Below are 72,089 nucleotides of genomic sequence, written 5' to 3'. Positions count from 1 at the left end.
GGAGGCGGTGTATAAGGAGGTGGATGAGGAGGAGGTGGTTGAGGAGGTGGTTGAGGAGGTGGTTGAGGAGGTGGTTGAGGAGGAGGTGGTTGAGGAGGTGGTTGAGGAGGTGGATGAGGAGGTGGATGAGGAGGTGGTTGAGGATGAGGAGGTGGTTGAGGAGGTGGTTGAGGAGGTGGTTGAGGAGATGGTTGAGGAGGTGGTTGAGGATGAGGAGGTGGTTGAGGAGGTGGTTGAAGAGGTGGTTGAGGAGGTGGATAAGGAGGTGGATGAGGAGGTGGTTGAGGAGGTGGTTGAGAATGAGGAGGTGGTTGAGGAGGTGGATGAGGAGGTGGTTGAGGAGGTGGTTGAGGAGGTGGTTGATGAGGTGGTTGAGGAGGTGGTTGAGGAGGTGGTTGAGGAGGTGGTTGAGGATGAGGAGGTGGTTGAGGAGGTGGTTGAGGAGGTTGATGAGGAGGTGGATGAGGAGATGGTTGAGGAGGTGGTTGAGGATGAGGAGGTGGTTGAGGAGGTGGTGCTACAGCAGGGGGAGGGTGAGGAGGTGGAGGAGGCGGTGTATAAGGAGGTGGATGAGGAGGAGGTGGTTGAGGAGGTGGTTGAGGAGGTGGTTGAGGAGGTGGATGAGGAGGTGGATGAGGAGGTGGTTGAGGATGAGGAGGTGGTTGAGGAGGTGGTTGAGGAGGTGGTTGAGGAGGTGGTTGAGGATGAGGAGGTGGTTGATGAGGTGGATGAGGAGGAGGAGGAGGTGGTTGAGGAGGTGGTTGAGGAGGTGGTTGAAGAGGTGGATGAGGAGGTGGTTGAGGAGGTGGTTGAGGAGGTGTTTGAGGAGGTGGATGAGGAGGTGGTTGAGGAGGTGGATGAGGAGGTGGTTGAGGAGGTGGTTGAGGAGGTGGTTGAGGAGGTGGATGAGGAGGTGGTTGAGGAGGTGGTTGAGGAGGTGGTTGAGGAGGTGATTGAGGAGGAGGTGGTTGAGGAGGTGGTTGAGGAGGTGGTTGATGAGGTGGATGAGGAGGAGGAGGTGGTTGAGGAGGTGGTTGAGGAGGTGGTTGAGGTGGTGGTTGAGGAGGTGGATGAGGAGGTGGTTGAGGAGGTGGTTGAGGAGGTGGTTGAGGAGGTGGATGAGGAGGTGGTTGAGGAGGTGGATGAGGAGGTGGTTGAGGAAGTGGTTGAGGAGGTGGTTGAGGAGGTGGATGAGGAGGTGGTTGAGGAGGTGGTTGAGGAGGTGGTTGAGGATGAGGAGGTGGTTGAGGAGGTGGTTGAGGAGGTGGTTGAGGAGGTGGATGAGGAGGTGGTTGAGGAGGTGGTTGAGGAGGTGGATGAGGAGGTGGTTGAGGAGGTGGTTGAGGAGGTGGTTGAGGAGGAGGTGGTTGAGGAGGTGGTTGAGGAGGTGGTTGATGAGGTGGATGAGGAGGAGGTGGTTGAGGAGGTGGTTGAGGAGGTGGTTGAGGAGGTGATTGAGGAGGAGGTGGTTGAGGAGGTGGTTGAGGAGGTGGTTGAAAAGGTGGATGAGGAGGAGGAGGAGGTGGTTGAGGAGGTGGTTGAGGAGGTGGTTGAGGAGGTGGTTGAGGAGGTGATTGAGGAGGAGGTGGTTGAGGAGGTGGTTGAGGAGGTGGTTGAGAAGGTGGTTGAGGAGGTGGTTGAGGTTGAGGAGGTGGTTGAGGAGGTGGATGAGGAGGTGGTTGAGGAGGTGGTTGAGGAGGTGGTTGAGGAGGTGGTTGAGGAGGTGGTTGAGAAGGTGGATGAGGAGGTGGTTGAGGAGGTGGTTGAGGAGGAGGTTGAGGAGGTGGATGAGGAGGTGGATGAGGTGGTGATTGAGGAGGTGGTTGAGGAGGAGGTGGATGAGGAGGTGGATGAGGAGGAGGTTGAGGAGGTGGATGAGGAGGTGGTTGAGGAGGGGGATGAGGAGGTGGTTGAGGAGGTGGTTGAGGAGGTGGTTGAGGAGGAGGTGGTTGAGGAGGTGGTTGAGGAGGTGGTTGATGAGGTGGTTGAGGAGGTGGTTGAGGAGGTGGTTGAGGAGGTGGTTGAGGAGGTGGTTGAGGAGGTGGTTGAGGAGGTGATTGAGGAGGAGGTGGTTGAGGAGGTGGTTGAGGAGGTGGTTGAGGAGGTGGATGAGGAGGAGGAGGAGGTGGTTGAGGAGGTGGTTGAGGAGGTGGTTGAGGAGGTGGTTGAGGAGGTGATTGAGGAGGAGGTGGTTGAGGAGGTGGTTGAGGAGGTGGTTGAGAAGGTGGTTGAGGAGGTGGTTGAGGTTGAGGAGGTGGTTGAGGAGGTGGATGAGGAGGTGGTTGAGGAGGTGGTTGAGGAGGTGGTTGAGGAGGTGGATGAGGAGGTGGTTGAGGAGGTGGTTGAGGAGGTGGTTGAGGAGGTGGTTGAGGAGGAGGTGGTTGAGGAGGTGGTTGAGAAGGTGGATGAGGAGGTGGTTGAGGAGGTGGTTGAGGAGGAGGTTGAGGAGGTGGATGAGGAGGTGGATGAGGTGGTGATTGAGGAGGTGGTTGAGGAGGAGGTGGATGAGGAGGTGGATGAGGAGGAGGTTGAGGAGGTGGATGAGGAGGTGGTTGAGGAGGTGGATGAGGAGGTGGATGAGGAGGTGGATGAGGAGGTGGATGAGGAGGAGGTTGAGGAGGTGTTTGAGGAGGAGGTTGAGGAGGTGGATGAGGAGGTGGATGAGGTGGTGATTGAGGAGGTGGTTGAGGAGGAGGTGGATGAAGAGGTGGATGAGGAGGTGGTTGAGGAGGTGGTTGAGGAGGTGGTTGAGGAGGTGGATGAGGAGGTGGATGAGGTGGTGATTGAGGAGGTGGTTGAGGAGGAGGTGGATGAGGAGGTGGTTGAGGAGGTGGTTGAGGAGGTGGTTGAGGAGGTGATTGAGGAGGAGGTGGTTGAGGAGGTGGTTGAGGAGGTGGTTGATGAGGTGGATGAGGAGGAGGAGGAGGTGGTTGAGGAGGTGGTTGAGGAGGTGGTTGCGGAGGTGGTTGAGGAGGTGGTTGAGGAGGTGGTTGAGGAGGTGATTGAGGAGGAGGTGGTTGAGGAGGTGGTTGAGGAGGTGGTTGAGGAGGTGGATGAGGAGGAGGAGGAGGAGGTGGTTGAGGAGGTGGTTGAGGAGGTGGTTGAGGAGGTGATTGAGGAGGAGGTGGTTGAGGAGGTGGTTGAGGAAGTGGTTGAGGAGGTGGTTGAGGAGGTGATTGAGGAGGAGGTGGTTGAGGAGGTGGTTGAGGAGGTGGTTGAGGTTGAGGAGGTGGTTGAGGAGGTGGTTGAGGAGGTGGATGAGGAGGTGGTTGAGGAGGTGGATGAGGAGGTGGTTGAGGAGGTGGTTGAGGAGGTGGTTGAGGAGGTGGATGAGGAGGTGGTTGAGGAGGTGGTTGAGGAGGTGGTTGAGGAGGTGGTTGAGGAGGTGTTTGAGGATGAGGAGGTGGTTGAGGAGGTGGATGAGGAGGTGGTTGAGGAGGTGGTTGAGGAGGTGGTTGAGGAGGAGGTGGTTGAGGAGGTGGTTGAGGAGGTGGTTGATGAGGTGGATGAGGAGGAGGAGGAGGTGGTTGAGGAGGTGGTTGAGGAGGTGGTTGAGGAGGTGGTTGAGGAGGAGGTGGTTGAGGAAGTGGTTGAGGAGGTGGTTGAGGAGGTGGATGAGGAGGAGGAGGAGGTGGTTGAGGAGGAGGTGGTTGAGGAGGTGGTTGAGGAGGTGGTTGAGGAGGTGGTTGAGGAGGTGATTGAGGAGGAGGTGGTTGAGGAGGTGGTTGAGGAGGTGGTTGAGGAGGAGGTGGTTGAGGAGGTGGCTGAGGAGGTGGTTGAGGTTGAGGAGGTGGTTGAGGAGGTGGTTGAGGAGGTGGTTGAGGAGGAGGTGGTTGAGGAGGTGGTTGAGAAGGTGGATGAGGAGGTGGTTGAGGAGGTGGTTGAGGAGGAGGTGGATGAGGTGGTTGAGGAGGAGGTGGTTGAGGAGGAGGTTGAGGAGGTGGTTGAGGAGGTGGTTGAGGAGGAGGTGGATGAGGAGGTGGTTGAGGAGGTGGTTGAGGAGGTGGTTGAGGAGGTGGATGAGGAGGTGGTTGAGGAGGTGGATGAGGAGGTGGATGAGGAGGTGGATGAGGAGGTGGATGATGAGGAGGTTGAGGAGGTGGTTGAGGAGGAGGTTGAGGAGGTGGATGAGGAGGTGGATGAGGTGGTGATTGAGGAGGTGGTTGAGGAGGAGGTGGTTGAGGAGGTGGTTGAGGAGGTGGTTGAGGAGGTGATTGAGGAGGTGGTTGTGGTTGAGGAGGTGGTTGAGGAGGTGGTTGAGGAGGTGGTTGAGGAGGTGGAGGAGGAGGTGGTTGAGGAGGTGGTTGAGGAGGAGTATGAGGAGGTGGTTGAGGAGGTGGTTGAGGAGGTGGTTGAGGAGGAGGTTGAGGAGGTGGATGAGGAGGTGGATGAGGTGGTGATTGAGGAGGTTGTTGAGGAGGAGGTGGATGAGGAGGTGGATGAGGAGGAGGTTGAGGAGGTGGTGCTACAGCAGGGGAAGGTTGAGGAGGAACTTGGGGGCCAGATGGCGAGGCGCAGATTGTGGGCGAGGCGTCACCGCGGAGAGAGACCCGGGACCAGCCACTGACTCAGAGCGTGGCCACAGCAGATAGCAGCCACTCACTCACCCAGCCACTCACCCAGACACTCACCCAGACACATACCCAGACACTCACTCACTCAAACAGCCACTTATCCAGACACTCACCCAGACACTCACCCAGACACTCACCCAGAAACTCAGTCACCCAGACACTCACTCAGACACTAACCCAGACACTCACTCACCCAGACACTCACACAGCCACTCACCCAGACACACACACATACACTCACTCACACAGCCACTCACCCACTCACCCAACCACTCACCCAGCCACTCACCCAGACACTCATCCAGATATTCACCCAGCCACTCACCCAGCCACTCACCCAGACACTCACCTAGACACTCACCCAACCATTCACCCAGCCACTCACTCAGACACTCACCCAGACACTCACCCAGACATACACCCAGACACTCACCCAGACACTCACCCAGTTACTCACCCAGACACTCACTCACTCAAACAGCCACTTATCCAGACACTCACCCAGACACTCACCCAGACACTCATCCAGAAACTCAGTCACCCAGACACTCACTCAGACACTCACCCAGACACTCACTCACCCAGACACTCACCCAGCCACTCACCCAGACACTCACCCAGACACTCACCCAGATACTCACCCAGACACTCACTCACTCAAACAGCCACTTATCCAGACACTCACCCTGACACTCACCCAGACACTCATCCAGAAACTCAGTCACCCAGACACTCACTCAGACACTCACCCAGACACTCACTCACCCAGACACTCACACAGCCACTCACCCAGACACACACCCATACACTAACTCACACAGCCACTCACCCACTCACCCAACTACTCACCCAGCCACTCACCCAGACACTCATCCAGATACTCACCCAGCCACTCACCCAGCCACTCACCCAGACAATCACTTAGACACTCACCCAACCACTCACCCAGCCACTCACCCAGACACTCACCCAGACACTCACCCAGACACACACCCAGACACTCACTCAAACAGCCACTCACCCAGACACTCACCCAGACACTCACCCAGAAACTCAGTCACCCAGACACTCACTCAGACACTAACCCAGACACTCACTCACCCAGACACTCACACAGCCACTCACCCAGACACACACCCATACACTCACTCACACAGCCACTCACCCACTCACCCAACCACTCACCCAGCCACTCACCCAGACACTCATCCAGATATTCACCCAGCCACTCACCCAGCCACTCACCCAGACACTCACCTAGACACTCACCCAACCACTCACCCAGCCACTCACTCAGACACTCACCCAGACACTCACCCAGACATACACCCAGACACTCACCCAGACACTCACCCAGATACTCACCCAGACACTCACTCACTCAAACAGCCACTTATCCAGACACTCACCCAGACACTCACCCAGACACTCATCCAGAAACTCAGTCACCCAGACACTCACTCAGACACTCACCCAGACACTCACTCACCCAGCCACTCACCCAGACACTCACCCAGATACTCACCCAGATACTTACCCAGACACTCACTCACTCAAACAGCCACTTATCCAGACACTCACCCTGACACTCACCCAGACACTCATCCAGAAACTCAGTCACCCAGACACTCACTCTGACACTCACCCAGACACTCACTCACCCAGACACTCACACAGCCACTCACCCAGACACACACCCATACACTCACTCACACAGTCACTCACCCACTCACCCAACTACTCACCCAGCCACTCACCCAGACACTCATCCAGATACTCACCCAGCCACTCACCCAGCCACTCACCCAGACAATCACTTAGACACTCACCCAACCACTCACCCAGCCACTCACCCAGACACTCACCCAGACACTCACCCAGACACACACCCAGACACTCACTCAAACAGCCACTCACCCAGACACTCACCCAGACACTCACCCAGAAACTCAGTCAACCAGACACTCACTCAGACACTCACCCAGACACTCACTCACCCAGACACTCACACAGCCACTCACCCAGACACACACCCATACACTCACTCACACAGCCACTCACCCAACCACTCACCCAGACACTCACCCAGACACTCATCCAGATACTCACCCAGCCACTCACCAAGCCACTCACCCAGACACTCACCTAGACACTCACCCGACCACTCACCCAGCCACTCACCCAGACACTCACCCAGGCACTCACCCAGACACTCACCCAGCCACTCACCTATTCATTCACCCAGCCACACACCCAGCACTCACACAGACATTCACCCAGACACTCACCCAGCCACTCACCCAGCCACTCACCCAGCCACTCACCTATTCATTCACACACCAACTTACCAACTCACCCACTCACTCACTGACTCATTCACTCACCCACCCACCACACACTCACCCACCGACTCACTAACTCTCCCACCCACCCAGCCACTCACCCACCCACCCACTAACTCTTCCACCCACCCACTCACGAACTCACTCATACATAGATACCCATAGGGACACATAAAGACCCATACAGACCCTTACAGACCCATAAATGCATAGAGACCTATAGAGAGTTACATAGAGATACAAATATACCGATAGAGATGCATAAAGGTACACATATATTCATAGACATACATACAGATACATAAGAGAGCCATAGAGATACATAGAGATGGTGGGGGGGGAGAAATGCGGACTCCAAATCTACAGCAGCAGGCGTCGTCAGGGTCACGGGATCGAACCCACGACCTCCTGCAGACCAGGCGAGGCAGTTAACATCTCCACAGAGAGAGACGCAGACTCCAAATCTACAGCAGCAGGCATCGTCAGGGTCACGGGACGAACCCACGACCTCCTGCAGACCTGGCGAGGTAGTTAACATCTCCACAGAGAGAGAGAGACGCAGACTCCAAATCTACAGCAGCAGGCGTCGTCACGGTCACGGGATAGAACCCACGACCTCCTGCATACCAGGCGAGGTAGTTAACATATCCACAGAGAGAGAGAGAGAGACACGCAGACTCCAAATCTACAGCAGCAGGCGTCGTCAGGGTCAAGGGATCGAACCCACGACCTCCTGCAGACCAGGCGAGGTAGTTAACATCTCGCAGGGTCAGGGATCGAACCCACGGCCTCCTGCAAACCAGGCGAGGTAGTTAACATCTCCACAGAGAGAGACGCAGACTCCAAATCTACAGCAGCAGGCGTCGTCAGGGTTACGGGATAGAACCCACGACCTCCTGCAGACCAGGCGAGGTAGTTAACATAGCCACAGAGAGAGAGAGACGCAGACTCCAAATCTACAGCAACAGGCTTCGTCAGGGTCACGGGACGAACCCACGACCTCCTGCAAACATGGCGAGGTAGTTAACATCTCGCTGCGGCTCCACTTATGGTGGCTGTGAGCGGAAATCGAACTCAACGGGTTCATAGCGCGGTGAACAGAAGCGCTAACCACTGCGCCACCGCTCCCCGCTACATACAATGACAAAGGTGCCCCGGGTAGTGCACATAGTGCTGCAGAGGCAAGTGCAGCACGTATGAAGGCCGGCACTGTGGCACACGAGGGGGTGGGTGGCCAGCACCACGCCCGGCCGCATTTGTATCCCCCAGTGCCACAGACAGACTCACTGATACACACTCACCCACTCACTCGCCCACTCAACCACTCACTCACTTACTCACTCACCGACTCACTCACCCACCCACCCACTTCAAACACTCACACTAACTCACACATTCTCACACACTCACATTCACTCGCACACTCACCCTCACACACTCACTCACACACTCACTCACACACTCACTCTCACACAGACTCACACACATACTCACTCTCACACTATCACTCAGTTTCACACTCGCTCACATTCACTCAGATACACTCGACAGAACAGGGGGAGAACATACAGACTCTACACAATCACACTCTTACACAACAACAACTGCAATTTGCCACTAAGTGGCAGTGATGTCACCACGACGCTTGTGCCAGGCTAGGTGCACGTTGAGGCCACGTGACGTGTCGAACTCCCGCTGGCAGGAGGTCACACGGCAGACCCAGCAGGTGCCACGGGTCGACTGACTGAGATGACCGAGATGAGTGGCTGATGCACCACCTGTGCACCCTACACTGCCAACTTGCTGTGCTTTAGCCACCTGGCACTCCGCTCGTTGTTGTGAGCGTCGCTCCTCCGCCCTCCGTTGTTGTTGGAGGGCGACTGCCTCCAACTGCCCTGTAGCGTCCTTCACGAGCCTCCTCCACAGAGGCCGATCTTGACACCGCTGGTACCAGTCATCGGCAAGTCCACTCAGCTCCATATCCTCCTGTATAAACATCACTCCATCTCTTCTCTCGCACGTGCCGCGCCCGTTTAGCCTCATCTCTCCGGCCGAACAAAAACTGTTAAGGCATACGATGGCTGGGCATGTGGGCTACAAGACCCAGCCAACGCAGCCTTGCCTGCCGGAGGAGCTCACCGATGGCACTGTCCAGATCTTTCAAGGATTTGTGAGCCCCTCACACAATCCAGCCTGGTTAAACCCAGGATGGATAATAGGCAGGCCAGCCTAAATTATTATAACTGGCGAAGATGTTCCATTAGGTGGAGGGCAAGACTATGGCCGAGAAGACCTGAAGATTCGTGCGGAGCGACAGACCAGGTAGCTTCCACATGGCGTTATGCGATTGATGAAAAGCTAATGCCGCTCGACTGATTCAGAGTGAGACCTCTACTGTCAAACAGGAGCCCGTCATGAGCATACTGCCCAGGTATTAGAAACTATCTGCTCTCTCCACAATTTCCAGATCACCAATTGGGAGTTGTGGGGGTGGAGTGTCTGATGGTACAAAATACCCAGGCAGGTGCTGAGTTTTGGTGAAGCGGATCGTAAGGCCCCACCTCTTAGTGACACGCTCAAGGTTCAGCAGCAGCGCCTCCAATTCCTCCTTTGCGTGAGCAGAAGTTACCAGATCATCGGCATATGTAAAATGGTTGACCAATAGGGAGCCATCCCTTGACCGCACCCGGGCATCGATCAGCCTCCCATTGTATCTGTACCAGAAGGAAATTCCTCTGATACAGCCATCGAAGGCTTCATGAACTACGTGGTCAAATAAGATATTAAAAAATGTGGGAGCCCGAGGACATCCCTGTCGCACTCCAATGTGAACAGGGAATATCTCCGACTTCCGGCCACATAGTTTTAAACCAGGCCCGCTCACCATCATGAAGGTCCTTAATGATTGTCAGCAGAGAGTCAGGGACTCCGAAAGCACGAAGAACAACCCAGAGCCCAGGCCTCCTGATGGAATCGCACACCTTGACCAGGTCAATAAACCAGAGATGTAGGTCTAGTTGGACTTCCCTACTCCTCTGATAGCAGACGGACAGAAAATATGGGATCTGTTCAGCACCTCCCTTTCCTGAAACTGCATTGGGGCTCCGCAAGCCTCTCCTCAGTATACCTGGCAAGGCGATGTTGAATAATCCTTGCCAGGACCTTTCCCAGCACACTGAGGAGTGAGATGCCCCTGTAGTTGTTACAGTCTGTGCGGCCCCCCTTCTTAAAAAGGGGGACCACCAGGGCATCCTTCCAATCCTGCAAAACCCGTCCAGTGGTCCAGACTGTTGTTATGATGTCATATAGGGCAGTTTGTGCACAAACGCCACCCTACCTCAGCATTTCGCTTGGGAGATTATCTCTGCCTGGTGCCTTTCCTGGTCTCAGACTCTGGATCGCATTTAGTACTTCCACAAAAGATGGCACTTCAGCCAGCCGCGCACTTCTTCTTCCAAAATTTGAGACACCACAGCCTCAGCAGAGTCATCCCCACTTTGTCCCATGATGTTTTCCATGCCGAGGGATTTTCCCTCCCCCAGGACCTCACAGAAATGCTCAGCTAATCTGCAAACCTGATCCTGAGGGTCGGAGATTGGATCTCCGTTTTTCCCCTAATGATGGTAATAGGTGTGGCGCTGCAGGTTCCTTTTTGATGGAGTTAAATTGTGATTTGTGATTGCGGGCAATTGAGGCAGACTCCATCTCAGCAACCCGCGACCACCACCCATCCTTGCAGTGCCTCACGGCTCTCCGAACCTCCGAGAGAAGGCTGGGGTAAGCCTCCTCATTCTCTGACATGGGATGCTATAGACGATGAGAGTGGGCCTGTCGCTTTTTCTCAGCCAGCCTGAACACCTCCTCTGTCAGCCAGGGTCTCTGGTGAGGTCTGGACCGTGTACCCAAAGCAGCCACTGCAGCTGCATGTGTCACAGTCCTAAACCTCACCCATATACTCTCAACATTTGGAGGAGTGGGGGACGATGCCAACTCCAGCCGCAAGCAAAAATTAAATTCTCGCTTGCATCTTTCATCAGCTACATGAGACCAGGCCACCATCGGTTTCAATGGGGTCCTGGGTGTACACCCACCACCGGATTGGAAGAATGGCAGACGCATCTTACAGATGACAAGTCGATGGTCAGTGGGCAGATCAGCTCCATGGTAGGTCCTGGTGTCAAGGACATGGGCTCGCATCCGCTGTTCCATCACTACATAGTCCAGCAGATGTTATTGCTTGGACACGGCATGTATCCATGATGTTGTGTGGATGCGCCGATGCCGGAACAACGTGTTGTTAATTACAAGCCCATGGGCTGCACAAAAATTTTGCAGCCTCTTACCATTGTTATTGAGCTGATCTGGCCCATGCCTCCAGACCAGGTGCCAGCATCATGCCCCACTCGGGAATTGAAGTCGCCCAACAGGATGACCCTATCCCGAGGGGCCACTTGAGCTAGCACCTGTGACAGGAGGTCATAGAAGGCATCTGACTCATCGGCCTTGCCTGCATCCCTCCACGAATGTTCGTCTTCGGTCGGGGCATAAGTAACCAAGACCACCACTCCTCACCTCTGGTTGATGGGAAGACAAGCCCAAAATAGCCTGGGGCTTACAGCTTCCCACACCTCACCACCATACTCCCACGGGCCCTTCATTCTTTTGTTTAGAAGAAGAGCCACTCCCTATTGTTTGGTATTCTCCTGCCCCGAGTAGAGGACTGTCCACCCGTCATGGTGGCAGCAGCCAGAGCCGGTCCACCGGACCTCCTGAATACTACAGAGATCCAGGCGGTACCGGTCCAGCTCCCGACATAGGAGTGGCAGCCTCTCCTCCACAGTGAGCATTCGATCAATCGACGTGGCCATCCATAGTGACTTTTTGTTGTTTGTGGAGGAGCCCCGAGGGGAAAGATTCAATCTCCTGGCTCCGCCAAATGGGGTTTGGTCAGGAGACATCATAGACCTGTTCCCCCGGGGCCTTCGGCACAAGCTTATGAATTAGATATTTTTCCATGGTTTTGTGGTAATTTATTGAAGGTGGAGGGATTACCAGCCCCTCGCATCCATCCAGAGCCCCCATTTGGCCGCTGTGGTGGCTACAAACGCCATGAGGGGAATGGCTAATCGGAATTGGCCCTTCCCGCACGACACTACCAACCAGAGCGTTGCCGTCCGGCACCACGAGGAGGTAGGGGGTTGTTTTGCCGTACCTCACTCACTCACAGACTCACTCACACTCTACAACACAGGGAAAGAACATAGAGTCTACACACACTCACTCACACAATTCACTCGCACACTCACATTCACTCACACACTCACTCACACACATTTACTCACACACTCACTCTCACACACACTCACTCTCACACATACTCACTCACACACTCACTCACTCACACACTCACTCACACTCACTCACACTCTACAGAACAAGGGGAGAACACACAGACTTGAAACACTCACTCACTCTCACACGCACACTCTCACACACTCTCGCACACACACTCACTCACACTCTACAGAACAAGGGGATAACACACAGACTCGAAACACTCACATTCACTCACTCTCACACGCACACTCTCTCACACACTCTCGCACACACTCACTCACTCACACTCTATAGAACAAGGGGAGAACAAACAGACTCGAAACACTCCCACTGACTAACTCTCACACGCACACACACACTCACTCTCACACACACTAACTCTTACACGCACACACCAACTTACTCTCACTCACTCACATTCACTCAGACACTCACTCACACTCTACAGAACAGGGGGAGAACATACAGACTCGACACACTCAAACACTCATTCTCACACTCATTCTCACACTCACTCACTCTGACACGCACACACTCGCACAATCACGCACAATTACTCTCACACGCACACACCAACTCACTCACACTCTCACTCAGTTTCACACTCACATTCACTCAGACACTCGCCTACACTCTACAGAACAGGGGGAGCACATCCAGACTCGACACAATCACTCTCCCAAAGCTCCCCCAAGTAGCCCGCACAATGACTGTAGGGGCAAGTGCTCTTCGTAGCGACGAGGAGCAGCAGTGCCTACGAAGGCAGGCACTGTGTGGCACCACACTCAGAGGAGATGGTACAGCGCCACCACACACTACCCAGGCGCCTTTGTCTCCCCATTCCTATAGACAAACTCGTTCACAATCAATCACTCACTCACCCACTCACCCACCCACCTACTCACCCACCCACTCAGAGCTAACTGATTATGAGGACTGTGTCCAGATCTCTCTCACTCAGGCACCCACCCACCGATTCACTCACTCACCCAACCACCCACCCACTCATCCACCCACCCACTCACCCAACCACCCACCCACTCACCCAACCAACCACCCACTCATCCACCCACCAACTCACTCAACCACCCACCCACTCACCCAACCAGCTACCAACTTATCCACCCACCCACTAACCCGCACAGAGCTCACTGATGATGGGGACTGTGTCCGGATCTCGCTCACTCACCCACCCACTCACCGACTCACCCACTCACCCACTCACCCACCTACTCATCCACCCACCCACTCACCCAACCACCCACCCACTCATCCACCCACCCACTCACCCGCTCAGAGCTCACTGATGATGGGGACTGTGTCTAGATCTCGCTCACTCACCCATCCACTCACCCACCCAACCACTCACTCATCCACCCACTCTACCAGCCTGCAGGTTAAACCCAGGATGAATCGTGGGCAGAACAATGGAAGCCACCATTTTGTTTTACCACTGCCATTTCGTGAGAGAAAAACAATGAACGCCGCTATTTTGCTTTAACGCCGCCATTTCGTGAGGGGAGAACAATGGCTGCCACCATTTTGTTTTAACGCCGCGATTTCGTGAAAGGAGAACAATGGACATTGCCATTTTATTTTAACGCTGTCATTTCATGAGGGGAGAACAATGGACGTCGCCATTTTATTTTAACGCTGCCATTTCGTGAGGAGAGAACAATGGATGCCGCCATTTTCTTTTAAATGACGCCATTTCGTGAGGGGAGAACAATGGATGCCGCCATTTTGTTTTACCACTGCCATTTTGTGAGGGAAACACAATGGACGCCGCTATTTTGTTCTAACGCCGCCATTTAGTGAGGGGAGAACAATGGACACCGCCATTTTGTTTAAAACGCCACCATTTCGTGAGGGGAGAACAATGGATGCCGCCATTTTGTTTTAAATGACGCCATTTCATGAGGGGAGAACAATGGTTGTCGACATTTTATTTTAACATTGCCATTTCGTGAGGAGAGAACAATGGATGCCGCCATTTTTATTTAAACGCCGCCATTTTGTGAGGGGAGAACAATGGAGGCCGCCATTTTGTTTTAACACCGCCATTTCGTGAGGGAAGAACAATGGAAGCCGCTACTTTGTTTTAATGCCGCCATTTCGTGAGGGGGGAGAACAATGAATGGAGTTTTCTTTTTTTAACGCCGCCATTTTGTGAGGGGAGAACAATAGACATCGCCATTTCATTTTAACGCTGCCATTTCGTGAGGAGAGGACAATGGATGCCGCGATATTTTTTTAAACGACACCATTTCGTGAGGGGAGAACAATGGATGCCGCCATTTTGCTTTAAACACCTCAATTTCGTGCGGGGAGAACAATAGATACCGCCATTTTGTTTTAACGCCGCCATTTCATGAGGGGAGAACAATGGACGTCGCCATTTTTTTTCCGCTGCCATTTCGTGAGGGAGGAGAACAATGAACGCCGCCTTATTTCTTACGCCGCCATTTCTTGAGGGGAGAACAATGGACGTCGCCATTTTATGTTAACGTTGCCATTTCGTGAGGAGAGAACAATGGATGCCGCCATTTTGTTTTAAACGCCGCCATTTTGTGAGGGGAGAACAATGGATGCCGCCATTTTGTTTTAACGCCGCCATTTCATGAGGGGAGAACAATGAACGGCGCTTTTTTTTAACGCCGCCATTTTGTGAGGGGAGAACAATGGACGTCGCCATTTTATTTCTACGCTGCCATTTCGTGAGGAGAGAACAATGGATGCCGCCATTTTTTTTTTACGACGCCATTTCGTGAGGGGAGAACAATGGATGCCGCCATTTTGTTTTAAACGCCGCAATTTCATGCGGGGCGAACAATGGATGCCACCATTTTGTTTTAACGCCGCCATTTCATGAGGGGAGAACAATGGATGCCGCCATTTAGTTTTTACGCCGCCATTTCATGAGGGGAGAACAATAGACGTAGCCATTTTATTTTAACGCTGCCATTTTGTGAGCGGGGAGAACAATGAACGCCGCCTTATTTTTTATGCCGCCATTTCTTGAGGGGAGAACAATGGACGTCACCATTTTATTTTAACGCTGCCATTTCATGAGGGGAGAACAATGGACGCCACCATTTTGTTTTAACGCCGCCATTTCGTGAGGGGAGAACAATGAACGCCGCCAATTGTTTTTTTACCGCTCCATGTCATGAGGGAAGAACAATGGACGCTGCTATTTTTTTTTATTGCCGCCATTTTGTGAGGGGAAAAAACAATGAACGCCGCCTTTATTTTTTTACGCCACCATTTCGTGAGGGGAGAACAATGGACGTCGCCATTTTATTTTAACGCTGACATTTCGTGAGAGGGGACAACAATGGATGCCACCATTTTGTTTTAACGCCGCCATTTCATGAGGGCAGACCAATGGATGCCACCATTTTCTTTTAACGCCACCATTTCGTGAGGGTAGAACAATGAAAACGCTGCCAATCAGTTTTTTTACCGCTCCATTTCGTGAGGGGAAAACAATGGACGGCGCCATTTTGTCTTAGCACTGCCATTTCGTGAGGAGAGAGCAATGTATGCCACCATCTTGTTTTAAACGCCGCCATTTCGTGAGGGGAGAACAATGAACACCGCTATTCTTTTTTTTTACCGCTCCATTTCGTGAGGGGAAAACAATGGATGCCGCCATTTTTTTTAATGCCGCCATTTCGTGAGGGAAGAACAATGGACGCCGCTATTTTGTTTTAATGCCGCCATTTTGTGAGGGGGGAGAACAATGAACGCCGCCTTCTTTATTTTTACCGCTCCATTTCATGAGGGAAGAACAATGGACGCCGCTATTTTGTTTTATTGCCGCCATTTCATGAAGGGGGAGAACAATGAACGCCGCCTTTTTTTATCACCGCCATTTCATGAGGGGAGGACAATGGACGTCGCCATTTTATGTTAACGCTGCCATTTCGTGAGGAAAGAACAATGGATGCTGCCATTTTATTTTAATGCCGCCATTTCGTGAGGGGAGACCAATTAACATCGCCATTTTATTTTAACGCTGCCATTTCATGAGGGGGGAGAACAATGGACGCCACCATTTTGTTTCAACGCCACCATTTCGTGAGGGGAGAACAATGGACGCCGCCATTTTGTCTTAACACTGCCATTTCATGAGGAGAGAACAATGGATGCCGCCATCTTGTATTAAACGCCGCCATTTCGTGAGGGGAGAACAATGGATGCCGACATTTTGTTTTAACGCCGCCATTTCATGAGGGAAGAACAATGGACGTCGCCATTTTATTTTAACGCTGCCATGTCGTGAGGAGAGAACAATGGATGCTGCCATTTTGTTTTAAACGCCGCCATTTCGTGAGGGCAAAACAATGGATGCCGCCATTTTATTTTAACGCTGCCATTTCATGAGGGAAGAACGATGGACGTCGCCATTTTATTTTAACGCTGCCATGTCGTGAGGAGATAATAATTGATGCCGCCATTTTGTTTTAAACGCTGCCATTTCGTGAGGAGAGAACAATGGATGCTGCCATTTTGTTTTAACGTCGCCATTTCATGAGAGGAGAACAATAGATGTTGCCATTTTTTTTAACGCTGCCATTTCGTGAGGGGGGAGAGCAATTTGACGCCACCATTTTGTTTTAATGCCACCATTTCGTGAGGGGAGAACAATAAACGCCGCCATTTGTTTTTACCGCTCCATTTCTTGAGGGGTAAACAATGAACGCCGCCATTTTGTTTCAAAGCCGCCATTTCGTGAGGGAAGAGCAATGGATGGCACTATTTTGTTTTAATGCCGCCATTTTGTGAGGTGGGAGAACAATGGACGTAGCCATTTTATTTTAACGCTGCCATTTCGTGAGGAGAAAACAATGGATGCCGCCATTTTGTTTTAAACGCCGCCATTTCCTGAGGGGAGAACAATGGATGCCGCCATTATGTTTTAACCGCCGCCATTTTGTGAGGGGAGAACAATGGATGCCACCATTTTGTTTTAACGCTGCCATTTCATGAGGGGAGAACAATGGACGTCGTCATTTTGTATTAACGCTGCCATTTCGTGAGAAGGGAAAACAATGGATGACACAATTTTGTTTAAACGCCGCCATTTCGTGAGGGGAGAACAATGAACGCCGCTAATTTTATTTTTTACCGCTCCATTTCGTGAGGGGAAACAATGTATGCCGCTATTTTGTTTAAATGCCGCCATTTCGTGAGAGGGGAGAACAATGAACGCCGCCTTAATTTTTTTACCGCTCCATTTCGTGAGTGAAGAACAATGGACGCCGCCAATTTTTTTTAACGCCGCCATTTCGTGAGGGGAAAACAATGGACGTTGCCATTTTATTTTAACGCCACCATTTCGTGAGGGGAAAACAATGGATGCCGCCATTTTGTTTTAACGCTGCCATTTCGTGAGGGAAGAACAATGGACGCCGCTATTTTGTTATAATACCGCCATTTCGTGAGGGGGAGAACAATGAACGCCGCCTTTTTTTAACGCTGCCATTTCGTGAAGGGAGAAAAATGGACATCGCTATTTTATTTTAACGCTCCCATTTCGTGAGGAGAGAACAATGGATGCCGCCATTTTGTGAGAGGAGAACAATGGATGCCTCCATTTTGTTTTAATGCCGCCATTTCATGAGGGGAGAACAATGGATGCCGCCATTTTGTTTTAACGCCGCCATTTCGTGAGGGGAGAACAATGGAAGTCGCCATTTTATTTTAACGCCGCCATTTCGTGAGGGGAAAACAATGGAAGCCGTCATTTTGTTTTAATGCCGCCATTTCGTGAGGGGAGAGAACAATGAACGCCGCCTTTCTCTTTTTTAACGGAGCCATTTCTTGAGGGCAGAACAATAGACGTCGCAATTTTATTTTAACGCTGCCATTTCGTGAGGAGAGAACAATGGATGCCGCAATTTTGTTTTACCGCTGCCATTTCATGAGGGGAGAACAATGTACGTCGCCATTTTGATTTAACACTGCCATTTCGTGAGGGGTGATAACAATGGATGCCACCATCTTGTTTTAACGCCGCCATTTTGTTAGGGGAGAACAATGAATGCCGCCAATATGTTTTTTTACCGCTCCATTTCGTGAGGGGTGATAGCAATGGACTTCGCTATTTTGTTTCAATCCCGCCATTTCGTGAGGGAGGAGAACAATGAACGCCGCCTTTTCTTTTACCGTTCCATTTCGTGAGGGGAGAGCAATGGACGCAGCCATTTTGTTTTAATGCCGCCATTTCGTGAAGGGAGAACAATGGACGTCACCATTTTATTTTAATGCCGCCATTTCGTGAGGGGGAGAACAATGAACGCCGCCTTTTTTTAACGCTGCCATTTCGTGAGGGGGGAGGAAACAATTTACGCCGCCATTTCGTTTTTATGCCGCCATTTCGTGCAAGAGGGGGGGAGGTGAGATCAATGAACTCTGCCATTTCGCGAGGGGGAGTGGAGAGAGAACGACAATCTCCGCCGTTTTGTTTTTATGCTTCCATTTCACGAAGTGGGGGGGATGACAATAAATGACGTTTTGTCTTCATGCCGCCATTTAATTTGGCGGCAGACATTTCGTGAATAGCCTCCCCTCCCCCACCTCCCCCCCTCACCCTCCTCCTCCCCCGCCTCCTTCCCCTCTTCCTCACCCCTCCTCCTCTCGCTCCAGCGGAAAATTGGTCGAGCAAGCGAGCGATGGGGGGAGGGGGGAATCATAATGGAGTGACCCCCCCCTATCCCTCCCCCTCCCCCCTAACCCCCCTCCCCCCCATCACCCCTCCCCTCTATCAGCTGCAGGTGAAGTATTTTCGGACCGACCAACCACGGCCGCCGTCAATCGAACGCCCACGCGGCGTGGAAACTGCGACGAGGCTGTTCCATCGATAGCGGTCACTGATGGTGGGCGGGGGGAGTGCGGGGATGGGGGGTCTAGTAGGAGGGAGGGGCTGCGGGGGAGGGGGGGCTGTTGGAGGGGGAGGGGCTGGGGGGGTGCTGATGATGCAACCCTCCTGTTTTACTGCCATAAAGGGTAAACCTGTTCTAATTTTTTTCTCATACTTTGATAATGGCAAAGTGGTATCCCGTGATATAGCTGCTCACCTCGGGACATAAATGCCCTGTACGTGGATTGTTTTTTGTGCTGTTCGTCGTTTGCCTTTGTTCTCTGGTCTGCCACCGGTACAGAGACGAGGCCACAAATAAGTTTGCTGTTGTCTCTGGTGTAGGCCAATCAGTTTCAAGGACAATGCGTCATTTATCGCCAGAGCCATGTTCACAACAAGTACTATATGTGTGTGGTTAGTGCAGCGACTTCATTCCTTGCCAACGGCTTCATGTATTTGATGTTGGAACATCGTAACAAAACTCCTGTTTTATTGCCATTAAGGGTTATGAAGCTTATTCTTATTTTGTTCATACTTGGATACTGACAAAGAGGTATCCCATAATATATCTGCTCACCCCGAGCTTTGCATTCTCCGATACGTTCATCGTCTAGCATTGTTCTCTGGTCTAACACTGCTACACTCGATTTCAAAGACAATGCATAATATATTATAATATATGCATCATATATATAATGCATCATATATTATAATATATGATGCGTTGTCTTTTAAACTGATAATTATTAGCGCCATGTTTATTTGAATGTTCACCACAAATACTCTGTGTATGGTTAATGCAGTAACTTGATTCCTTGCAAACGGTATAATCTATTTTATGTTTCAACCTCTCAACACAACCATAATACAGGTTTTTACTTGGGTTAGATCGCGTAAATATATTACTGTTGTGCCGTTAAATTTGCCACCACCCGACACAGCCAATTAGTAAGGTTTGTCACGTAAATAGAACGTGGCCAATTCGTTACTAGTACAGCACTACACCGGCATGTTGGAGAGCCAAGCGACAACATTTACAATCCGAGTACGACATTTTGCAAGTAATTGTTGTAAAATGTTGTGGCTTGGCTCTCCAACATGCCAGTGTCGTGCCGTACTAGTGTTGAGGATGTTTGGGACATCCTCGCACACAAACTCCACATAACCATGGGTTAAGGGTCATGGGAGCGTGGGTTAAGGGTCACGGGGGCGCTGCCGTGTACGCCACCCAATGCGATCATTGTGTGAAGGACACTCTGATGGGATTGGCCCCCAGGAGGATTGGCAGTAGAGGGGGTAAAGCCCGAGAAGGAAATGAGTGTTAAAAAACAGGGGCAGGAGACGGGGCTATGTAAGGAAGACGATTTGGAGGGTTCCTGGTTGGTTTGCGACGGTGAGTGAAAGTACAGTGTGAGTTGCCTTGAGAATAAAAATTCTGCTTAAACTATCTCAAATCTCCTCTTCACTAGTGTAGTAGGTTCCAGGAGACTTGGACGACGTAGTTGGAGGCACACTTATTTATTAAGCACAAGTACATAACAGGCCGAGATGTACAACACTCGAAGGGGTATCGGCCCCTTCACCCGTTTAACTGGGAGATCAACACTCTATGTCACAGCTAGCCTACTCCTAGGTCCTCCACTACCGGGCTAGGGGAGGCTAGCTAACCCAGCCCTGGTAAAGCTGGGATTACGGCTCCCTGAGTCCCCAGACCGGCTCTTACAAGAGCATCGGCTCTGGGCTCTTGGGGCCACGCCACTGGCTTGTCCTGGTCGGTCCTGAGAAGGACAGCGATCCAGGGGAGTCCCAGGGCCTATCTAGCAGGTCTTCTTGCTTCACTGGTTAAGGCTGAACTCTGAACCCCGAGCCCTCTGGCTCACCGCCTTATATAGCAACTCCCCCACTGAGGGGTGGGACCGTGGGGGGATCCCAGCTCCGTGTCAGCCCCCCAGGCTAAACGGTGCGGACGTGGATGTAAGCACCTCTCGGCGTACGGGCATAACCACGCCCAGTGTGTTTGTTTGCCCTCCGTAACACCTCTACACTAGTAACGAATTGGCCACGTTCTGTTTGCGTGACAAACCTTACGAATTGGCTGTTGGGTGGTGGCGGTTTTCACGACATGCCATCTAACCCAAGAAAAAACCTCTATTATGGTTGATATTGATCGCCCCTACGTGTTAATCTCAACACAACTGCTGTTTTATTGCCAGGAAAGGTAATACAACCTATTCTTATTTTTTACACGTTGCAAATGTTGCTGCTGGGTTATTGCCGAATTAAGTCGTAAACTAATAGCTTATGTGACCAGTGCCGGATTATATCGTTGTAGCAAAAGTATCACATGCTATGGGCCACGCACTTTCAAGGGCTCCGCGTTAAATGCTTTCAAGCATTAATACCGGTTCAGTGATTATTCTGCACTTCCTCTATTACTATAGTACTATACCACCTTCAGTTTTTTATGAACGACCGGGGTGTTTAAGGTTAGCGATTTGTCGCAATTATCTGACTGTATAGCAAATAAAAAATATACAATAACTTTACTGTACAAGTAAAACATTTATGTGTTTTGATATTATTGGGGTTTTTTAAATTTAGGGCCCCTTCATAACATATGCTACAGGGCCCGCACTAGCTTCATCCGGATCTGTGCGTGACACTAACCCCTTGCTCAATTGGCCGTGTGCCGGGTGGTGGAGGGTTTAACGACGCAACATTTGTGAGGTATTTACGCGATCCCAACCCAGTGATGGGATTGTTATTGGTCGCGGAGAGTCTACGACCACCACGTGTTTAAACGGCGTGGGGAAGGGGGGGAGAGGCTGCTGGGCGAGGGGAGGGGATAGTGGGGGGAGGGGAGGAGCTGGTGGGGGGAGGGGGGCTAGTGGGGGAGGGGGTGCGAGTGGGGGAGGGGAGAGGCTGCGGGAGGGTTGATGGGTTGCTGATGACGCTGATTGCATGGGGGAAGGAGGGGGAGGGGCCGGTGGGGGAGGGGAGGGGCTGGAGGGGGGATGGGTTGCTGATTGCATTGGAAAGGGGGGCGGGGCTGGTTGGGGGCGGGGATGGAGGGGAGGGGCTGGTGGGGGAGGGGAGGGGATGGTGGTGGTGGGGGGAGAGCGAATGACGAATCAGGGCTTCCGGATAGAGAACCGCATGCAGAGAGAGAGGTTAGAGATGGGGAGAGAGAGATGGGGAGAGAGAGGGATAGGGAGAGAGATTGGAAGAGAGAAAAGCGGAGAGTGATGGCGCAGCAGTTAGCGCACTTTGCGCTGCTGCGCGACGACGAACCCGGCCCGAGTTGGATTCCTGCTGACGGCCACCACCAACACGACCAGTGAAAGCGACCATCTGGAACCCGTCCTCCCCTAGGTAGACTCAGCCTCAAATGAATGGAACCTGGTCCTCTGGTGTGTGCAGTAGTAGTAATAGTGCACATTGCTAACACTGGGGAAGACAAAGGCGGCCGGGCAAGGGGTGTGTGGTGGTGCTGGCCACCCACCCCCTCGTCTACGCCCCAGTGGCGGCCTTCATAGCTGCTACTGCTCGCTACTAACAGCAGTTGTCCCTACAGCATTGCTGAGTCTACACGGGGGATCTTTGTCTGTGTGTGTGAGTGAGTGAATGGGTTGGTCATTGAGTGGGTGAGTGGATGAATGGGCAGTTAAGTGAATGAGTGGATGAAAGGGTAGTTGAGTGGATGGGTGGATGAATGGGTAGTTGAGTGAATGATTGGACGAATGAGTGAGTGGGATGCGTGAATGAGTGGGTGAGTGAGTGAGTAGTTGAGTGGGTGGGTGAGTGAGTGGTTGAGTGGGTGGGTGAGTGAGTGGTTGAGTGGATGAGTGAGTGAGTGGTTGAGTGAGTAAGTGAGTGAGTGGTTGAGTGAGCGAGTGAGTGGGCGAGTGATTGGGCGAGTGAGTGAGTGGTTGAGTGGGCGAGTGAGTGAGTGGTTGAGTGGGCGAGTGAGTGAGTGGTTGAGTGAGTAAGTGAGTGAGTGGTTGAGTGAGAGAGTGAGTGGGTGAGTGGGCGAGTGAGTGGGCGAGTGAGTGAGTGGTTGAGTGGGCGAGTGAGTGGTTGAGTGGGCGAGTGAGTGGGTGAGTGGGCGAGTAATTTGAGTGGTTGAGTGAGTGAGTGGTTGAGTGGGCGAGTGAGTGGATGAGTGGGCGAATGAGTGGGTGAGTCTGTCTGTGGCACTGAGGGAGACAAAGGCGATCAGGCGGGCGTGGTACTGACCCACCCACCCCATCATGTACCACAGTTCCGGCCTTAATAGGCGCTGCTATGCAGTACGAACATCACTGTTGAGCCTCCCGGGGGAGCTTTGTCTGTGTGTGTGTGAGTGTGTAGGTGGGTGAATGAGTGGGTGAGTGGGAGAGTGGTTGGGTGGGTGAGTGGGTGAGTGAGATAGCGACTGGGTGGGTGGGTGAGTGGGTGGGTGACTGACTAGGTTAGTGAATGAGTTAGCGGGTGAGTGAGTAGGTGGGTGAGTGAGTGGGTGGGTGGGTGAGTGAGTGGATGAGTAAGTGACTAGATGAGTGGTTGGGTGGGTGAGTGTGTGGGTGGGTGACTGACTGGGTTAGTGAATGAGTTAGTGGGTGAGTAAGTGGGAGCGTGAGTGAGTGGGTCGGTGTGTGAGTGAGTGGGTGTATGTATGAGTGAGTCTGTCTTCATAGGCACTACTGCTACTCGCTACTAACAGCACTTGTCCCTACAGTCCTGGTGAGGCTACCCGGGGGAGCTTTGACTCTGTCTTTGTGACCACTTCCTCTCCCCGTTTCTCGCGTTCCGCGTCATAGGCACGGTCTGAGCGGCTGAAGCCATCTGTGTGGCGCGCATGCGAACCGCACCTCACCCAGTCACTCACCCACTCACCCATTCACTCACTCACTCATCCACTTACTCACTATTTCACTCACCCAGTCACTCACCCACTCACCCATTCACTCACTCACTCACTCATCCACTCACTCACTATCTCACACACCCAGTCACTCAGCCACTCACTCACTATCTCACTCACTCACGCACTCATTCACCCATTCATTCACTTACTCACCCAGTCACTCTGCCACTCACTCACTCAATCACCCACTCACTCACTCATCACTCAATCACCGACTCACAAAACTACTCACTCACTCACCCACGCACTCACCCAGCCATTCACCCACTCATTCACCCATTCACTCACCCACTCACTCACTCACCCACCCACCCACTCACTCATTCAATCACCCACTCATTCACCCGTTTACTCACCCACTCACTTACCCACTCACTTACTCACCCACTCACTCACCCACGCACTTACCCACTAACTCACCCGTTAACCAACTCAATCACCCACTCACGACTCAATCACCCACCCACTCCCCTACGCGTTAATTCTCTCACCTACCCACTCACTCACACACTCACTCACCCACTCACCTACCCACTCTTGTCACTCACTCACCCTCCCACTCACCTACCCACTCACCTACTCACTCACTAACTCACCCACCCACGCCTGCTCACCCAACCCTCAACACGAGTCACGTGTCCTCACCAACATCCCCCCTCCCTTCTTCCCTCCTCCCCCGCTCACCCCTCCCCCTTCCCCACCGCGCCCCCCTCACCACAGACTTCCTCATGCCGATTGAGCAAGGAACGGTTTCATCACTCACCACTCACTACCCACTCACTCACCACTCACCACCCACTCACGCACCACTCACCACTCACTCACCCAGTCACCCACCTACTCACTCACCGACTCACCCACTCACTCACTCACCCACCCACCCAACCACTCACCCGCTTACGCATCCACTCATTCACCCACTCACTCACTCATCCACGCACCCACCCACTCACCCACCCACTCACCCACCCACTCACTCACCCGCTCACTCACCCACTCACTCACCCACTCATTCACCTACGCACCAACCCACCAACTCACCCACCCACTCACTCACCACTCACCACCCACTCACGCACCACTCACCACTCACTCACCCAGTCACCCACCTACTCACTCACCGACTCACTCACCCACTCACTCACTCACTCACCCACCCACCCAACCACTCACCCGCTCACTCACCCACTCATTCACCCACGCATCAACCCACCCACTCACCCACCCACTCACTCACCCGCTCACTCACCCGCTCACTCACCCACTCACTCACCCACTCACTCATCCACACACCCACCCACCCACGCACCCACTGACTCACCCACCCACCCACTCACTCACTCACCCACTCACTCACCCACCCACCCACCCACTCACTCACCCGCTCACTCACCCACTTACTCAACCACTCATTCACCCACTCACCAACCCACCCACTCACTCACCCACTCGCCCACCCACTCACTCACTCATCCAGTCACTCACCACTCACCCACCCACCTAATCACCCACTCACTCATCACTTACTCACCCACCCACTCACTCATCCAGTCACCCACTCACTGACTCACCCAGTCACTCACTCATAGAGTAACACACTCACTCAACCACTCACTCACCCAGTCACTCACCCAGTCACTTACTTACCCACCCACCCACTCAGCACTCAATCACTCACTCACCTACCCAACCACTCATCTTGTCACTCACTCACTCACTCACTTACCCACCCACTCACCACTAACTCAACAAGTCACTCACTCACCCACTCAATCGGTCACCCACTCACTCACTCACCCACTCACTCAACCACTCACTCACCTACTCAAACACTCAATGACCCATTCACTCACTCACCCACCTACTCACCCACTCACCCACTTACTCACCAATTTAATCACTCACCCAATCAACAATTTACTCACTCACCCAGTCACTCACTCAACCAGTCTCTAACTCACCCACTTACTCATCCAGCCCCTCACCCACCCAATCGATCACTCACTCACCCACCCACTCACTCACTCACCCACTCACCCACTCACCCACCCAACCACTCATACAATCACTCACTCATTGACCCACTCAGTCACTCACCCACTAACTCATTCACTATCCCAGTCAGTCACCCACCCACCCACTCACCCACCCAGTCACTCACTAACCCACTCACTCACACACTTTGGGCAGTGTTGAGTCAGTGTTGAGTCAATGGCTAGCAGTGTTGATGCTATGGTGCAGTGTGTAGTCTATGGGCCGTGTTGCGTCTATGGGCAGTGTTGAGTCTATGGGTGGCAGTGTTGAGTCTATGGGTGGCAGTGTTGAGTCTATGGGCAGTGTTGAGTCTATGGGAAAGTGTTTAGTCTATGGGCAGTGTTGAGTCTATGGGTGGCAGTGTTGAGTCTTTGGGTGGCAGTGTGGAGTCTATGGGCAGTGTTGAGTCTATGGGAAAGTGTTTAGTCTATGGGCAGTGTTGAGTCTATGGGTGGCAGTGTTGAGTCTTTGGGTGGCAGTGTGGAGTCTATGGGCAGTGTTGAGTCTATGGGAAAGTGTTTAGTCTATGGGCAGTGTTGAGTCTATGGGTGGCAGTGTTGAGTCTTTGGGTGGCAGTGTGGAGTCTATGGGCAGTGTTGAGTCTATGGGAAAGTGTTTAGTCTATGGGCAGTGTTGAGTCTATGGGTGGCAGTGTTGAGTCTTTGGGTGGCAGTGTGGAGTCTATGGGCAGTGTTGAGTCTATGGGAAAGTGTTTAGTCTATGGGCAGTGTTGAGTCTATGGGTGGCAGTGTTGAGTCTTTGGGTGGCAGTGTGGAGTCTATGGGCAGTGTTGAGTCTATGGGAAAGTGTTTAGTCTATGGGCAGTGTTGAGTCTATGGGTGGCAGTGTTGAGTCTTTGGGTGGCAGTGTGGAGTCTATGGGCAGTGTTGAGTCTATGGGCAGTGTTGAGTCTATGGGAAAGTGTTTAGTCTATGGGCAGTGTTGAGTCTATGGGAAAGTGTTTAGTCTATGGGCAGTGTTGAGTCTATGGGAAAGTGTTTAGTCTATGGGCAGTGTTGAGTCTATGGGCAGTGTTGAGTCTATGGGTAGTGCTGAGTCTATGGGCAGTGTTGAGTCTATGGGTGGCAGTGTGGAGTCTATGGGCAGTGTTGAGTCTATGGGAAAGTGTTTAGTCTATGGGCAGTGTTGAGTCTATGGGTGGCAGTGTTGAGTCTTTGGGTGGCAGTGTGGAGTCTATGGGCAGTGTTGAGTCTATGGGAAAGTGTTTAGTCTATGGGCAGTGTTGAGTCTATGGGTGGCAGTGTTGAGTCTTTGGGTGGCAGTGTGGAGTCTATGGGCAGTGTTGAGTCTATGGGAAAGTGTTTAGTCTATGGGCAGTGTTGAGTCTATGGGTGGCAGTGTTGAGTCTTTGGGTGGCAGTGTGGAGTCTATGGGCAGTGTTGAGTCTATGGGAAAGTGTTTAGTCTATGGGCAGTGTTGAGTCTATGGGTGGCAGTGTTGAGTCTTTGGGTGGCAGTGTGGAGTCTATGGGCAGTGTTGAGTCTATGGGAAAGTGTTTAGTCTATGGGCAGTGTTGAGTCTATGGGTGGCAGTGTTGAGTCTTTGGGTGGCAGTGTGGAGTCTATGGGCAGTGTTGAGTCTATGGGCAGTGTTGAGTCTATGGGAAAGTGTTTAGTCTATGGGCAGTGTTGAGTCTATGGGAAAGTGTTTAGTCTATGGGCAGTGTTGAGTCTATGGGAAAGTGTTTAGTCTATGGGCAGTGTTGAGTCTATGGGTAGTGCTGAGTCTATGGGTAGTGCTGAGTCTATGGGCAGTGTTGAGTCTATGGGTGGCAGTGTGGAGTCTATGGGCAGTGTTGAGTCTATGGGCAGTGTTGAGTCTATGGGTAGTGCTGAGTCTATGGGCAGTGTTGAGTCTATGGGTGGCAGTGTGGAGTCTATGGGCAGTGTTGAGTCTATGGGAAAGTGTTTAGTCTATGGGCAGTGTTGAGTCTATGGGTGGCAGTGTTGAGTCTTTGGGTGGCAGTGTGGAGTCTATGGGCAGTGTTGAGTCTATGGGAAAGTGTTTAGTCTATGGGCAGTGTTGAGTCTATGGTCAGTGCTGAGTCTATGGTGCAGTGTTGAGTCTATGGGTGGCAGTGTTGAGTCTATGGGAAAGTGTTGAGTCTATGGTCAGTGCTGAGTCTATGGTGCAGTGTTGAGTCTATGGGTGGCAGTGTTGAGTCTATGGGTGGCAGTGTTGAGTCTATGGGAAAGTGTTTAGTCTATGGGCAGTGTTGAGTCTATGGGCAGTGTTGAGTCTATGGGCAGTGTTGAGTCTATGGGAAAGTGTTGAGTCTATGGGTGGCAGTGTTGAGTCTATGGGTGGCAGTGTTGAGTCTATGGGAAAGTGTTGAGTCTATGGGAAAGTGTTTAGTCTATGGGCAGTGTTGAGTCTTTGGGTGGCAGTGTGGAGTCTATGGGCAGTGTTGAGTCTATGGTGCAGTGTTGAGTCTATGGGAAAGTGTTGAGTCTATGGTCAGTGCTGAGTCTTCCACACTGGATTTTCTCTCGGAACTTTGGCAACTGCCCTTGGACGATGCCTCGAAGCCATGAACAGCATTCTGTACACCTCAAGGGCTCTGCCAAATGAATTGTCTCCCGATGGGGTTTCAAACTGCTCCTGCCACATTCCAAAAGTTAATGGAACTGGTTTAAGCGGGATTACAATGGGAGTCGTGCCTCATATACCAGGATGATGTCATCGCTAGTTTGAATGTCATCTGATGTCATCTAATGGAAACATCGCTGCGATATTTGGGCCACGTGGTGAGCGAGTCGGGTGTTGCCGCGGATGCCGAGACAACTTAGTTCCGTGCGAAATTCACCTACCGCCAAATCCGTGGGTGATGTATGCAGTTTTGTCAGCTTCACGTCGTATTATTGACAGAAGTTTCACTGGGGGGTAGAGGAGGAAACATCCTTTGTCACGCTGCGAGATCAGCTCACAGATGCTCCGCCCCTGGCATACCCTGACTTCTCCCTGCTCTTCATCATAGACACAGACGCCAGTGATCTGGGGATAGGGTCTGTCTTCTCTCAGGTGAAGGGGTGGGGTTGAAGTGGTCATTGCCTATGGTATTTGCATTCTATCGCCGGCAGAGCAGCGTTATTGTGTAACTTGCCAAAAATTGCTGGCAATTGTGTACGTAGTACAGCTATGGAGACCCTACCTATATGGCAGAAAATTTACAGTCCGCACTCATCACGACACCCTACAGTACTCCTTGCCCATCGACCAGCCGTCGGATCAGCTGGCGCGCTGGCTGGAGAAATTGCAGGAGTACTCATACCAACTTGTACATCGGAAGAGGCCTTAAACACGGAAATGCCGGTGCATTGTCAAACCTACCGTCCCAGAGACGCCGGCGATGATGTCAGCGGTTCAGCCCATGGAGCCAACCGGCAAGGGAACCGTGCAGGGACTACGCATTTGGGTTCCGACGTACGCAGAGTGGGGACGGCTGCAGGTCGATGACGCCGGCCTGGCTGCCCTTGCGCCGCCGGGTAAAGGCGGACCTATCTGCGTCAACCTCCCTAGGCAGCACCGTCTCAGCTTGCGCCGCACGAGGGGCTGTTCATGCGGTGGTGACGCGCTCGCTCACCCGGCGACGTCTGGTGGTGGCCCACATTGCGACGAGGCAGGTTGACGCCGGGAGGTTCACGCAAACAAACCGCTGCACCTGGGGTGCCGAAAGCTGCTTGTTGAGCCTGCAATGCGATTATTTCACTGGCCGCGTATGTCCGCCGATGTCAACGACTTTCGGGTCGCACGGAGTGTGCACGTCGGAAACCACAAGCACACAGGTCACAGCCTCTCTTACAGCCCAATTCGTTGTCTCTCGAGTCAACGAATTTATCACTTTCTAAATACTCTCGGCCCTTTTCCATTCTCGCCAAGGGGGAATACATTTCTCCTTACGGGAGGGTTGAATATTTCACAAGGTGGCTGATGGCCTGGCCCACTGCCTGACCAGACGGCAGAATCACTTACTGATGCGTTCCTTCATGGGTACGTGATGGAGAAAGGCTCTCGAGAGCAGCTCCTCACTGACCAGGGACGACATTTTTCATCAAAACCCCTAAGAGAGGTGTGCGAGGCACTGGGCACAAAGAAGGTTCGCACTTCCCCCTACCGCCCTCAAACGGATGGTTCGGTGGAACAGCCAAACAGAACCTTAGCAGCAACGCTCTGCCGAATACAGACTGAGATCTCCATATTCCAGGCGTCTTGGCAGCATATAGGCCGGCCCCACATGCCTTCACGGGATTTTATCCCTTCAGCAAGAGAGCTGTTGCATAATCCGTGCGACGAAAATACTCACGCCACACAATTGTTATTTTCCACGTTGTTGTTTATTGCCACAAGTCGGACACAAGGACACAGGATAAGGATATCATCAAGTTTTGGTGGGTAGACTTCTCTTTGGCTTCCCGTGGTCTGTTGGGTTGGTCATTTTTGTTCCCTGGTGTTAGCCGGGACGGCTCGTTTTTTTTTAAAGGGGCGGGGGGGGGGGGGGTGATGTAATGGCCGAGGCAACAGACCACTTATTTAACGCAAGTGTACGTGCTAACGAGCAGTCAGGAAGTCAACCAGGGCCTCCGATTGGCGCAGAGAGGCCTCCAGACTGATTGGTCGGGAGGGGAGGCTCAAAGGGACTGGAGTAGAGAATCGAACGTCAAAGGCGGGAAGCGAGGGTTGACTGGAAGGACGACAGTCTAAAACCATTGGAGAAGGACAAGGATTGGATAAAGGGAGAGAGGTGAGCGAATCTTTGAGAAAGAGGGCTCAGAGGGGTAATTAACCAGTACCAGATCCTCTGGTTCCGGTCTTTAAGTCGTCCCAAAGGCCAGAACCAAAACCTAGGGAGAAGCAGCTTTTAGTGTGGAACAGCCTACCAGGGGATCTGAGGGCTTCATAATCATTAAGCACTTTTAAAATAAATCTAAAAACTTACTTTTTTAAACTAGCTTATAATTATGCTTTTCTTAATGTGTTATTTTTAATATTTCGTTGCTAGAAATTTGTTATAACGTGATTTTATCTTGCCTACAATTTCACTTTCATTGTTCATGCCTGTGAAGCACTATGTATTGCATTTTTTTGCACGAATAGTGCTTTAGAAATACAGTTTGATTGATTGATTGATAAAAGGGGACAGCACAAGGGGAGGTCGCGTTTGGGGAGAGAACGAGTCTCAAGCCTCAAGAACGAAGCCCTGGCCGAGCGGAGTGCTGTGTCTAAATAAAACTACGCTTGTTGGCATCTTTACATATGGAGTCATTGGGTGTTGCTTTGCCCATATAAGGAATACTGGAACGGAAATCGACATGTTTTTTTAATGATTCAATGCTCGATTAAACAGGAATCGACCATTTTTTTACCCTACAAAGTTTAATCCATGCTCGAACACATACACACCGATATTCAAAATATCAAAGCTTGGTCCACGCTCGATCCATGCTCGAACACATACACAAAGGTATTCAAAATATCATAACTGGATCCATGCTTGATCCGTGCTAGATCCGTGCTTGATCAGAGCTCGATCAGACCTCACTTGGCCCTTTTCAGGATTTAACATGCTTGGACAAATGCGTGCGCAAATACATGAACCGATGTGGTGTATCGTGAATAATAGCAAGTTAAAAAAATGTTGGGAAAATGTATTTTACACATACAGATACACGCGTTCTTATTAATGTTTCAATGATTTATCTTCCCTTCTTAAATCAAATCGTTAATACTACATTTAACCTGTCTATATATCTTACAAAAAATTGAGAATTTCCACGGGAAACATATCCGTAGTTAATTACCTTAGTTGAGGCATTCAATGGCGAAAACCGAGCAGGAGAAAAGAGTGAAAAGTTTCCCTCCAAGGCGAATGAGAAGACAATGGCAAGAAAATCAGAACGTCCGCACATGGCACACACACACACACGTCCTGTACACTTCGGAATCAGACGTTTATTTCTGGAGCAACGTCCATTGATTTAAAGAAGCTCTCGAAAGTGGAACCACAGTCAAAAAATGTGTCTCACTAGGTATCCAATGTTGCTACAACATCAGCAAGTGTTGCCTGACCTGCAGTGTAGGTATGTGTAAGGGTTAGGCTTGACGGCCAAACCTATGTATGTGTGTGGGGGGGGGGGGGGGTGTAGCCTGCCAGAAGTATTGACGACTTCACAGGCAGGCCGAGTTTCAAAGTAGCAGAGCCACTGACAACCGACTGATCTGATTGGAAGGAATCGGAGCATTAAAATCAGATTGGGGCCGTGCATAAATGACGTCACGCACCTGGGGGGGGGGGGGTCAGACATTTGTGACGATGTGTGACGAGGGGGGGGGGGGTTGAGAAATGTGACGTCACATCAAAATGCGCAACTTTATATAAATATAGAATTGTTATAACAACACTAATTGTTATAACAACACTCCTACAACATCAGAGTGCAGCGCCACATTAAATACGCGCTACAATGACAATAGTGTAGTTTAAAGCGATTTGAAGCATGTTTTATTTTCAAAATGGGAATATGGTTTTGGGGGGAGGGGGCAGAGCTTTGTGACGTCATATTTGAGGGGGGGGGTCTAACTTTTTGTTACGCCGTGTGACGAGGGGGGGGGGGAGTCAAAAATCGTCCAAAATCGCGTGACGTCATTTATGGACGGCCCCATTGGTGCAACGGGAAGAGGTGGGAAGATTAAAATAATGAATAAGGAACAAGTTGATAAACGTTGGAAAAGGAGAAAGGGGATTGGGAGAAAGAGTAGAACCTGCCATAAAGGGGAGTAGATGATGATATATAAGAGGCCGGAGAGAACGCTCGGGGCACATTCTGGAGTGAAGCCTCTATAAGTATGGTGGTATAAATTTCGATTTAAACCTTTCGTGACTGCAGGGATTCATCTTCTTGGTTCTTTCGGTAACGTCACGTAGAAGGGAAATAATAAAATAATAAAAATGAAACATAATAAAAAAAATTCTCACGACGTTTCGGCTACAACGCAAGCAGCCGTCCTCAGGTGAAGAATTATTTTATTATGTTTTATTTTTATTATTTTATTATTTCCCTTCTACGTGACTTTACCGAAAGAACCAAGAAGATTTATGGTGGTCTCTATGTGCTTGCACGTTAACTGCGAATACACTATGAAGTTGAGCTATACTTACCTCGTCCCAAGTTATTTTCATGTGTATGTTGATCTTCTTTCGTACTGTATGTAGCTCACCGTGCCAATTGTAGGTGCGGGATAGGATAACGTTATAACTCTTTGGTTCTTTCGGTAAAGTCACGTAGAAAGGAAAAATAATTAAATAATATCATACGACGTTTCGATTGCAACACAAGCAATCATCACCAGGTGCAATTGAAAGAGAAAACAAACCTAGTGAACTTAGAAATATAATACACAACACAGAGAGTGGGCTAACATAACAGTCAATACCCCACCTTTTACTAGGGGTGTTTTCTATTTCATTTGTACCTGATGATGATTACTTGTGTTGCTATCGAAACGTCGTATGCTATTATTTAATTCATTTTTCTTTCTACGTGACTTTACCGAAAGAACCAAAGAGCAATTCCTACGGTCACGAAAGCTCCAAATCAATGTTATAACTGTTGTCGAAAAGTTGAACAGTAAATACTGATGATTCGTGATGCAGTGTAGCCTGTGTGGTGCAACATGACGCGTGGACAGTTGATCGCGACGTAATGTGTTCTTCGACGTGACAAACGTGACGATTTTAACAATGAAGTTAAAATCCTGTGCAACAATTCTTTCCATCTTGACTTAAAGCTTTCGTGACTGCAATAATTCATACTCTTTGGGTCTTTTCGGTAAATCTTAAATTTGGAGCTTTCGTGACTGCAGGAATTACTCTTTGGTTCTTTCGGTAAAGTCACGTATAAAGATAAAATAATAAATTAAGTAATAGCATACGACGTTTCGATTGGAACACAAGCAATCATCATCAGGTATAAATGAAATAGCAACAAAAATCTAACCAGAAAACTATAGACTGACATATAAGCAGACAGATATCACCAAGATACATAGAGAGAGAGTAACACAGGCACAGAGAGGGAGATCGTCTCTGTGGCGAGGCCTTAAATAGACAGAGGGGGGGGGCGGGGGCGGAGAGAGGGAGGGGTTAGAGAAAAAATTAACATGTCAATGAGTGCGGCGACGCGTGGTCATTTACGCAAGCTTGAACATTAGGGAGGAGGGAGAAAGAACACACTAAATTAAATAACCTAGCAAAATATCGAAATGTTATGTAATACAACACAGAGAGTCGGTCAACACACAATTAACGCATAGCCTGGTCGATTACGTATTTCAAAGATTGCTAAGTTAGAATTTAAGTGTGAAAATTCCAAAGAGAGACAAAACATAAAACAAGAGGAACGGAGACACACAGATAAAGCAGAACATAAGAACGACAAAAAACGAGTGGAGACAGAAAAAATACATTAAATACACAGACAGAGAGAGAAAACAAAAAAACCAGAGAGAGAGAAAAATATAAACTTGAAACTTCCCCGTAGAAGTGGTTCGATCTTAAATTTGGAGCTTTCGTGACTGCAGGAATTACTCTTTGGTTCTTTCGGTAAAGTCACGTCTAAAGATAAAATAATAAATTAAATAATAGTCTTTCGGTAAAGTCACGTGGATGGAAAAATTATAAAAATTCATAACTGGCTCTGATGTTTCCATCCTACCTGCCGATGTTAGCACGTATTTCCGACTCTCTGAGTTGCGTTGACAGGTTGGAGGTCTTTGCATTGACAGGCTGGATGTCTTACTAGTGAAGTATTGGAAATGACGGCAGGAAACTCCTTGACGGGTAACACACTTTTTATTAAATCTTGAGTTGTCACAATACAACGTGTGGTCTCTATTCTTCCGACTGCACCCTTCACTTAGCTCGTGTAGACTCTCTGCCCCTGGCTACACTCTTCACTTAGCTCGTGTAGACTCTCTGCCTTTGGCTACACCCTTCACTTAGCTCGTGTAGACTCTCTGCCTCTGGCTACACTCTTCACTCGTCTCGTGTAGACCCTATGCCTCTGGCTACACACACATCACTCGTCTCGTGTAGACCCTATGCCTCTGGCTACACACACATCACTCGTCTCGTGTAGACCCTATGCCTCCGGCTACACACACATCACTCGTCTCGTGTAGACCCTATGCCTCCGGCTACACACACATCACTCGTCTCGTGTAGACCCTATGCCTCCGGCTACACACACATCACTCGTCTCGTGTAGACCCTATGCCTCCGGCTACACACACCTCACTCGTCTCGTGTAGACCCTAAGCCTCTGGCTACACACTCTGCATGCTGACACTGCATGCTCACCCTACACTCCGCCTCTGGGTTACACAGAGTCCCGGTCCCCACAGGACAGCGGGACTGGGTACCACAGGGCCCTATCTCTTCCTCTCCGTCTTCAGTCTTCGCTGGTTACACTCTCCCCGTACGCCTGTGTGCATCACCTTATATAGTCCCTCCTCCCGGGAGACGGAGCGGATGCGGACCTCGACGTGAGCATCGCTCCTTAGTGAACCAATCACGACGCGCTATCTCTACGATCCGTTTTCCCCCAGCGCGTGTTTCCACTCCCCAACCAATCACGCCGCGCTGCCACCCGATCACTCCCTCTCCAGCGCGTCACCGGCACACAGCCAATCAGCACCACACAACCCACGACCCCGCGCTGACCCCTGATCCCTCACCGTCAGCGCGCGTCACCACACACACAGCCAATCACGACGCGCTGGCACCCGATCGCTACCCCAGCGCGTATCACCACTACACTAGTATAATAAGCAAGCGCCATCTCCTGCATAAGTGAGGGGTTACACTTTACATACTGTCATAGAGTTTAACACGTAGCAGGCTTTCGCGACCAATATTATTCATAATCAACGTTTTTGGGTTTAGATCGCGTTATTTATAAATGTGTCATAACCCTCCACCACCCGACACGGCCAATCAGTAAAAAAGTGTCATGTTGACAAAAGACAAATAGTTCACTGCTTTAGCCCACCGGTGTGTTGAAGCGTGAAACCACAACATTTACAATTTGAGTACGACGTTTCGCTGGTAATTGCATCCAGCATCATCGCGCAATTCGCCAGAATGGCGAGGCTCTGCTCTGTCTCCCGTTCTTATATACGCTTCAACACACCGGTGGGCTAAAGCAGTGAACTATTTGTCTTTTGTCAACGTGACACTTTTTTACTGATTGGCCGTGTTGGGTGGTGGAGGGTTAAGACACATAAATAACGCGATCTAAACCCAAAAACGTTGATTATGAATACTGTCATACAGTCTACGCCTTATCAGTGGTGGGGTTCTATCTGGGGGGAAGGTTAATGGGCGGAGGTAGCGTGGAAGCCTCTGGAACGTTCTCGAAGGTTCCTAGAGGGGCGTGGCCAGAGGCGGGGCTTAGCCTCGCAAAAGTGAATATAAGCAGGGGGCAGCGGAAGGTTCGGGGTCGGTGGTTGAAGATCAAAGAGGAGCTCCCCGTCGCTGTTGCTGCTCCGCCATCTCCACCAGCCACGTGGCGGCTCGACCTCCAGCCGCTCGGCCGCTCCCCAGCACGCCGCCAGTCAGCGGTGCGGTGGAGAGCGGGGAGAGAGCCACGCGGCGCGGGGCAAGCGCAGTCACGCCGGAGAGCAACAACGGCATCCGCGGGAACGAGAGGAGTCGTGACTGTGCATGAACCTTTAATAAACATTAAATAAAGTTCTGCCGTGTTGGAGCCACTTATTACACTAGCACAGTCACCAATGATCCTTTCCCTCGATGTGGCGGTGTTTTTTTCACAATACAATTGTTACTTTCACAGCCTCAGGGCGCCCTCCGTTCTCACAATACATCGACATACTAATCTCTCTCAATACAATGGCCACCCCCACAGCCTCAGGGCGCCCACCGATCTTACATTTACATGCAAATACTATCACTAACCCCGCGCACTTACCCTTGGGCTGCACCCATCTCAGGCCTATATAACATCCTGCTTCAGCAGCTCGCTCGTTGTATTTTTTTCACCTGAAGATGATTGCTCGTGTTGCAATCGAACGTGATTTTTTTTCTATCTACGTGACTTTACCGAAAGACCCAAAGAGAATAATTATTTCTATATATCATAAAAATGTAATCAAAAGTAAAACAAATATTGGGTTGGCAAGTTATTTTTCTGGCTGACGTTCGCATGATTTTAACATAAACAATCAGCAGTTTCGATCGCAAGATATTTAATGAGCGGCTGTATCAGTTCATCGAAAATTGTTGAAATTTGGCCCTCCTCCACCCGCTGTGAGCAGCACCACAGACTGCAAATGATATCATCATAGGTGTGCTGTTCAGCAAAACCAAGCATCCATGAGCAACGAAAAGGTAATCATTATGCCAGATTTAATTAAAGTGAATTGGTATTTACTATATTACTTACATTTGTAGGGAACTGTATAGATAATTCATAAAATACAACAGGTTGAGATCATTAAAAGCAGGTGGCTGGATGATAAATAGAACAGGGTGTTATAATTAGTAGCGGGTAGCTGGATGATAACTAGAACAGGTGTTATAATTAGTAGCGGGTAGCTGGATGGTCACTAGAACAGGTGTTATAATTAGTAGCGGGTAGCTGGATGATAACTAGAACAGGTGTTATAATTAGTAGCTGGTAGCTGGATGGTCACTAGAACAGGTGTTATAATTAGTAGCGGGTAGCTGGATGATAACTAGAACAGGTGTTATAATTAGTAGCGGGTAGCTGGATGATAACTAGAACAGGTGTTATAATTAGTAGCGGGTAGCTGGATGGTCACTAGAACAGGTGTTATAATTAGTAGCGGGTAGCTGGATGATAACTAGAACAGGTGTTATAATTAGTAGCGGGTAGCTGGATGATAACTAGAACAGGTGTTATAATTAGTAGCTGGTAGCTGGATGGTCACTAGAACAGGTGTTATAATTAGTAGCTGGTAGCTGGATGATCTCTAGAACAGGTGTTATAATTAGTAGCTGGTAGCTGCATGATCACTAGAACAGGTGTTATAATTAGTAGCTGGTAGCTGGATGGTGACTAGAACAGGTGTTATAATTAGTAGCTGGTAGCTGGATGATCACTAGAACAGGGTGTTATAATTAGTTGCTGGTAGCTGGGTGATCACTAGAACAGGTGTTATAATTAGTAGCTGGTAGCTGGGTGATCACTAGAACAGGTGTTATAATTAGTAGCTGGTAGCTGGGTGATGACTAGAACAGGTGTTATAATTAGTAGCTGGTAGCTGGGTGATGACTAGAACAGGGTGTTATAATTAGTTGCTGGTAGCTGGATGATCACTAGAACAGGGTGTTATAATTAGTAGCTGGTAGCTGGGTGATCACTAGAACAGGTGTTATAATTAGTAGCTGGTAGCTGGGTGATGACTAGAACAGGTGTTATAATTAGTAGCTGGTAGCTGGGTGATCACTAGAACAGGTGTTATAATTAGTAGCTGGTAGCTGGATGATCACTAGAACAGGTGTTATAATTAGTAGCTGGTAGCTGGATGATGACTAGAACAGGTGTTATAATTAGTAGCTGGTAGCTGGATGATCACTAGAACAGGTGTTATAATTAGTAGCTGGTAGCTGGGTGATCACTAGAACAGGTGTTATAATTAGTAGCTGGTAGCTGGATGATCACTAGAACAGGTGTTATAATTAGTAGCTGGTAGCTGGATGATCACTAGAACAGGTGTTATAATTAGTAGCTGGTAGCTGGATGATCACTAGAACAGGTGTTATAATTAGTAGCTGGTAGCTGGATGATCTCTAGAACAGGTGTTATAATTAGTAGCTGGTAGCTGGATGATCACTAGAACAGTTGTTATAATTAGTAGCTGGTAGCTGGATGATGACTAGAACAGGGTGTTATAATTAGTAGCTGGTAGCTGGATGATCACTAGAACAGGTGTTATAATTAGTAGCTGGTAGCTGGATGATCACTAGAACAGGTGTTATAATTAGTAGCTGGTAGCTGGATGATCTCTAGAACAGGTGTTATAATTAGTAGCTGGTAGCTGGATGATCACTAGAACAGGTGTTATAATTAGTAGCTGGTAGCTGGATGATCACTAGAACAGGTGTTATAATTAGTAGCTGGTAGCTGGATGATCACTAGAACAGGTGTTATAATTAGTAGCTGGTAGCTGGATGATGACTTGGACAGGTGTTATAATTAGTAGCTGGTAGCTGTGTGATCACTAGAACAGGTGTTATAATTAGTAGCTGGTAGCTGGATGATCACTAGAACAGGTGTTATAATTAATAGCTGGTAGCTGGATGATCACTAGAACAGGTGTTATAATTAGTAGCTGGTAGCTGGATGATCAGAAGAACAGGTGTTATAATTAGTAGCTGGTAGCTGGATGATCACTAGAACAGGTGTTATAATTAGTAGCTGGTAGCTGTGTGATCACTAGAACAGGTGTTATAATTAGTAGCTGGTAGCTGGATGATCACTAGAACAGGTGTTATAATTAATAGCTGGTAGCTGGATGATGATTAGAACAGGGTGTTATAATTAGTAGCTGGTAGCTGGATGATCACTAGAACAGGTGTTATAATTAGTAGCTGGTAGCTGCATGATCACTAGAACAGGTGTTATAATTAGTAGCTGGTAGCTGGATGATCACTAGAACAGGTGTTATAATTAGTAGCTGGTAGCTGGGTGATCACTAGAACAGGTGTTATAATTAGTAGCTGGAAGCTGGATGATCACTAGAACAGGTGTTATAATTAGTAGCTGGTAGCTGGATGATCACTAAAACAATTGTTATAATTAGTAGCTGGTAGCTGGATGATGACTAAAACAGGTGTTGTAATTAGTAGCTGGTAGCTGGATGATCACTAGAACAGGTGTTATAATTAGTAGCTGGTAGCTGGATGATGACTAGAACAGGTGTTATAAATAGTAGCTGGTAGCTGGATGATCTCTAGAACAGGTGTTATAATTAGTAGCTGGTAGCTGGGTGATCACTAGAACAGGTGTTATAATTAGTAGCTGGTAGCTGGGTGATCACTAGAACAGGTGTTATAATTAGTAGCTGGTAGCTGGATGGTCACTAGAACAGGTGTTGTAATTAGTAGCTGGCAGCTGGATGATCACTAGAACAGGTGTTATAATTAGTAGCTGGTAGCTGGGTGATCACCAGAACAGGTGTTATAATTAGTAGCTGGTAGCTGGATGAGCACTAGAACAGGTGTTATAATTAGTAGCTGGTAGCTGGATGATGACTAAAACAGGTGTTATAATTAGTAGCTGGTAGCTGGATGATCACTAAAACAGGTGTTATAATTAGTAGCTGGTAGCTGGATGATGACTAAAACAGGTGTTATAATTAGTAGCTGGTAGCTGGATGATTACTAGAACAGGTGTTATAATTAGTAGCTGGTAGCTGGATGATCACTAGAACAGGTGTTATAATTAGTAGCTGGTAGCTGGGTGATCACTAGAACAGGTGTTATAATTAGTAGCTGGTAGCTGGATGATCACTGAACAGGTGTTATAATTAGTAGCTGGTAGCTGGATGGTCACTAGAACAGGTGTTATAATTAGTAGCTGGTAGCTGGATGATCTCTAGAACAGGTGTAATAATTAGAAGCTGGTAGCTGGATGATCTCTAGAACAGGTGTTATAATTAGTAGCTGGTAGCTGGGTGATCACTAGAACAGGTGTTATAATTAGTAGCTGGTAGCTGGGTGATCACTAGAACAGGTGTTATAATTAGTAGCTGGTAGCTGGATGACCACTAGAACAGGTGTTATAATTAGTAGCTGGTAGCTGGATGATCACTAGAACAGGTGTTATAATTAGTAGCTGGATGATGGCTAGAACAGGTGTTATAATTAGTAGCTGGTAGCTGGATGGTCAGTAGAACAGGTTTTATAATTAGTAGCTGGTAGCTGGATGGTCAGTAGAACAGGTGTTATAATTAGTAGCTGGTAGCTGGATGGTCAGTAGAACAGGTGTTATAATTAGTAGCTGGTAGCTGGATGATCACTAGAACAGGTGTTATAATTAGTAACTGGTAGCTGGATGGTCAGTAGAACAGGTGTTATAATTAGTAGCTGGTAGCTGTGTGATCACTAGAACAGGTGTTATAATTAGTAGCTGGTAGCTGGATGGTCAGTAGAACAGGTGTTATAATTAGTAGCTGGTAGCTGGATGGTCAGTAGAACAGGTGTTATAATTAGTAGCTGGTAGCTGGATGATCACTAGAACAAGTGTTATAATTAGTAGCGGGTAGCTGGATGATCACTAGAACAAGTGTTATAATTAGTAGCTGGTAGCTGGATGATCACTAGAACAGGTGTTATAATTAGTAGCTGGTACCTGGATGATCACTAGAACAGGTGTTATAATTAGTAGCTGGTAGCTGGTTGACCACTAGAACAGGTGTTATAATTAGTAGCTGGTAGCTGGGTGATCACTAGAACAGGTGTTAAAATTAGTAGCTGGTAGCTGGATGATCACTAGAACAGGTGTTATAATTGGTAGCTGGTAGCTGGATGATCACTAGAACAGGTGTTATAATTAGTAGCTGGTAGCTGGATGATCACTAGAACAGGTGTTATAACTAGTAGCTGGTAGCTGGATGGTCACTAGAACAGGTGTTATAATTAGTAGCTGGTAGCTGGATGGTCACTAGAACAGGTGTTATAATAGTAGCTGGTAGCTGGGTGATCTCTAGAACAGGTGTTATAATTAGTAGCTGGTAGCTGGATGATCACTAGAACAGGTGTTATAATTAGTAGCTGGTAGCTGGATGGTCACTAGAACAGGTGTTATAATTAGTAGCTGGTAGCTGGATGATCACTAGAACAGGTGTTATAATTAGTAGCTGGTAGCTGGATGATCACTGAACAGGTGTTATAATTAGTAGCTGGTAGCTGGATGATCACTAGAACAGGTGTTATAATTAGTAGCTGGTAGCTGGGTGATCACTAGAACAGGTGTTATAATTAGTAACTGGTAGCTGGGTGATCACTAGAACAGGTGTTATAATTAGTAGCTGGTAGCTGGATGATCACTAGAACAGGTGTTATAATTAGTAGCTGGTAGCTGGATGATCTCTAGAACAGGTGTTATAATTAGTAGCTGGTAGCTGGATGATCACTAGAACTGGTGTTATAATTAGTAGCTGGTAGCTGGGTGATCTCTAGAACAGGTGTTATAATTAGTGGCTGGTAGCTGGGTGATCACTAGAACAGGTGTTATAATTAGTAGCTGGTAGCTGGATGATCTCTAGAACAGGTGTTATAATTAGTAGCTGGTAGCTGGATGATCACTAGAACAGGTGTTATAATTAGTAGCTGGTAGCTGAATGATCACTAGAACAGGTGTTATAATTAGTAGCTGGTAGCTGCATGATCACTAGAACAGGTGTTATAATTAGTAGCTGGTAGCTGGATGATCTCTAGAACAGGTGTTATAATTAGTAGCTGGTAGCTGGATGATCACTAGAACAGGTGTTATAATTAGTAGCTGGTAGCTGGATGATCACTAGAACAGGTGTTATAATTAGTAGCTGGTAGCTGCATGATCACTAGAACAGGTGTTATAATTAGTAGCTGGTAGCTGGATGATCTCTAGAACAGGTGTTATAATTAGTAGCTGGTAGCTGAATGATCACTAGAACAGGTGTTATAATTAGTAGCTGGTAGCTGGATGATTACTAGAACAGGTGTTATAATTAGTAGCTGGTAGCTGCATGATCACTAGAACAGGTGTTATAATTAGTAGCTGGTAGCTGGATGATCACTAGAACAGGTGTTATAATTAGTAGCTGGTAGCTGGGTGATCACTAGAACAGGTGTTATAATTAGTAACTGGTAGCTGGGTGATCACTAGAACAGGTGTTATAATTAGTAGCTGGTAGCTGGATGATCACTAGAACAGGTGTTATAATTAGTAGCTGGTAGCTGGGTGATCACTAGAACAGGTGTTATAATTAGTAGCTGGTAGCTGGGTGATCTCTAGAACAGGTGTTATAATTAGTAGCTGGTAGCTGGGTGATCACTAGAACAGGTGTTATAATTAGTAGCTGGTAGCTGGATGATCTCTAGAACAGGTGTTATAATTAGTAGCTGGTAGCTGGATGATCACTAGAACAGGTGTTATAATTAGTAGCTGGTAGCTGAATGATCACTAGAACAGGTGTTATAATTAGTAGCTGGTAGCTGCATGATCACTAGAACAGGTGTTATAATTAGTAGCTGGTAGTTGGATGATCTCTAGAACAGGTGTTATAATTAGTAGCTGGTAGCTGGATGATCACTAGAACAGGTGTTATAATTAGTAGCTGGTAGCTGGATGATCACTAGAACAGGTGTTATAATTAGTAGCTGGTAGCTGCATGATCACTAGAACAGGTGTTATAATTAGTAGCTGGTAGCTGGATGATCTCTAGAACAGGTGTTATAATTAGTAGCTGGTAGCTGGATGATCACTAGAACAGGTGTTATAATTAGTAGCTGGTAGCTGAATGATCACTAGAACAGGTGTTATAATTAGTAGCTGGTAGCTGGATGATCACTAGAACAGGTGTTATAATTAGTAGCTGGTAGCTGAATGATCACTAGAACAGGTGTTATAATTAGTAGCTGGTAGCTGGATGATCACTTGAACGGGTGTTATAATTAGTAGCTGGTAGCTGGATGGACGAGCCCAATGCCTAGACACAGGTGACCCCCCCCCCACTCACCCCCGCACCTACGCCCTATGATAGAGGTTGTTTGGGGTTAGATCACGTAAATATATAAATGTCGTGTTGTTAAGTCTGCCATCACCCGACGCAGCCAATGAGTAAGGTTTAGTGTCACGCAAACAGAACGTAGCAATTCGTTACTCGTACAGCCGCACACCGATGTGTAAATCCACAACATTTACAATCTGACTTAAAACTTTCGTGACTGCAGGAATTCACATTCTTTGGTTCTTTCGGTAAAGTCACGTAGATAGAAAAGATAAAATAAATACAATACAAACTACGACATTTCGATCACCAATACAAGCGATCGTCACGTGTTGTGATCAAAACGTCGTAGTTTTTTTAATTTACATTTTTTCTATCTACGTGACTTCATCATAATATGCAGGGTGCTTCAAATATAATAACATATTTAAAAATACTTTTTTTTTAAACACGCTTTCATGAAATGTACTGTCCGAGCTGACCCTCCCCCTGCCCCCTTCCCCCATCGCCCCTCCCCTCCTTCACATGCCCCGCCCCTGGGCGTGGCTCCCAGAGGCTTGCCGTGACGTAAGGGACCGTGGTGATTTACAGGCAACGTGAGTTGAGCGTCGACAGTTAGATCCGTAAAAAAACATTGTTTAAAAATATATAAAAACAATTTTTTATGATAGAATAAAGTATTGTCATCAGTATGACATCGCTATACCAAGTTTGCAGTCGATACGACATGGGAAATACGGTTAAAATTGAGTTACAAGATTTGATGATACAACAACAGACAGAGTGAGTTAAATATAAGCGTGTCAAATGTTTAAAATTATATATTTAGAAATTTTAATGATAGAATATAGTCTTGCCAACAGTATGACGCACCTATACCAAGTTTGCAGTCGATACGACATTGGGAATACGGTTGAAATTGAGTTACAAGATTTGAGGATATGACACTACACAGAGTAAGTTAAATGAAAGCGTGTAAAATGTTTTAAAATATATGTTTTGGATGTTTAATGATAGAATATAGGCTTGTCATCAGTATAACATAGGTATTTCAAGTTTGCGGTCGATAGCACATTGGGAAGTGGGTAAAAATTGAGTTACAAGATTTTTTTGAGGATACGACAACAGACGGAGTGAGTTAAATAAAAGCGTGTAAAATGTTAACACTTATATGAGACTATCGTTTTTAATGGAAAAAGAACGGATAATGCACTGTAACATGAGAACAAATGTAATGTTGATAGCTTCTAAAAGTCAAAGAGTCTCCACTTGGTCGCCATCGTTGCCAACACGTGCCTGGAATCAGGTTGCCTCCACAGGCCGGAGGCAGCACATTTCTTGTGTGGTATTGTTGCAAATTCTCTGAAGTGTTAACATTTTTTTTAAGCACCCTGTATACTTTTTTGGTATGTTGGCGTAAATATATAAATGTTGTGTCGTTAAACCCGCCACCACCCGACCCAGACAATTAATAAGGTTTAGAGACTCCAGCTGGGCCCCGAAGTGAGAGGGCGAGGAGGTATGCGGTCAACAATGCTTGACTCAGGGAGGAGAACGCCCCTGCCATGCATAGTCCCATGGGATGTTGGCTATCAACAACAAGGCAACTCCTATGACTAATTGGGAATGGGACGCAAGCGTAGGATTGATCACCCTGTCGCTGGCCACCTTTGGGGAGGGTGTATAGTTTGAAAGGCCGAAACACCCTAGGAACCAAAGGTACACTACTGACGATGCGCTCCCCAAATTTCACCAGGCTCACTGTTCATGAACTCTTGGAAGTGCTTGCACAAAGGATAGTAACATCTCATCCTGTGTTCTGGGAATCAGTGTCACGCAAACAGAACATGGCAATTCGTTACTAGTATAGCCGCACACCGGTTGTGTTGGAGCTAATCCACAATATTGGCAATGTGAATATCCATAATATCGGTTGTTTTGGAATGGTTCGCGTAAATATAAGTGTTGTGTCCTTAAACCCGCCACAAACCAATGCAGCAAATTAGTAAGGTTTATCACGTAAACAGAACATGCCAACTCGTTACTGGTACGGCACGACACCGGTTGTGTGTTGGAGAGCAAATCCACATTTACAATCTGAGTACGACGTTTCGTAATATAGTTTTTTTGGGTTAAATCACGTAAATATAAACACGTCGTTAAACCGCCACCACCTGATGCAGCCAATGAGTAAGGTTTGTCACGTAAAAATAACTTTCCAATTCGTTACTAGTACAGCACTGCACCGGTTGTGTGTTGGATAGCAAATCCACGACACATTTAACCCCAAAAACCTGCATTATGGATGATATTGGTCGCGAAAGCCGACGTGTTAAACTGACCTACGACCTAATTGGCTCCTGCACGACGGTCGCAAGTGAACCCGTCGCAGTTAGAACCTCTCGTTTCTCATAGGGCGCAACGTTCAACATTGGGGTTCCGTTCCTGGAAACCCCATTTACATACCGTTAAAATACCACAATTGACAGCGAAAATAAATGGAAATAACCCGAACAAACATTCATTTTAACTCAACCGTTACAAACACGTATTAGGTAAAAAACAAACGCGAACATTTGAAAATCCTCAAATACTTTTCTGCGCAGCGCGTCACGTTTCCTCTGCTTGGACGTGGCAGCGAAACGTTTTCTGAATTTGAAGAAAATTTACAAAGAAGTGAAGGGCGTTGAGAGCAAGGCCGTAATTATAATATATACATTGGGGGTGGACACATCAACCCCAATACTCAAATATGCTCAAAATGTCCCCCCCAATATATTGCTATTATAAAAACATTGCTATGCTATGTAAATAAAAACAACAATTTGCTAAACCTTGGCCACAATATCTGGACTTGTCTTCATATAAATCAATGCATAGATTGCTGTTTATATGATTGCGGTTATGGTTGTACTTTATTAATCCCTAATCTCAAACATTACACACAATGAAACAAGAAATGGTAAAAAAGTAAAAACAGAGCAATGTAATACAATACACCATTAGACATTATTGTAAAACAAAAATCCCACGTGTTAGTGAATTTTGTAATATTTTAGGCAGGAAATTAGTTTTCAAATTTAGATATTTTTCTGGGTTGGGACCCCCAGACACCCGGGAAGATTTGGTCCCCCCCCCAATGTTGACTCCTTGGCTAAGGCCTTGGTTGAGAGAGAGAGACGCCGCTGCGTTGTCTCTCGGCGATGCTGCAGACTTGTCGGGCTGCCCTGGGCACACGCACACGGCGGAAGAGCTCAGCAGCGCCATCTGGCGACGAGTGTGAGCGTGGCACGCGCAGATGTATCGCCAATCGACTCGGCGTCGGTAGCAGTCGTTCGGCGGTTCGTAGATACGAGTTTTTGGTCGTTACTGTGGGGGTCTTACTGACTATACACTACACTACTATACACTACACTACTATACACTACACTACTATACACTACACTACTATACACTACACTACTATGCACTACACTACTATACACTACACGACTATTCACTATTATACACTACAGTTTACACTACACTACTATACACTACACTACTATACACTACACTACTATACACTACAATACTATACACTACACGACTATTCACTATTATACACTACAGTTTACACTACACTACTACAGTTTATACTACTATATACTATACTACTATACACTACATTACTATATAATACTACACTACTATACACTACACTATACACTACTATATACTACACTACTATACACTACAGTTTATACTACTATATATTATACTACGTTGATTATGAATGATTATGTATACTACTATACACTACACTACAATATAATACTACACTACTATACACTACACTGCTATACACTACACTACTATATAATACTATACAATACACTTCACACTAGTATACACTACACTATACACTACTATGTATATACTATACTGTGGGGGTCTAACTCACTATTAGAAAGGTCTTAAAAGCGGGGGGGGGGGGGGGTCGCAAGTCGAGCCGTTGTAAGTCGGGGGTCATCTGCATACCGCTCCATTTGCCCCAATAAAGAACGTGCCGACGCGAGTCGTCCATGAATGCGTCGCCCTCATGTGTGCGCGTGCGTGCACGTGTGTGCACGTGTGTGCGTGTGTGTGTGCACACGCGTGTGCTGCGGACAATGTAACCCGACGCTGTTTCCCGCTGCGAGTGGGAACGCGAGAACGACCTCCTGCCGCCTGGCCCCATTCGTTCAGCAAGCGAGCGGACGCGGCCGCTTGTGCCGCAGTTGCCGCTTGCGCCGCCTCCTTTGCCGACTGCCACCAGGGTTGGCCGCCAGGCCTAACCCTTACACGTGAAAAAAGCAGTGCCAACCACTGTGAATGTCCCCCTCCCCCCAAAAAGAGCGACCGCAGACGATGACGTCGTCCAAGTAGATCAAGCAGAGGTCCCATTGAAGACCGGTCAAGACCAACTCCATCAACCGTTGAAAAGTGCCTGGCGCTGTCTGGAGACCCATTGGCAGAGGTCAATGAATGTGTGGCGTTACCTTTGAATCCCTGCATCTTTTGAGGAACGCCAGCGATGAGACCAGCTTCATCCGCTTGATTCGGAATTTTTCTCCAATTTTCTGGTGTGAAGTATCCTCCCTCCCCCCTGGCCTTCGCACCTCATTGGCTCACAAGTCACCGCATCACATTCATCCCCGTATTTAAGAACGAAACGGGAGGAATTTCTCCACAAATCTGTCTGTCGCCTGATGATGCCCATTGTAATTAATGGCGAAACCTCATGCTCAGATTGTAAATGTTGCGGATTTACTCTCCAACACACCGGTGGTGCTGTACTAGTAACACATTGGCATGTTCTGTTTACGTGACAAACCTTATTAATTGGCTGTCGGGTGGTGGAGGGTTTAACGACGCATTTTTATGCGATCTAACCCAAAAACCTCTATTATGGTTAAATCTGCTCATGTGCGACACAGCGCGCTCCCATCGAATGAGGGCACAGACTATATCATGAACGTGTCAGCGGTAACGACATCTGTCCAGTAGCTGGACGAAGACCACGTGAAACAAGCGAGTGACAGCATCGGTAGTAAAATGGAGCAGCAGCAGAACCAACTGTAGAAAGTGATCACTGAAGGCCTACGAAACAGAAGTGCCTAGGGCCTAAAAAATAAAACTTCATCCGGTCCTGGAATCACCACGCAGGCTTTCGCGACCAAATATTACACTGGTCTACACACTTTTTCTGGCATAAGGTATTCCAACGGTTTTAAGGTAATTTTGGGGTGCTGATTCCAAATCTGGCATCAGTTCTTGTCTATCCCATCAGGTTTTTTGAGATATCAAATATTGCATTTTCAATAAAAACTGCAGAAGAAAAATATTAAATAAATGTGGATATCTACATAAAATGATATTATAAACACACTTTCCTAAAAATACAGCACCATATTTTAACACTAAAGCAGTCACTGACTCGCAACAACTTGCAATCATAAGTGACAGAGTTAATTTCGGGTAAAATCAATGAAAATGGGGTATGCCGATAGCATAAAAATGAGATGTGATAGAGCAAATCTGAGATCCGATTTGGAATCAGCACCCTGAAATTAGTCTAAAACAGCTGCAAAAGTCCAGGCCAGAAAAAAATATTTTTTTTTGGTTGACCAGTGTTATTCACTCAGCAGGGTTGTAAACCTGGCGGCTAGACCGCTACCATCTAGACCTCTGTGGGACACAGGGGAGTCCGTTGGACTGGTTCTGGTGTGCGTGTGCAGAGGAGAGGTTGCCGCTTCTCGGTGGCAGCCCCAACAGTCTGGAACGCTATCCCTCTGCACATTCGCAACATCACCTCAATCGTCTCCTTCAAGAGACAATTAAAAACTCTATAACCATGCTTTTGAGTGACTCTGAGCTTGTCTCCATGCCTCTGAGTTGCGGCTGTTACGTCTGCAAATTTGCGCGCGTTATAAATTTCATTATTATTATTATTTGTCTGTCGGGAGCTGGACCGGTACCGCCTGGACCTCTGAGCGAGACAGGGGGATGTGTTGGACTGGTTCTGGTGCGCGTGTGTAGAGGAGAGGAGAGGCTGCCACTCCTCTGTCAGGAGCAGGACCGGCACCGCCTGGACCTCTGTAGAATACAGGAGAGTCCAGTGGACCGGTACTGTTGTGTGTGGAGATGAGAAGCTCCAATTCCTCTGTCGGGAACCAGAATGATACCACCTGGACCCCTGTGGAATGCAGAAGGGTCCAGTGGACTGGTGCGTGTGTGTGTGTAAAGAAGAGGCTGCCATTACTCTCAGGAGCTAGTCCGTGACCAGCTGGGCCTCTGTGGAATACAGGTCTGTTGGACTAGTTCTGGTGTGTGTGTCTAGATGAGAGGCGACCACTCCTCTGTCGTGAGATGGACCAGTCCTGCCTGGATCTCTGCGAAATACCGGAGGGTGCAGTAGACTGGTTCTGCTGTGTCTGTGTGGAGGAGAGGCTGCGATTCCTGTCAGGAGCGAGACCGGTACCGCCTTGACGTTTGTGAGGTCCAGTGGACCGGTTCCTGTGTGTGTGCATAGATGAGAGGCTGCCATTCCTCTGTCGGGAGCTGGACCGGTACCGTCTGTACCTCTGTGGAATACAGAAGGTTCTGGTGGACTGGTTCGAGTGTATGTAGAAGAGAGAGGAGAGGCTGCCATTCCTCTGTCGGGAGCTGGACCGGTACCGCCTTGACGTCTGCGAGGTACAGTGGACTGGTTCTGGTGTGTGTGTAAAGGAGAGGCTGCCATTCCCCTGTCAGGAGCTGGACTGGTACCATCTGGACCTCTGTAGAATATAGGTGTCCGGTGGATTGGTTGTTTTGACTTTAAACTTTCGTGACTGCAGTAATTCATATTCTTGATTATTTAGGTAAAGTCACGTAAATATATAACAAAAAATATATTAAAAAAATAATAAAATAAATAAAAAATAATACAAATAAACAAAAAAAATTAAAATAATAAAAGCAAAAAATCCACAATAAAATTTTTTTGTAAAATTAAATTAAATTAAAAATCAATCGAAAATAATAAAAGCAAAAAACCCACGACGTTTCAATCGCAACACAAGCGGTCTTCATCAGGTGGAGAGAAAAGAGGGGGCAAGCCTCCAAATGGAGCTGCTTATAAGGGTTCCAAAGTGAGTGGGCGGGGGACGAGAGCTGCGCAAGAAGCACGCTAAAGCAGGAGCAAGACAAAGGGGGAGTTGAGCGGAGGTGAGCTTGTGCAGCGCAAACAGCATGCTTTTAGTATTTTCAATTAATTTTATAAAAAGTTTATTATTTAAATCTTTTATTACCATTTTTTTTGTTTTCTATATTTTTTTTGTTTTCTATTTACGTGACCTTTCCGAAAGAAGCAAAAATATGGTTTAGTTCTGGTCTGCCTGTGTGTAGCAGAGAGGCTGCCATTCCTCTGTCAGAAGCTAGACCGGTACCGCCTTGACCTCTGTGATGTCCAGTGGACTGGTTCTGGTGTGTGTGTAGATGCCAGCGGGTATTCAACACTTCACGTGGCCTCAAGGTGCACATAGCCTGGCACAAGCGTCGTGGTGACGTCACCGCCACTTAGTGGCGAATGGCGGTTGTTGTTTGTTGTTGTGTAAATGAGGCTGCCATTTCTCTGTCAGGAGATGGATCCATCCATGCTAATAGGGTCACCGCCAGCATAGCAGCAAACAGCTTCCGTCACCACCACCACCCTCCTCCTGCTTGTGCCGTCTCTCCTGAAACAATTTCTTCTTCTTCCCCAAAAAGGTATCGGTGAAGGTGCCGGGGATGGCCGTGGTGAAGTCGTTGTGCTCGTGAAGCGGAGCAGAGCGATCCTCTTGCAGTCGTTCACTCGCTCGGCCACCTAACCAACGCGCTCACCCACCCACTCGCTTACTCACTCACCGACTCATAAATCTTGCCTCCAAAAGCATTTTGAAGCAGAAGATTAGTGCTGAATTTGCCAATGCGATTTGTAACTTAACAATGTGTAGTGATCTTCTTGGTTCTTTCGGTAAAGTCACGTAGAAGGGAAGTAATAAAATAATAAAAATGAAACATAATAAAATTATTCTCACGACGTTTCGGCCACAACGCAAGCAGCCGTCCTCAGGTGAAAACCAGGTCCGTCGAGGCGACAGAGTCTGTCCGTCGAGGCGACAGAGTCTGTCGCCTCGACGGACCTGGTTTTCACCTGAGGACGGCTGCTTGCGTTGTGGCCGAAACGTCGTGAGAATAATTTTATTATGTTTCATTTTTATTATTTTATTACTTCCCTTCTACGTGACTTTACCGAAAGAACCAAGAAGATGAATCCCTGCAGTCACGAAAGCTTTAAATCGAAATTTAATGTGTAGTGACTGACTCAGAGACGCTAAGAGTAGGAGGCACTCTGTTTAATAACACGGCCTGACAGTAACACTTAGTAACTACGGCTCCCAGTCAGGACAGCTGGTAGACTGCCTGACTGGCCACACCAAGACGGCGACGATGGTGAAGACTCCAGCAGCACAACGGGGATCCCACTCCAAACGACAGCCCCGAGGTCCTCTCCCGGGGACCCTCTTATACTGTCACCGTGACCTGGCTCCGCCCACCAGTCACGCCCCCTTCTGGAACCTACCAGCGAGTTCTCGGTGTGCCCCTTCCGCAGAGGTCGCAACCGGGTACCCGATACCCGTACCCTACCCGATACCCGGCTACCCGTACCCGGCCGGGTACGGGTACGGGTACCCGTTAGCGACCCCGGTGCGGCCGGGTACGGGTAGGCCGTGAGTCACTGGTGAGTAACCGTTTGTCACTCATATCGGGTAGGGTACGGGTAGGGAACGGGTACCCGTACCCGGCCGGGCACGGGTACCCATTTGCGACCCTGGTGCGGCCGGGTACGGGTAAGGAATCAAAACCCGTTTGCGACCTCTGCCCTTCCGTGACCCTTCCCCTAGATCCCTCTCTGGTCTATCACGTGGCCTGCTGTCAGTCAGGGCTGCTGTAAGCTGCAGATCCCCTTCCAAGCCAGCAGCCAGTGCTATGCTGGCTAAGTGACCAATTCTATGTCACTACAAATGTGTAGAGAGTTAAATTTCAATGTAAAGTTTGTCTTGAGGACTGTTGTTTTGTTGTGGTCTGGGACTGTTTTTGCCGTCGTCCAAACTGCACCTTTCCCAAGCTCAGGAATTGATGATGCAATTTGAACTTGGATACTTTATTTAAGGGGTGCGCCATGGTGGTGAGATGTTACCTTCCTCGCCTGGTATGCAGGAGTATATATTCCTGTTTCTTTCGGTAAAGTCACGTAAAAGGGAAATAATAAAATAATAAAACATTAAATAAAATTCTCACGACGTTTCGGCCACAACGCAAGCAGCCGTCGTGAGAATTTTATTTTATTGTTTAATTTTTATTATCTCCCTTTTACGTGACTTTACCGAAAGAACCAAGAATATGAATCCCTGCAGTCATGAACGCTTTAAATTGGTATGTAGGTCAGGGGTTCTATACCGACACCTGCTGTATATTTGGAGTTTGCATGTCTCTCCTGCCGTGGTCGCGTGGATTTTTTTTTCCCTCAGGGTCCTCCGGGTTTCCCCCCTTCACATTCAGAAACATGCGTTGAGATTATTTAGATTATTGTGGCGCGACACATGTCCAAATGATGGGCCACTTTGTTGAGCTTCCATTTGCGGTGGCGAGGTCTCTTCGGAAAAATACAGTAAAACCTTGGATTGCGAGTAACTTGGTCTGCGAGTGTTTTGCAAGACGAGCAAAACATTTAAATATGAATTTGATAAACGAGCGAGGTCTTGCAATACGAGTAGTACGTGTAGTACACGCTTTGTCTGCCGAGCGTCACGTGATCACAACTGATATACGAGTGCTTTGGATTACAAACACGTTTCCGGAACGAATTATGCTCGCAATCCAAGGTTTTACTGTAACTTGATACCTAAGTAGGCTTTGCCTGATAGGAATGGGATGGTTTAGTGTCGTACTTGTTTGTGCGATTTGTTTACCTGTCTTATACTTTACACCACTGTCGTGTTTGTTTGCCAACTGCGTTTGCCTCTCACAGCGCAAGTTGGCGGCACCGCATCTTGTGGAACACAGACATGACATTAACGTGCTAATCTCCCTAATCTCTCTGCCTAATCTCTCCCATCAACATAGTGCGTCTCCCATTAACACTGCTGCTGTGCGCATACGCGGCGACGATAATCTTATGCTGCGACGAAAGCTCATTTACTTTGACATGCTAATCTCTCTCCCTAATCTCTCCCTAGTCTCCCCCATGAACACAACTGATGTGCTTGCATGCGGGGATGGAATTCCTTTCCAGCTCGGACCCCGCCTGCTTGCCCTTGGCCAGCATATATAACCTCTTGTTGTAGCAGCTCTCTCGCTGTGTTCTTCCTGGTTCAGCAGTTCTACGCCTGAGGACGATCGCTTGTGTTGCGATCGAAACGTCGTGATTTATTATTTTTATTTTATTTTTCTACCTACGTCACTTTACCGAAAGAACCAAAGAGTATGACAACTGGCTTGTTTTTTGTTGTAACGTTCTTACCCCGTGCCCCGACTTGACATCTGTGAAAAGGAGCTTTATAGCTCATCTGATTCTTCCAGTGTATTCCGATTCTAAACTCACCAACCTACTCACTCACCCACCCCATGAGCACTCACTCACCCACCTACTCACTCAACCACTCGGCCACCTCACTGATGCGCTCGCTCATAAACTCACCCACCCACCCACTCGCTCACCAACCTACTCACTCATGCACCTACTCACTCAACCACTCGGCTACCTCACTGATGCGCTCGCTCAAACTTACTCACCCACCCACTAGCTCACCAACCTACTCACTCACGTACCTACCCATTCAACCACTCGGCCACCTCACTAACACGTTCACTCACAAACTCACTCTCTCAGCCACCCACTAGCTCACCAACCTGCTCATCCACGCACGCATGCAACCACACATCCACTCACCCACTCCAGCTCCCGACAGGGAGATGGCAGCCTCTCTCCTACACACACACCAGAACCAGTCCACCGGCCCTGTGTTCCAGAGGTCCAGATGGTACCGATGTAACTCCTGAGGAATGGCAGCCTCTACTTTACACACACCAGGACTCGGTCCACTGGACCTCAAAGTGGTCAAGGTGGGACCGGTTCAGCTCCTGACAGAGGAATGGCAGCTTCTACACACACACACCAGAACCAGTCCATCGAACCCTCCTGTATTCCACAGAGGTTCAGACCATACCGACTGGTCTAGCTCCTGACAGAGGAATGGCAGCCTCTCCTTGACACAAACACATGCACCAGAACCAGTACACGGGACCTCACAGAGGTCCAGAGGGTACCGGTCCAGCTCCTGACAGGGGAATGGTAGCCTCTCCACATGGCCACTGGCAGTAAGTTTCTCGTCGTGTCTTGGAGGAACCCCCGTGGTGAGCGACGCCGTGGTGAGCGACGCCGTGGTGAGCGACGCCGTGGTGAGCGACGCCGTGGTGAGCGACGCCGTGGTGAGCGACGCCGTGGTGAGCGACGCTGTGGTGAGGAGGAGCGGAGGAAGTGAGGAGGGAACCGGATGTATTTTGTCAAACGAGGTTTGTTTATTTGCGGGGGAGTTGAGTTGAGGGGGGGAGGGAGGGGAGGGGGTGGTGGAGGGGAGGGTGGGAGGGAGGAGAGGGAGGGAAGAGAGGGAGGATGGGAGGAGAGGGAGGGAGGGAGGAGGGGGGCCAGCGTTCGCAACACGAAAAGAAATGCAGTCAACCTCCCTGGGTGGGCACGTGGGGAGGGGGGCGGGGTGGGGGGGGGCGCAGGGGGGGGGGCGAGCGGTGGGTAGAGTCTGGGTAGAGAAGGGACACACGGTGATGTGATCGGTGCGAGGAGTGGTGGATGTGTAGGTGATTGGGTGTGTGGGTGGGTGTGTGGGTGATTGGGTGTGTGGGTAGGTGGGTGTGTGGGTGATTGGGTGTGTGGGTAGGTGGGTGTGTGGGTGGGTGTGTGGGTAGGTGGGTGCGAGTGTGTGTGTGTATTTGAGTGAATGGTTGAGTGGGTTAGTTGGTGGGTGAGTGGGTGGGTGGGTGAGTGTGTATTTGAGTGAATGGTTGAGTGGGTGGGTGGGTGAGTGTATAGGTATGCGAGCAGGAGAGTGAGCGAGTGAGCAGTTGATTGAGCGGGTCATTGAGCGGTCACACAGGTGAGTGAGCAGGTGAGCGGGCGAGCTGCAGGCTCCGCTTCCCCGCTACTCACCACCCCCTCACCACTCCCTCACCCCTACCCCTCACACCATCACTGCACGGTCTGCTCATTGGCGTTGCTGCTGCTGCTGCTGCCACCTCCGTCCTGAGGCTTCATGACGTCCGGGAGCTCCGGGGGGCTGGAGTACGGCTCCAGCCGCAGGGCCTCCCACTCCTCGTCTGCTGGGGCAGCAGAGGGCAGCAGAGGGCAGCAAAGGGCAGAGGTACAGGTGAGCCAGGTAGCCTCAAGGAGGCGAGGGCTGAGAGTGAGCGAGTGTTGCTGGAGTACGGCCCCAGCCCAAGGGCCTCCCACTCCTCGTCTGCTGGGGCAGCAGAGGGCAGCGGAGGGGGGCAGCAGCAGAGGGCAGGGACAGAGGTACAGGTGCGCCGGGTAGCCTCGACTGGGATGGAGGGGCAAGTGGTGTTAACGAGCGACCAGCAGCAGCCTCCCCACTCCTCGTCCACACAGTGGGCTAGGGCAGCAGGGGGCAGCAGAGAGCAGGGCAGGGGCAGTCAGAGGTAGAGGTTACCCAGGTAGCCTGCAGGGGGGCAAGGGCTGGAGTACGGCCACAGCCGCAGGGCCTCACCACTTCCGCATCTACCCAGGGGCAGCAGAGGGCAGCAGAGGGCAGCAGAGGTACAACGCTACACAGGTGACCCAAGAAAGCCTTCGCTTATTCTTGGGTTTTTTCGGTAAAGTCACGTACGTAAAAAATTTAAATTAATAAAATAAAAATAAAATAAAAATCACGACGTTTCGGAGGCAACACAAGCTTCCGTCTTCAGGTGAAACCGTCACAGCACGATAGCTGTATCAAGTGAATGAGAAATTCTAAGAAAACAGTCCTTGTATATATACTGGTTGAGGGTGGGAGGAGCCAAGGTAGGCCCCCTTTTTATTATTATGGTAAGGTTGGTGCGGCTGAAACTACTTCGCTGGGCTGCAGGGGGCAAGGTGCTGTGAGCGAGCGTGCCGGAGAACGGCTCCAGCCGCAGAGACTCCGAGGGCAGCAGAGGGAGAGCGGAGGGCAGGGGAAGGGCAGCAGAGAGGGGTACAACAGGTAGAGGTTACCCAGGTAGCAGCCTGTAAGGGGAGCGAGCGGTGTTAGCGAACGATCAGCAGCAGCGGCAGTGCCAACCACTGATGGTAGTGGTGAGTGGCTCCATGCTAGTGGCGAGTAGTCGTGGTGAGTGTCTGTATGGTAGTGGTGAGTGTCTAAGCTAGTGGCGAGTAGTCGTGGTGAGTGTCTGTATGGTAGTGGTGAGTGTCTAAGCTAGTGGTGAGTAGTCGTGGTGAGTGTCTGTATGGTAGTGGTGAGTGTCTAAGCTAGTGGCGAGTAGTCGTGGTGAGTGTCTTTATGGTAGTGGTGAGTGTCTAAGCTAGTGGCGAGTAGTCGTGGTGAGTGTCTGTATGGTAGTGGTGAGTGTCTAAGCTAGTGGCGAGTAGTCGTGGTGAGTGTCTGTATGGTAGTGGTGAGTGTCTAAGCTAGTGGCGAGTAGTCGTGGTGAGTGTCTTTATGGTAGTGGTGAGTGTCTAAGCTAGTGGCGAGTAGTCGTGGTGAGTGTCTGTATGGTAGTGGTGAGTGTCTAAGCTAGTGGCGAGTAGTCGTGGTGAGTGTCTGTATGGTAGTGGTGAGTGTCTAAGCTAGTGGCGAGTAGTCGTGGTGAGTGTCTGTATGGTAGTGGTGAGTGTCTATGCTAGTGGCGAGTAGTCGTGGTGAGTGTCTGTATGGTAGTGGTGAGTGTCTAAGCTAGTGGCGAGTAGTCGTGGTGAGTGTCTTTATGGTAGTGGTGAGTGTCTATGCTAGTGGTGATTAGTAGTGGTGAGTGTCTGTATGGTGGTGGTGAGTGTCTAAGCTAGTGGCGAGTAGTCGTGGTGAGTGTCTGTATGGTAGTGGTGAGTGTCTAAGCTAGTGGCGAGTAGTCGTGGTGAGTGTCTGTATGGTAGTGGTGAGTGTCTAAGCTAGTGGCGAGTAGTCGTGGTGAGTGTCTGTATGGTAGTGGTGAGTGTCTATGCTAGTGGCGAGTAGTCGTGGTGAGTGTCTGTATGGTAGTGGTGAGTGTCTATGCTAGTGGTGAGTAGTCGTGGTGAGTGTCTGTATGGTGGTGGTGAGTGTCTAAGCTAGTGGCGAGTAGTCGTGGTGAGTGTCTGTATGGTAGTGGTGAGTGTCTAAGCTAGTGGTGAGTGTCTGTATGGTAGTGGTGAGTGTCTATGCTAGTGGTGAGTAGTCGTGGTGAGTGTCTGTATGGTGGTGGTGAGTGTCTAAGCTAGTGGCGAGTAGTCGTGGTGAGTGTCTGTATGGTAGTGGTGAGTGTCTAAGCTAGTGGCGAGTAGTCGTGGTGAGTGTCTGTATGGTAGTGGTGAGTGTCTAAGCTAGTGGCGAGTAGTCGTGGTGAGTGTCTGTATGGTAGTGGTGAGTGTCTAAGCTAGTGGCGAGTAGTCGTGGTGAGTGTCTGTATGGTAGTGGTGAGTGTCTAAGCTAGTGGCGAGTAGTCGTGGTGAGTGTCTGTATGGTAGTGGTGAGTGTCTAAGCTAGTGGCGAGAAGTCGTGGTGAGTGTCTGTATGGTAGTGGTGAGTGTCTAAGCTAGTGGCGAGTAGTCGTGGTGAGTGTCTGTATGGTAGTGGTGAGTGTCTAAGCTAGTGGCGAGTAGTCGTGGTGAGTGTCTGTATGGTAGTGGTGAGTGTCTAAGCTAGTGGCGAGTAGTCGTGGTGAGTGTCTGTATGGTAGTGGTGAGTGTCTAAGCTAGTGGCGAGTAGTCGTGGTGAGTGTCTGTATGGTAGTGGTGAGTGTCTAAGCTAGTGGCGAGTAGTCGTGGTGAGTGTCTGTATGGTAGTGGTGAGTGTCTATGCTAGTGGTGATTAGTAGTGGTGAGTGTCTGTATGGTAGTGGTGAGTGTCTCTATGGTGGTGGTGTCTGTATGGTGGTGGTGAGTCGTAGTGGTGAGTCGTAGTGGTGAGTAGCGCTCCTCACCAGGTGAGCGGAAGGCCAGCCCCACAGTGGCAGGTGCCTGGGCCCGTGCCGTCTGGCTGGTAAAGCCGCAGTCACCCAGAGTCTTGGAGTCATCTAGCAGCAAAGTCTCCTCCTGCAGAACACACACAGATACACACACACAGATACACACACACATATAGATACACACACACACATATACATAGATACACACACATATACATAGATACACACACACATAGATAGATACACACACACACAGATACACACACACAGATACATAGATACACACACACATACATAGATACACACACACACATAGATAGATACACACACATATAAATACACACAAAAACAGATACACAACAACAACCGCCATTCGCCACTAAGTGGCGGTGACATCACCACGACGCTTGTGCCAGGCCATGTGCACCTTGAGGCCACGTGAAGTGTCGAACGCCCGCTGGCAGGAGGTCACGGGGCAGACCCAGGTGCCACGGGTCGACTGACCGAGATGACCGAGATGACTGGCTGATGCACCACCTGTGCCCCCTACTGTGCCAACTTGCTGTGCTTTAGCCACCCGGCGCTCCGCTCGTTGTTGTGAGCGTCGCTCCACTGCCCTCCGTTGTTGTTGGAGGACGACTGCCTCCAACTGCCCAGTAGCGTCCTTCACGAGCCTCCTCCACTGAGGCCGATCTTGACACCGCTGGTACCAGTCATCGGCAAGTCCACTCAGCTCCACGTCCTCCTGTACCACATCACTCCATCTCTTCTGTAGCCCGTGCCGCGCCCGTTTAGCCCCCTCGATCCGGCCAAACAAAAGCTGTTTAAGGCATGCGGTGGCTGGGCATGCGGGCTACATGACCCAGCCAACGCAGCCTTGCCTGCCGGAGGAGCTCACCAATGGGACTTTGCCCAGATCTTTCAAGGATGTGTGAGCTCCTCACGCAATCCAGCCTGGTTAAACCCAGGATGGATCATAGGCAGGCCAGCCTAAATGTTTCTAACCAGCAAAGATGTTCCATTAGGGGGGGTCCACGTTTCGCAAGCGTAGAGAAGGGAGGGAATGACCGTGGCCGAGAAGACCTGAAGCTTCGCGCGGAGCTACAGACCAGGTAGCTTCCACACAGCGTTACGCAACCGATGAAAAGATAATGCCGCTCGACTGATTCGGAGTAAGACCTCTGCTGTTAAACCGGAGCCGGTCATAAGCACACTGCCCAGGTATGGGAAACTCTCCACTCTCTCCACAACTGCCCCATCACCGATTCGGAGATGTGGGGGTGGAGTGTCCGATGGTACAAAATACCCAGGCAGGTGCTTAGTTTTGGTGGGGCTGATGGTAATACCACCACTAATTTGTGGCAAGCTCCAGGTTCAGCAGCAGCACCTCCAACTGGTCTGAGTGAGCTACAATTACCAGATCATCGGCATACGTAACATGGTTGAGCAATAGGGAGCCATCCCTTGACCGCACCCGGGCATCCATTAGCCTCCCATTGCATTTGTACCAGATGGAAATTCCTCCGGTACAGCTATTGAAGGCTTCACCAACAAAGTGGTCGAAATAAATGTGGTAGTAGTGGTAGTGTAGTGGTAGTAGTGGTAGTGTAGTGGTAGTAGTGGTAGTGTAGTGGTAGTAGTGGTAGTGTAGTGGTAGTAGTGGTAGTATTGGTAGTAGTGGTAGTGTAGTGGTAGTGTAGTAGTGGTAGTGGTAGTTAGTGGTAGTTGTGGTAGTTGTAGTGGTAGTGGTAATAGTGGTAGTGTAGTGGTAGTGTAGTGGTAGTAGTGGTAGTGTAGTGGTAGTGTAGTGGTAGTGTAGTGGTAGTTATAGTGGTAGTAGTGGTAGTGTAGTGGTAGTGTAGTGGTAGTAGTGGTAGTGTAGTGGTAGTAGTGGTAGTGTAGTGGTAGTGATAGTAGTTATAGTGGTAGTTATAGGGTAGTGTAGTAGTAGTTATAGTGCTAGTTATAGTGGTAGTGTAGTAGTAGTGGTAGTTATAGTGGTAGTGTAGTTATAGTGGTAGTTATAGTGGTAGTGTAGTTATAGTGGTAGTTATAGGGTAGTTATAGTGGTAGTGTAGTTATAGTGGTAGTTATAGTGGTAGTGTAGTTATAGTGGTAGTTATAGGGTAGTTATAGTGGTAGTGTAGCTATAGTGGTAGTTATAGGGTAGTTATAGTGGTAGTGTAGTTATAGTTGTAGTTATAGGGTAGTGTAGTGGTAGTGTAGTTATAGTGGTAGTGTAGTTATAGTGGTAGTTATAGGGTAGTTATAGTGGTAGTGTAGCTATAGTGGTAGTTATAGGGTAGTTATAGTGGTAGTGTAGTTATAGTTGTAGTTATAGGGTAGTGTAGTGGTAGTGTAGCTATAGTGGTAGTTATAGCAGTTATAGTGTAGTGTAGTAGTAGTTATAGTGGTAGTTATAGTAGTTATAGTGGTAGTTATAGTAGTTATAGTGGTAGTTATAGTAGTTATAGTGTAGTGTAGTAGTAGTTATAGTGGTAGTTATAGTGGTAGTTATAGTAGTTATAGTGTAGTGTAGTAGTAGTTATAGTGGTAGTTATAGTAGTTATAGTGGTAGTTATAGTAGTTATAGTGTAGTGTAGTAGTAGTTATAGTGGTAGTTATAGTGGTAGTTATAGTGGTAGTTATAGTGGTAGTGTAGTAGTTATAGTGGTAGTTATAGTAGTTATAGTGGTAGTAGTGTAGTGCTAGTTGTAGTAGTGGTAGTTGTCACCTTGTAAAGTCGCTGGTCGGCGGGAGACCGCTTCACGATGCCGCCCACCATCCGCTTGAGCTCGAGAACGGTGGTCGACTCCTTGGCGTCCGTGAAGATGGTCGTCTTGTGCCGACGGATCATCAGGAAGACGTCCTGGCGGACAGACAGACACACACGCAGAGAGACACGCGGTTAGAGAGACAGACACACGTGTCTCTCCCTGTGTCTCCCCGTGTCTCTCTCTGTCTCCCCGTGTCTCCCCGTGTCTCTGTGTCTATCTGTGTCTCTCTGTGTCTATGTGTCTCTCTCTCTCTGTCTGTGTGTCTCTGTCTGTTTCTCTGTGTCTCTTTCTGTGTGTCTCTCTCTGTCTCCCCGTGTCTCTGTCTGTCTCCCCGTGTCTCTCTCGGTCTCCCCGTGTCTCTCTCGGTCTCCCCGTGTCTCTCTCTGTCCCCCCGTGTCTCTCTGTCTCTCTCTGTCTCCCCGTGTCTCTCTCTGTCCCCCATGTCTCTCTCTGTCTCCCCGTGTCTCTATCTGTCTCCCCTTGTCTCTCTCTGTCTCTCTCTGTCTCCCCATGTCTCTCTCTGTCCCCCGTGTCTCTCTCGGTCTCCCCGTGTCTCTCTCTGTCCCCCGTGTCTCTCTCGGTCTCCCCGTGTCTCTCTCTGTCCCCCTGTGTCTCTCTCTGTCTCTCTCTGTCTCCCCATGTCTCTCTCTGTCCCCCGTGTCTCTCTGTCTCTCCGTGTCTCTCTCTGTCCCCCGTGTCTCTCTCTGTCTCCCCGTGTCTCCCCGTGTCTCTGTCTCTCTGTGTCTCTGTGTGTCTGTCTCTGTCTCTCTCTGTCTCCCCGTGTCTCTCTCTGTCTCCCCGCGTCTCTCTCTGTCTCCCCGTGTCTCCGCATGTCTCTCTCTGTCTCCCCGTGTCTCCCCGTGTCTCTGTCTGTGTCTCTCTGTGTCTCTGTCTGTGTCTCTGTGTGTCTGTCTCTGTGTCTCTCTCTGTGTCTATGTGTCTCTCTCTCTGTGTGTCTCTGTGTCTATGTGTCTCTCTCTCTCTGTGTGTCTCTGTCTGATTCTCTGTGTCTCTTTCTGTGTGTGTGTGTCTCTCTGTCTCCCCGTGTCTCTCTCTGTCTCCCCGTGTCTCTCTCTGTCCCCCCGTGTCTCTCTCTGTCCCCCCGTGTCTCTTTCTGTCTCCCCGTGTCTCTCTCTGGCCCCCGTGTCTCTCTCTGTCCCCCCGTGTCTCTCTCTGTCTCCCCGTGTCTCTCTCCGTCTCCCCGTGTCTCTGTCTGTGTCTCTGCCTCCGTGTCTCTGTGTCTATCTTTGTCTCTGTCTGTGTGTGTCTGTCTCTCTCTCTGTGTCTGTCTGTGTCTCTCTCTCTCTGTGTCTCTGTGTGTCTCTGTCCCTGTGTGTGTGTCTCTCTCTCTCTGTGTGTCTCTGTATCTCACTCTGTGTCTCTGTCTGTTTGTCTGTGTCTCTGTCCCTGTATCTCTGTGTGTCTCTGTCTCTGTCTCTCTGTTTCTGTGTCTATGTTTGTCTCTGTGCCTCTGTCCCTGTGTCTCTGTCCCTGTGTCTCTGTCTCTCTGTGGTGTGTCTGTCTCCCCGTGTCTCTCTCTGTCTCCCCGTGTCTCTCTCTGTCTCTGTCTCTCTGTGTCTCTATCTGTATGTGTCTTTGTGTCTCTGTATGTGTGTCTCTGTCTCTCTGTGTCTGTCTCTTTTCTCTCTGTGTGTCTCTGTGTATCTCTGTGTCTGTGTGTGTCTCTGTGTGTCTCTCTCTGTGTCTGTCTCTGTGCCTCTGATTGTCTCTGTCTCTGTGTCCCTCTCTCTGCGTGCCTCTGTGTCTCTGTGTGTGTCTCTGTCTCTCTCGGTGTCTCTGTCTGTTTGTCTCTGTCCCTGTGTCTCTGTCCCTGTGTCTCTGTTCCTGTGTCTCTGTTCCTGTGTCTCTGTTCCTGTGTCTCTGTTCCTGTGTCTCTGTTCCTGTGTCTCTGTTCCTGTGTCTCTGTTCCTGTGTCTGTGTGTCTTTGTCTCTCCCTGTGTCTCTGTCCCTATGTCTCTGTCCCTGTGTCTCTCTGTGTCTCTGTCCCTGTGTCTCTGTGTCTCTCTCTCTGTGTCTGTGTGTCTGTCTCCCCGTGTCTTCCGCCGTCTCTCCCAGTGTCTCTCTGTCTCCCCCCATGTCTCTCTGTCTGTGTCTCTGCCTCCGTGTCTCTATCTCTGTGTGTGTCTGTGTGTCTCTCTGTATCTCTGTCTCTGTGTGTCTCTGTGTCTCTGTCCCTGTGTCTCTCTCTGTCTCTGTGTCTCTGTGTCTGTCTCTGTGTCTCTCTCTGTGTCTCTCTCTGTGTCTCTCTCTGTGTCTCTCTCTGTGTCTCTCTCTGTGTCTCTCTCTGTGTCTCGGTGTCTCTCTGTCTCTATGTCTGTCTCTCTCTCTCTCTGTGTCTCTGATTGTCTCCGTGTCTCTGTCTCAGCATCTCTGCGTCTCTATCTCTCTCTGTCTATCTCTGTGTCTCTCTCTCTGTCTCTGTGTCTGTCTCTCTGTGCGTCTGTGTCTCTGTTTGTCTCCGTGTCTGTGTCTTTCTGTGTCTCTCTGTCTGTGTGTGTCTCTCTCTGTGTCTCTGTGTGTCTCTCTCAGTGTCTCTCTGTGTCTGTGTGTCTCTCTGTGTGTCTCTGTGTCTCTCTCGCTGTCTCTGTGTCTCTGTGTGTCTGTGTGTCTCTGTGTCTCTCTCTCTGACTATGTGTCTCTCTGTGTCTCTGTGTCTTTGTCTCTGTCTCTCTGTATCTCTCTGTGTCTCTCTCTGTCTCTGTGTCTCTGTGTGTCTCTGTGTGTCTCTCTCCATGTCTCTGTCTGTGTGTCTCTGTGTGTCTCTCTCCATGTCTCTGTCTGTGTGTCTCTGTGTGTCTCTCTCTGTCTCTCTGTGTGTCTCTGTGTTTGTCTGTGTGTCTGTGTGTCTCTGTGTCTGTGTCTCTCCGTCTGTCTCTGTGTGTCTCTGTGTGTCTCTGTGTGTGTGTCTCTGTGTGTGTGTCTCTGTGTGTGTGTCTCTGTGTGTGTGTCTCTGTGTGTGTGTCTCTGTGTGTGTGTCTCTGTGTGTGTGTCTCTGTGTGTGTGTCTCTGTGTGTGTGTCTGTGTGTGTGTGTCTCTGTGTGTGTGTCTCTGTGTGTCTCTGTGTCTCTGTGTGTCTGTCTCTGTGTCTCTGGGTGTCTCTGGGTGTCTCTGTGTGTCTCTGTGTCTCTCTGTGTCTCTCTCTGTGTCTCTCTGTCTCTCTCTGTGTCTCTGTGTGTCTCTGTGTGTCTCTGTGTCTCTCTCTGTGTCTCTGTGTGTCTCTGTGGGTCTCTCTGTGTGTCTATGTGTCTCTCTGTGTCTCTGTGTGTCTGTGTGTCTCTCTGTGTCTCTGTGTGTCTGTGTGTCTCTCTCTGTCTCTGTGTGTGTCTCTGTGTGTCTCTGTTTGTCTCCGTGTCTCTGTGTGCCTCTCTGTCCCCCCGTGTCTCTCTATGTCTCTGTGTCTTTGTCTCTGTCTCTGTATCTCTCTGTGTCTCTCTCTCTCTGTCTGTCTCTCTGTGTCCGTGTCTCTGTCGCTGTCTCTCTCCCTCTGTCTCTCTCCTTCTGTGTCTCTCTCTCTGTCTCTCTCTCTGTGTCTCTCTCTGTGTGTCTCTCTCTGTGTGTCTCTCTCTGTCTCTCTGTGTCTCTGTCTGTCTCTCTGTGTCTCTGTCTGTCTCTCTGTGTCTCTGTCTGTCTCTCTGTGTTTCTGTCTGTCTCTGTCTGTCTCTCTGTGTCTCTCCAAGTCTATCTGTGTCTCTGTCTGTCTCTGTGTTTCTGTCTCTGTGTCTCTGTCCCTGCGTCTCTGTCTGTATGTGTGTCGGTATCTGTGTGTCTCTGTCTGTGTCTGTCTGTGTCTGTCTGTGTCTGTCTCCGTGTCTCTGTCTCCCCGTGTCTGTCTGTGTTTGTGTCTCTGTGTGTCTCTGTCTGTGTCTCTGTCTGTGTGTCTGTCTCCGTGTCTCTGTCTCGTGTTTCTCTGCGTCTCTGGTTCTCTCTCTCTGTGTCTCTCTCTGTGTCTCTGTCTCTCGGTGTCTCTCTGTGTCTCTCTGTCTCTGTGTGTGTCTCTGTGTGTGTCTCTGTGTGTCTCTGTGTGTCTCTGCGTCTCTGGTTCTCTCTCTCTGTGTCTCTCTCTCTGTGTCTCTGTCTCTCCGTGTCTCTGTCCATGTGTCTCTGTCCATGTGTCTCTGTCCATGTGTCTCTGTCCATGTGTCTCTGTCCATGTGTCTCTGTCCATGTGTCTCTGTCCATGTGTCTCTGTCTCAGGGTCTCTGTGTCTCTCTCTCTGTGTCTCGCTGTGTGTCTGTGTCTCTGTCTCTCTGTGTGTCTCTGTCTGTCTCTGTGTCTCACTGTGCCTCTCTGTGTGTCTCTGTCTCTCTGTCTGTGTCTCTGTGTGTGTCTCTGTGTCTGTCTCTCTCTCTGTGTGTGTCTCTGTGTGTCTCTGTGTTTGTGTCTCTCTGTGTGTCCCTCTGTGTCTCTGTGTGTGTCTCTGTGTGTCTCTGTCTCTCTGTGCGTCTCTGTGTGTCTCTGTGTGTCTCTGTGTGTGTCTCTGTGTGTCTCTGTGTGTCTCTGTGTGTGTCTCTCTCTGTGTGTCTCTGTGTTTGTGTCTCTCTGTGTGTCTCTCTGTGTCTCTGTGTGTGTCTCTGTGTCTCTGTCTCTCTGTGCGTCTCTGTGTGTCTCTGCGTGTGTCTCTGTGTGTCTCTGTGTGTGTCTCTCTCTGTGTGTCTCTGTGTGTGTCTCTCTCTGTCTGTCTCCGTGTCTCTGTCTCTGTGTGTGTCTCTGTGTGTCTCTGTGTGTTTGTGTCTCTCTGTGTGTCTCTCTGTGTCTCTGTGTGTGTCTCTGTGTGTCTCTGTCTCTCTGTGCGTCTCTGTGTGTCTCTGTGTGTGTCTCTGTGTGTGTCTCTGTGTGTGTCTCTGTGTGTGTCTCTGTGTGTGTCTCTCTCTGTCTGTCTCCGTGTCTCTGTGTGTGTCTCTCTGTGTCTCTCTCTGTGTGTCTGTGTCTCTGTGTCTCCGCGTCTCTGTCTCTGCGTCTCACCATTCTCGCGGTCTCAGATTCCGGCTGCCCCGGAAGTTCTCCGCTGACCTCCGCCTCGCGCCCCGCCCCCTCCCCGCTAAATATAGCTGCATAAATTATGTTAATGACGGTAAACTATGTTAATTTATGTTAATTTATGTGGATTTCGTCGCGCGGGGGTGGGGCCCCACCCACAAAATCTGAATAAATTAAATCTGCGTCACTTCCGGTGACTTGGAAAAGGCGCGAAGCAGCTGTTCTGCCGCGCGTCTCTTCCGGAAGATGTCTACCGTCCAGTCACTAAAACGGGAACTCGCTTCCGGAAGAATATTAATCTACTGCTTGCAACGGGATGGGATCTTCCGGAAGATGTCTACCGTCCAGTCACTAAAACAGGAACTCGTCTTCCGGAAGAACATGAATCCATTGCATCCAAAGGGATGCGATCTTCCGGAAGAGAGCTACCGTCCTGTCAATAAAACAACAGCTCATCTTCCGGAAGAACATTCATTTTTTGCTTGTAATGGGATGGGATCTTCCGGAAGATCTCTACCGTTTACCCAATAAAACAACAGCTCATCTTCCGGAAGATCATCAATCCATTGCTTTCAATGGGATGCGATCTTCCGGAAGATCTCTACCGTCCAACCAATAAAACAAACTACTCATCTTCCGGAAGATCACCCGTCCCCATAGTTTCCAATGGAATTCCGTCTTCCGGAAGATCTCTACCGTTTCGTCAATAAAACAGCAACTTCTCTTCTAGAAGAAGGTTCATCTACTGATTCCAGAAGATGTCTACCGCATCCCAATAAAACGACAACTCACGTTCCAGAAGATCATCGGTCACCACGGCTTTCAATGGGAGCCCATCTTCCGGAAGATCGCTGCCGTCCGATCAATAAAACGGCGACATCTTCCGGAAGATTATTTATCACGTGTCCAATGGGATTCCGTCTTCCGGAAGACGTCCACCGTCTCCCAATAAAACAACAATGAATCTTCCAGAAGATCATTTTTCCCATTGAAAGCAATGTGGCCCATCTTCCGGAAGACGTCTACCGTCTCCCAATAAAACAACAATTAATCTTCCAGAAGATCATTTTTCTATTGAAAGCAATGTGGCCCATCTTCCGGAAGACGTCTACCGTCTTCCAATAAAACAGCAAATAATCTTCCAGAAGATAATTTTCCCCATTGGAAGCAATGTGGCCCATCTTCCGGAAGACGTCTACCGTCTCCCAATAAAACAACAATTAATCTTCCAGAAGATCATTTTCCCCATTGGAAGCAATGTGGCCCATCTTCCGGAAGACGTCTACCGTTTCCGAAGAAACAACAAAGAATCTTCCAGAAGATCATTGGGCCACATTGCTTCCAATGGGAATCCATCTTCCGGAAGACGTCTACCGTATCCCAATAAAACGACGTCTCTTCAAAAATGTGTAAATGTTGTGGGTTCACTCTTCAACACACCCGTGGGCTAAAGTAGTGAACTATTTTGTCTTTTATTTCGATTTAAAGCTTTCGTGGCTGCAGGGATTCATCGTATTGGTTGTCATCACGTAGAAGGGAAATAATAAAATAATAAAAATAAAACTTAATAAAATAAAACGTAATAAAATACAATTCTCACGACGTTTCGGCCACAACGCAAGCAGCCGTCCTCAGGCGAAGACCAGGTCTGTCGGGGAGACAGCGTCTGAATGAAACACCACCACGCTTGGCAGCGTATATTTAAGCTGGGTTGGAAGGGGGGAAGGGCGCCTTGACAGAGACTTCATGGTCAAAAATAATGATTTTGTCAAGGCGCCCTTCCCCCCTCCAACCCAGCTTAAATATACGCTCCAAGCGTTGTGGTGTTTCATTCAGACGCTGTCTCCCCGACAGACCTGGTCTTCACCTGGGGACGGCTGCTTGCGTTGTGGCCGAAACGTCGTGAGAATTGTATTTTATTATGTTTTATTTTTATTTTATTATTTCCCTTCTACGTGATGACTTTACCGAAAGAACCAAGAAGATATTGTCATTTATCAACGTGACACTTTTTTTATTCATTGGCCGTGTCAGGTGGTGGTGGATTGCAACACATTTATAAATAACGCGATCTCACACAAAATCCTTTATTATGTTGTTATGATGTCATATAGGGCAGTCTGTGCACAAACGCCACCCTCCCTCAGCATTTCGCTTGGGAGATCATCTCTGCCCGGTGCCTTCCCTGGTCTCAGACTCCGGATCGCCCTCAGTACTTCAACAGCTGGCACCTCAGCCAGCCACTCACAGGGGGTGACCTCTTCCAATATTTGAGGCACCGCAGCTTCAGCAGGGTTATCCCCACTTTGTGCCATGATGTTTTCCTGGCTGAGAGATTTTCCCTCCCCCAGGACCTCACAGAAATGCTCAGCAAATCTGCAAACCTGTTCCTGGGGGTCGGAGATTGGATCACCGTTTTTTCCTCTAATGATGGTAATAGGTGTGGCGCTGCAGGTTACTTTTTTGATGGAATTAAATAGTGATTTGTGATCGCGCGCCACTGAGGCAGACTCCATCTCCTCAGCAACCCGCGACCACCACCCATCCTTACAGCGCCTTACGGCTCTCCGAACCTCCGAGCGAAGGCTGCGGTAAACCTCCTCATTCTCCGACGTGGGATGCTGTAGGCGATGAGAGTGGGCCTGTCGCTTTTTCTCAATTAACCTGAACACCTCCTCTGTCAGCCAGGGTTTCTGGGGAGGTCTGGACCGCGTACCCAAAGCAGCCATTGCAGCTGCATGAGTCACAGTCTTAAACCTCGCCCATTTACCCTCGACATCAGGTGGAGTGGGGGACGATGCCAACCCCAGCTGCAAGCGATGATGAAATTCTCGCTTGCAACTTTCATCAGCTAGCTGAGACCAGGCCACTTTTGGTTGGAATGGGGTCCTGGGTGTACACCCACCACCGGAGTGGAAGAATGGCAGGCGCATCTTACAGATGACTAGTCGATGGTCAGAGGTCAGATCAGCTCCACGGTAGGTCCTGGTGTCAAGGACATGGGCTCGCATCCGCTGGTCCGTCACTATGTAGTCCAGCAGATGTTCTTGCTTGGACCCGGCATGCATCCATGATGTTGTGTGGATGCGCCGATGCCGGAAGAGCGTGTTGGTAATTACAAGCCCATGGGCTGCACAAAAATCTAGCAGCCTCCTACCGTTATTATTGAGCTGATCTGGCCCATGCCTTCCAATCACTCCAGACCAGGTGCCAGCATCATGACCAACTCGGGCATTGAAGTCACCCAACAAGATGACTCTGTCCCGAGTGGCCACTTTAGCCCTGTGACAGGTCATAGAAGGCATCTGACTCATCGGCCTTGACTGCATCCCTCCACGGATATTCGTCTTCGGTGGAGGTATAAATAACCACGACCACCACTCCACACCTCTGGGCTCGCCTTCCTATCAACCAAAGTAGCCTGGGGCTTACAGTTTCCCACACCTCACCGCCACTCCCACGCCCCCTTCATTCTTTTGTTCAGAAGAGCCACTCCCTGTTGTTTGGCAGTCTCCTGCCCCGAGTAAAGGACTGTCCACCCCTCATGGTGGCAGGAGCCAGAGCCGGTCCACCGGACCTCCTGAATACCACAGAGATCCAGGCGGTACCGGTCCAGCTCACGACCCACTCACACTCACCCCACACTACCCACCACCCCACACTCACACTACCCACACACTCACCCACACCCCACCCACCCCACCACCACCCACCCACACCCACCCACTCCCCACCCCCACCACACACCCACCACACACCCCACCCCACCCACCCACACCCCCCCCCACACACACCCCCACCCCACACCCCCACACACCCACCCACCCCCCACCCCCCACCCACACCCACCCCCACCCCCCCACACACCCCCCCCACCCCACCCACACACCACCCACCCCTCACCCCACACCCACCACCCCCACCACCCCACACCCCACCCCACCCCACCCCCACCACCCCCCACACCACCCCCCCACCACCCACACCCCACCACCCACCCACACACCCCCACACCCACACCCCACTCACCCACCCACCACCCACACCCCCCACCCCCACCCACACACCACCCTCACCCACACACCCCCCACCCACACACCACCCCACCACCCCCACACCCACCCACACACCCACACCCACCCCACACCCCACACACCACACACCCCACACTACACCCACCCACCCCCATCACCCACCCCACCACCCACCCCACACCACCCACCCACACACACCACCCACCCCACACACCCACACCCACACCACACACCACACACACACCCACTCACACACCCCACTCACACTACCCACCCACCCACACACACTCACCACACCCACCCACCCACACACTACCCACACACCCACTAACCACCACACACCCACACACCCACACCTCCTCCCACCCACCCACCCCTCACCCACACTACACCCACACACACTCACATCCACCCACACACTACACACACTACACACACACACCCACACTACACGCAACCACAAACTCACCCACCCCACACACACTCACCCACCCCACTCACCCACACTACACCCCACACTCACACTCACCTCACCCACACACTACCACACACTACACACACACACTACACACAACCACACACTCACCCACCCCCACACACTACACACACACCCACACTACCCACTCAACCACACTACACACACACTCACACTACCCACTCACCACACACCCACACTCACTCACCGACCCACACACCCACTCACCCTACCCACACCCCACACACACCCACCCACTCACCCACACTACACACAACCACACCCCACACACCCCACACCCACTCACACCCACCCACCCCACACACTACCCACACCCCACCCACCCACACACTACACCCACTATACACTACACACACACCCACTACACTACACACATGTAGGGGTGTTAGAGCGAGAGCCGTTATGCATGGCAGCTTATGGGAAACAAACACAGTGGGCGGGGCTACGTGAGTGCACGGGGGGGGGGGGGGGTGCCCTCAACGACGTCCGCACCAGGCAGCCCGGGGGCCCCACCCCTCAGCGGGGGGTTGAGTATAAAGGGGGATGTGTCAGAGGGCTCGGGGCAGAATGTTAAAGCTAAACGAGTGAAGACCGAAGATCGTCTGGCTAGAGCCCTGGACTCCCCTGGGACGCCGCCCTTGTCAGGGCCGCGCAGGACCGAGCCAGCGGCGTGGTCCCGAGAACCAGAGCTAGTGCTCTGGGACTCCGGGTACCGTAGCCTGACTGACCAGTGTC

At 49.6% G+C, this 72,089-nt stretch overlaps 1 protein-coding gene across 2 annotated transcripts; it reads right to left on the bottom strand.

Moving 5' to 3' along the window:
• Positions 1–55,439: 55,439 nt before the first annotated feature.
• ELOB (elongin B) lies at positions 55,440–66,889 on the bottom strand. Of its 2 annotated transcripts, none has more exons than XM_078621231.1 (4): positions 66,810–66,889; positions 61,784–61,918; positions 59,065–59,176; positions 55,440–56,274 (listed from the first exon to the last, which is right to left on the bottom strand). In XM_078621231.1, exons 1-4 carry the CDS (start codon positions 66,810–66,812, stop codon positions 56,144–56,146), a joined length of 381 nt encoding a protein of 126 aa, XP_078477357.1. In that variant the 5' UTR covers positions 66,813–66,889; the 3' UTR covers positions 55,440–56,143. The 2 variants fall into 2 exon arrangements, with proteins under 2 accessions (XP_078477357.1, XP_078477358.1); XM_078621232.1 differs by having other exon boundaries at positions 55,440–56,271.
• Positions 66,890–72,089: the final 5,200 nt, after the last annotated feature.

This window comes from Lampetra planeri, chromosome 79, assembly GCF_965212315.1.
Source record: "Lampetra planeri chromosome 79, kcLamPlan1.2.h2, whole genome shotgun sequence".
Classification (NCBI taxonomy): domain Eukaryota; kingdom Metazoa; phylum Chordata; class Hyperoartia; order Petromyzontiformes; family Petromyzontidae; genus Lampetra; species Lampetra planeri.
This window is presented reverse-complemented; position numbering and strand designations above follow the sequence as displayed.

Bases quoted from the DNA above. Each gene is read 5' to 3' on its own strand.
- ELOB (XM_078621231.1), bottom strand. The intron at 59,177-61,783 runs GTGACAACTACC...TGTGTTCTGCAG, and splicing joins CCGACCAGCGACTTTACAAG to GAGGAGACTTTGCTGCTAGA. The intron at 56,275-59,064 runs GTGAGGAGCGCT...CTGCTGCCCCAG, and splicing joins GCTGGCCTTCCGCTCACCTG to CAGACGAGGAGTGGGAGGCC.